Consider the following 72,089-nt stretch of genomic DNA (forward strand, 5'->3'; position numbering starts at 1 on the left):
GTGTGGCTAGTGTGTCAATACTGCATGTCAACAAGGATCATTTCTTTATCATCAGCTACTCTGTACTTTAGTGAAGTAAACTGTGGTCTCGTCACTGATGGCTATCAGTATAGTCTCATCTCTCCCCTTCCCAATTTTTACTAAACTACCTGATGGACATTCAAATGAAAACAAACCAAAAAAAGCATCAGTGAAAAATAACAACAGAGAATGCCAGAATTATGAGTTAGTTTAGTACTGGCTGGTCGGTTTTGAGTTACTAGACAACTGATGGGATAACACTGGTCTAAAAATCCTGAAAAAAAGAACTCAGAAGCAACGATGAACTTCCTTTAAAAAGAAATGTGTAAAAAGGTGAATTAAAAGCCAGGAAACAATATTCCCAATTCACAAGAGATGCTAAGGAGCCGTGGAAGTAGCATGGGCCCAGGTCAGAATCAGGGGCAACCACTTGTCCTCCTGCAACTGTAAGATGAGGGGTCTGGACCAGATGATTGAATAGCTTATGTTGACGTTCCGGGTCCAAGATCATAAATACCATTATATGGGGCATGGATCTCCATAGGAAATTGGTGGATGGAGGATCCAAGGATGGGTTGAATTGCTAGAGCTTTATGAATGTGCTAAAGAGAAAAAATGATTTACTCTCGTAAGAAAATGAAGCCAGTGCTTTCTGTCTCCAGTTACTGCGGCTGATGTTTGGTGATTAGCAGGGCTGAAACCCAAGGGTTTCATGAGTTTGAAGGTAACATGGTCAGAAAGTGGTAGGTCTATAAAATAGGCTTAAAATGCTGTCTTGGGCATCTTTCTTATTAAAAAGACTCCCCTCTCAGGAGAAAGTGGCTGATGTGACTGGCTTGTTTGAGTCAGATCTTCTCAACAAGCCGGCAGTGAAGGGAATGGGCAGAGAGAGCTAGCATGCCCAGCTTTGTATTGAATTCAGTTGCCTCAAAAAAGTGGCATACACAATGCCTAGTGCTAGGAATTGGTCATACAAGACATGGTTCCTATTAGCAGGCCCAGGCTGCATGAGTCTGTTGGAGCGTCCAGGTAGGTACATCAATGATTATAGAAGAGTGGTAAGGTCCAGGACAAGGGTTTCCTGGGAGGAAGGTGTGCTCCCACAGCACCCAACTCAGCCAGGGGGCTTGGCCAGGAAAAGCTATGGAAGGTAGTGAGGCTTGAGTGGACAGAGGCAGATAAAAATGGGGGTAGGAGGATGTTAGTAGAGGGAAGAATATGTGAGCGCCAGTGACCTAAAGCAGCAAGGCATGTTCAGGAAGCTGCTAATATTTCAAGATGGCCAAAGAGGAGAGTGAGTGTGAGCGAGAGAAAGGGGTTGAGGCTGAGGGAATCAGCTAGTGACAGATGAGGAAGGGTCTGGCGGGGCTAGCCAGGAAGCTGGAACTTTATGCTCTAAGTTATGGGAAAGCACTGAAGGAGTTTCATAGTAAGTGACATGCTCAGGTTCGTGCTTTAGTAGGGTCATATTGGGAGCCAGGGCCAGCTACCAGGGCCCCATACAACATGAAAATGGGGCATCCTATTAAAAAACAAGAAAAAAAAAATGCTGTGAAAGGTACTAAAATATAGAGCTTTTCTCTTTATTCTTCAGTCTTTCAACCTGTCGTGTGTTTTTTTTAATTTTGCTTTTTAATGTCACTTCCCCCAGGCACAGGGATACTCGGGGGGCAAGTGCAGACCCTCACAGGAGCTGGGGCCATACTCCAAGACTTGAGACATATGAGGCCCACTGGCTGCTGGGCCCCCTCTCCCAGTAGCTGCTGAATTAATGGGCTGTGCCCCAGCTAGAGGTGGCAAAGTGGAACCAGGCATCTCCCCTTCCTAGAGGCCCATGTCCTAACCCTCAGCAGGCAAGTGAGTCACAAGGATATTGCAATGTCTATGTCAGGATGTACTAAATATCTGGGTCTGGGGTATGCACACATCTTGCCTGCAACAAGTCACCTGCCAAATACTGTGGCACTGTTAGCCTGGGATGGAGATAGCCCACCCCTAGAGGCATGCTCACCCAATCCTGACCCTCCCCACTTCTGTGCCCAGGCCCCTGCTAGGGGTAGAGTTGGCAATAGTCACTGGGAGGGGTTAGGGAGGAGGGAGGCTGGGCAGGACCCGGGGTGCCAGGGTACAGGTGAGTGGAAGGCTGAGAAACTGTCCACTCACCTGTGCAAGTAGAAGGTGGTGAAAGGTGTGGCACATATGAGACAAGGCCCTAAGTCCTCAGTGCATGGTCTCTTGTACCATGAATTTCTCTTCCAAAACACTAAATTATTAAGAATTTCAAGATGACAACCAGAGAGCATTAAACCTGAAGTGTGGGGCCCCATACAAGTGCAGGGTCACTTATTCATGAAGCGTATTGGCAGCCGGGGGCTATAGAGGAGCCAGGTTCAAGGCAGGGAACCCATTAGAAGGCACCAGACCTATCTCGGTGATGAGTCATGAGAACTATAGCTAAGCCAGTCCTGGTAGGGATGGAGGGAAAGTGGGAACAGAGAGGAAGTGACATGGGAGATATTACCTACTGTTTCCCCAAAATTAAGACCTAGCCGGACCATCAGCTCTAATGAGTCTTTTGGAGCAAAAATTAATATAAGACTCGGTATTATATTATCTTATATTATGACCCGGTCTTATATTATATTAAAGTAAGACCAGGTCTTATATTAATTTTTGCTCCAAAAGATGTGTTAGAGCTGATGGTCCAGCTAGGTCTTATTTTCGGGGAAACACTGTAGGAGCATGGAGGTGAGCAAGGCAGTGGGATATAAGGTAACTTTCAGATTTCGAGTGTGGGCAACTGGTACTTTATGAAATGTCTTCACAAGAATTTTATCTTTTGCTCTGCAAAATAGCCCTGTGGAATATATTTTTTTACTTCCATTTTATGGTGGGGGAAATAGCTCAGAGAAGTAAGGTAAGTAAGTTCATCTAGTCAGAAGACTTGGGACTCAACCCAAGGCATTTGATTTCAATTGCACATTCTATCCACTAAGACACTTAGCCTCTCTGCTGCCCTGGATGACTCTGGCCTTGTTGTTCCTTCTTTCCTTCCTTCCTTCCTTCCTTCCTTCCTTCCTTCCTTCCTTCCTTCCTTCCTTCCTTCCTTCCTTCCTTCTTTCCTTCCTTCTGTGAATACTTATTAAGTGACCGTAATGCACCAGGCACTCATCTAGATATTAAAGATATGTTGGTAAACTAGCCAGACAAGGAGTACACATTCTAACAGGGTCCAGGTGCCAAATTTAATCAGCTCCTGGGAGGGTCTGCACTTGTCCCTTGAGTATCCTTGTGCCTGGGGGAAGTGACATTAAATAGCAAAAAACAGAAAACCACCATGACAGGTTGAGAGACTGCAGAATAAAGGAAAAAACTCTATATTTTAGTACTTTTTTTGAATAGGGTGCCCCATTTTTCATTTTGGGCCCTGGTAGCTGGTCCTGGCTCCCACTATGACCCCCCTAAAGCCCTGAGAATAGGGCTTTAAGGGCTGGTGGAAGCCGTTATTTATTTTTCCCTTCTGTTTCTTGTGCTGGTTTCTAATGAATTAGAGTTTGATGAGCTGCAACAGAGCAATCTGACTACAGGGAGGGGAATAAAGTGTCCTTTCGCCCACCCTTACCCAGAAACTGTGGGTGATTAGCCAAATCAAACCCTCGTGCTCATCGTCTCCACCTGGGTTGGCAGAGGTCCATTCTGTAGATAAATCATTATTTTGTTTTATTCTTTCTTTAAAAAATATATTCTCTCTTTCAAAGAATGTTATAAATTTCAGACTAGGAGACTGGATATTCCTGATGGAGGATAAGTTTCAAAGTATTAAATTGTCGCTGAGCCTACAGTAACAGTTCTGAATACTGTTCAGATGACGCAACAGTATGGGGCAGGAAGGCACTTAACGGGCTGATGACTCATCCCCTCCCGACGTCTTGCACCATAGAAGGCCTCCAGGAAGGCATGTGTTCAATGGTGTTAGGACGAACCAGTTTTCTCCCTGAATGCATAGCCCCTGAACTAGAATGGCTGCCAGATGGCATGGATGCTAGAACATGCTAGAATGGGGTATGATGCAATTCCAGGAAGTTGGGGACTGAAATCCTTTTAAAGGCAATGCTTTATGTGATAGGAAACAACAGTATGAAAAGACTAACCACGGAGTGAGTAGTCATGGAGAACTAAAATCATCATTCTTGCTGGAGAAGTGCCTGGGCCTGATGATATCTCTATGGCCTGCCTCGTGTCAGAGATTCTGAGGGACTATAACCTGAAAACCTGTGACACCAGTCAGCACATACCAGTCTTTACACTCCAGAATGTCTTGGCCTGGTCCTTGGCTTCGAACTAATGGCCACGAGGGTGCTGGAAGACGAGAAACATAGACATTGGTTCTAGAAGGTCTGGTCTGTCGTAGGCATGCGGAGAGTGGTGAGTTAAGAATCCTGATTCAAACCAAGAGGCATCAAGTGGTCTGAAGACTCTGCACTGACCGATGGGTCCTCCCTGGGGCACATGACCATCATTCAGGGCCCGACGTGGCTGCCCATGGTGAGCAGGAGGCCTCCTTGTTGTGTGTTTGCTGTGTGAGGCATGACTCTTCCTGACAGCGTTCCCTTTCTAGCCCAGTGGCCATGCTCTGTTCTCGCACAGCCCTCTCCATAGTAACAGAAGCTTCTACAGAGTTAACACCTCAACCCATTAAGCTTAAGTGCTTTTCAAAACATTTTATTATTGGCTGAGTGTTTGTGAAGCAGCTTACCTTGGACTCCAACTGGCTTCAAGAGGTTTGTGCCTGTCTTGTATTCTGAGGAGCTGTGCCACAAACCCTGCACATTCCATCACGCAGATCTCCACCCTTCCGTTTCCTTTCTCTCCAAAGACGGGGACCCACTCATAGGAAGGCCATGAGGAATTTTGATTTCAGTCTGTGTATCATTGCCTGACCAATTTAAAGAGAGGTCGTTCCCTTTAAAAATATTTTTAAAATCATATGTTATGAGGATGGAATCGGCCCACCTAGGTCAGGCAGTGAGCACATGACTAGATGAGTGAGTGAAGCTTTCCATGCTGCTCTATGGAGTGAGAAACTAATGGACCATGTTGTGTATCCTTTCCAAGACCCTCCCTGATATCAAGTCCTTTAACTTGTGTTGGCAGCCAGGCACCTGTGTCTGCATTCATGTTGCAATCACGATGTGATAGTTTTGCTAGCCCAAGAAAATAATATTCATTTATTAACATCTTATTAAAATTACTTAAATAGGCACACCAGTGTTTAATAGTAGTATTATGTAAGAGCCATGAGTCTCGAGTACATTTAACCCATTCATGATGTATCTGTTTTAGTGTGTGTGTGTGTGTGTGTGTGTGTGTAGAGTGGGGGGTGGGGAGTGGGTATTAAACATTAAAAGACCATGTATGCAGTATGCAATAGATGCAACAGATAAGGTACTGATTGCAATATAACTATGACAGGTTCTGTTGTGATTTTCTTTCTGCCCCCAACATAGGATTTGCAGTATAAAAACTAATACATGTCATAAATTGGATAAGTAGATCAAACAAATACTAGGATAAAGCATTCTACAATAACAAACCACAGTACATATTCCCAACTGGTGAGATAAATTCCATTCAGGAAGAGATTTTGGTTTCAGACCTTATAAGAGAATTGTAAGATCATAGCAGCATCTAATCTTAGTAGATAGTGGTGAGATGGCTAATCATGAATAATTTTAAAATCAATCTGTGGCTAAATGTGGTAAGCTTCAAATCACCTTACAGCTGTGGGCTGTGGGGGTGAGGGAAGCCACTGTGGTGAAATGGAGTAAAATACAGAATATGCAAAGCTCTCCACATTCCTTGCTCCAATCCCACTCGTGCTCTTTAATTGCGCTGAGACTTGAGATTCTTTTCCTGAAGTTTCCTGGAGCTAGCAGAGCGCCCCACATTTTCCCTGAGCTGAGTCCTGCTGCCGTCTCCCTCAGCAGTTCTGCTCCTCCCACTTCCTTCTGGAGGTGGGTGGGAAATCTGGGAGAGTCCGGTTTTTGCCCTCTTGGACACCCCTGGTGACCTGCAGTCCAGTGATGAAGAGGAGGCCAGTGAAAGAGTGGCTGTAGTTTTGACAGCTGGGCTTCTCCAAGGCCCCACAGATTTGGAGACACAGCAACAAAGGAAAGAATGACCATGGTAGGTTTCTGGAGGGTCCTTGAGCTGGAGCGTGATGAGAAAATCCATGTCAGGAGGATCTGGCAGGAGGGAAGCATGGTCCCAGCCACTGCAGGATTGGAGGAGCGGTGCTGGGCTGCAGATGTGTTTCCACCTAATTGGAGTGCAGGGTTTGTGGTGGGAGCTGGTGGGCAAGGCAGTGTTTGCATTTTGCAAATGATACACTTTTCTGAAAATTCTCCTCCCATAACCCCCTGACTGTGTGAACCTAAAATATTCCAACAGTATGTTAATGATAGCTAAATTGTCATGGCACAGCATCATGTTTATTTGAGGGCTGACTTCCAGCTATGTCATGGACTCTCTGTATTTGCAGCAGTGTGTTTTCCTACAGGAACAATGACACACATCTGCTTTTACTCTCAGGTCTTCTTTGTGTCATATTCTTACAAGTGACAATGATGGTAGTGATGATGATGATAACAGCTAACATTTACCTAACTTAAGGGCTTTTCAAACATTAACTCATTTCATCTTCATAAAAGCTCTCTGAGGTAAGTACCATTATTATTCTTCCCATTTTATAGAAGAGGAAACAGAGGCACAGAAGTACTGTAAGATCACACTCTGGCAAGTGATAGATCCAGGATTCAGATTCATTCTGTCTGGCTTTGCTGTTTATGCTTTTAACCACTTTGCAGTAGTGTCCTTTAAATGCTTCTTAAATGGCACAGGAATACAAATCAAAACCATCATCCATAGTGTCCAAAGGTGGTGGAAATTTGTGCCCACCATAAAGTATTCCCATTCTTGCACAGATGTATTTAGACATTTATTGACCAACTACCTACCACTCACTAGACCACCATATTGGGGATAAGACTAATACAGACATGAGCTGACTGTAATTTTGGAAAGTCAACAAATTGAACAAGAATCACAGTGACAAGGTTTATGCTAGATGAAGTATTTAAAATAACAGTAGCTAATATTTATTGAACGTTTTGCTTTGTATTGGTAGGCACTGTTCTCCGTGCTTTTTATGGATTTTATCATTTAGTCTTGACAGCAATCCTATGTGGAAAGTACAGTTTTATCCCCATTTTACAGATGAGAAAATGGAGGTACAGTAAGGTCACATAATTGCTGAATGACATAGCTATTTAATGGTGGAGCCAAGACCATAGGAGAACACATCTGGAGGACTAACCTAGCCTGGGAGTTAGGGAGTCCCCTTCTAATCCACTGGTGGGCAGTTCTCATTGAGATAACCAAAAATGGTAGGTCCTCCTTCATTTGTTCAGAAGCATTTATCAGGCTTCTCCAATATATAAAATATCAAAGCGGGGAGTGGTAGTTGGTGGCTACAGAGATGGATAATATAGAGTGTTTGCATTTAAGGAGACACAATTCAATAGCCAGTACTGTATTAAGTATTTAATTGTTTAGTGTTTTGACAGAGGAGTGGAAGCAGACAGGCTGGCTCATGCTTATACACAGTGTGCTAGAGTGAATAGTGAGTCCTTAAGAAGAAAGTAGCTCTGGCCCAGATTTCAGTACAATCTAGCTCTGTAACCTTAAGCAAGCTATAGACTTTAGAACAGGGGTGTCCAAACTTTTTCCAACGGTTTTCACCAAGGGCCATATGTGGTAAAACAAACAGCCGGGCCACTCACTTGGGGTGAAGTACGTATTGCCTCACCTGGTTTATTTAAGTAAACTAAATATATTTTTGGAATTTGCTGCAGGCCAATTAACAATGGATTGCGGACCGCAGTTGGCCCGCGGGCCGCAGTTTTGACACCCCTGCTTTAGAACATTAGAAATGAAGGCCGAGAAATTTTAATTACGAATGGAAGTTTTTACAAACTACAGCAATATTTGAAAACTGATTCTGTGATTCATGTGTCCCTTCCAGCCCCTAAGATTGTACAAATCTTAACTTATAAATGATTATTGAATTTTTCAATACCTAATGTACATGTCAGGGGCTTTGATGAGCTGAAGGTTTGGGAATACAGCACCATGAAATCTTCGTAGAGTCAGTGAGAGGAATTTTAAAGGAAGACAGGAAAGCAGCACAAAAAACAGGAAAGAGGTGCTCCCAACACTTGGGCAGGAGCTTGGCGGTGACATGAAGGAGAATGGGGCACTGCCAGAAGCCCTCATTGGCTGGAATGAAGGAGGGCTGTTGGAAATAGTGTAGGACTAAATGGTAGCGTTTGCGAGGTTTGGGAAGGAAGAGGAGGAAGGAAGAACAGAAGGAATGTTTTTCTAGGTTTAAAACTCTTTCTTATTCATTAACATAGGAGCCTTGTCTTATGTCAATATCTGCATAAGTGTGCCTTGGGGTTCCTGTATGTAGTTGCTTTGGGTAAGTGGATGGGGAGTGTCTAATACCACGTTCAGGAAACCATGGGGGAGGACAAGACCCCCCAAAGCCTCCTACATGTAGCAGAATTTTTATAACCTATCGTACTTGCATGACCAACTTTTAACACTCATTGGAACCTCTACTTCTTCAAGAGTCCTCTTCAAGTTGGGCCCCGGCTCACCTGCTGGGGCTGGGGGCAAGAATGCACAGAGAAGGGAGAGTTTCTTCTTTCCTTTAAGACAGTGAGCATCGTCTATAGCGAAGATAAACAAATGAGGGAAAAAATGGAGCGGGGAGACAAAGGAACATCTGCAAGGTACCAGTTGGTAGCTCTAATTCCTTTAGGCTAGCTGCTGTCCTGGTTGATGCCGCTTTAAGTGCTGTACTTTTTCAAATTTATTGTTTCTTTTTTTTTTTAATTATGGTTTTCTTTATTATGGTATTTATTTACTTATTGACTTATGGTTTTTTAATTTATTATGGTTTTCATTTACTATGGTTTTTAAAATTTTTATTATGGCTTATTTTACTATTTATTTATCATTTATTTTATTACTTGTTGTTTAAGTCTGTATGTGATTTCTTTTTTTTTTTCTTATGTTCTTCTTTTGGCACAAAGGCAACTGTGGCTCCAAGCACAGTCAATGAGCAGCTCCCAAGCGGGTGGGGTGGTCCTAGAAGTAATCTGTCTTAAGAATGTCATCTCGGCAGCACTGTTCTGTCTGTACCAGTCAGCGAGGAATAAAGGTAGAAGGCCCATCACATATACTTCAGATGTAGACCTTTTCTGAGGGAAGTTAGGGGAGGATCATCTTTTGTAGAGAACTTTGCCTCAAGCCCTGAAGACACTCTCTCAAGAGTAGAACATGGATATTTCCTCGGACTGCCAGAGCATTTTAGTGTGATCTGAATAGGACACAAAAGCTATTCGCTGTAATAAAAATTACTCTGGGCTTGGAATCTGAAGACTTAGGCCTGAGATCTGGCTCTTTTACTTCCTAGCTACGGCTAAGTTGCCTTCTTCACAGCATAGCAATGAAGGGCAATTGAGAAACATTGTGACAACGCTGTAAACTGTAAAGTTGTGCAAATAATAGTTTGTTACCTAGCAATACAGAGGATTGTCCTTGTCTAGGTTCCAGTTAAGTAGCCAGAGTCTGTGTAACTGAAGGCATGGTAGATTCAATAACAAATGGAGGGTAAAATTAAATGATAAAGACTCTATAACAACTTTCATTTTGAAGACCAAAAATAACACTATGGAGGATCCATGAACAATTTTCCTGAACAGTTGCTTTGAGTGGTAACTACTAATTCCTTCTCACCAGGGATTGGGTTAGAAGGATTGTATTTTATGCTAGGGATTGTATTTAACTTCCCCCACCCAACAGTTGGTCTTGGGCATTCCTGAAGGCTTGGCACCCTTAACAGCTCCTTCTCAAGCTCCCATGGGCTCAACCACAGGTGCTTCTTAAGAGTCTCCATTCCTCGGTGATTTTTCTCTGGGCTCTGTCTTCCAAATCTGGTCCCACTGTCTGCCGGGCTCAGTGGCTGACCCTCTGCTTTGGTTTCAGTCCTGGCTTCCCATCTCCTCCTTGGACTTGATGCTTCAGAGTCCCCCTGGCTTCCCAGGGTACCTCTCCCCTCACATTTTCATCACCTGAGAGGGGAGGTAGGTCATGTGGGTTTCCTATTCCCATCATGGGGCAGGCTGCTTTCTGTTGGAGCATGCATTTAGGAGTGTTGGGACCAAAGGGTCTTCCTACTCTCCTTAGAATTTACTCAAGTGCTCTTCCTGATGTACAGGGCATTCCTTTTTCTACGTGTCTGCTCTTCTGCTCAGGCAAGTCTTCTAGAGTTCACTGGTAGTCTCTCTGACGCTCCCACAGTTACATATTATGTTATGCTGAGAACATGGAGTCACTTCTTTTTGTTTGGGAAGAGACCTCTGAGTCTCTGTCAGCCCTGGCTGCTTTTCCTATGCTACACTCACTGCTGAGCCCTGCTCACCTACACTACCTTCTTTGTGCTATCTTTTTGCCTCTTCCCAAGACAGATTTCTCTGTGACCACTTCTGCCTAAGGGCCAGTCTTAAGCCTCCAGACCCTCCCAGACAGCTCAACTTGACCTCAAAGATAACATTCTTGCCTACTGGGCTATGTCAACCTTCGAACCTTGCCTCCCTTTCAGATCCTGCTTGTCTCTGCTGAGATGTGGGGCTTATGGCCCCCATTTCAGGGCTTACCTCCCCCATCCCAATGATCACTTTGCTTCCAGCACCGGGGACTAGTCTCCTGATCCTGTCTCTAGTCCCCATGGTTGGAGCTGTGAAGAAAGAGCTCCTGGGCAAGATGCCACTAGCAAGCCTGTCTCCCTAAGAACAACAGATCCGTTTTCTCTCTGGTTGCTCAGAAACCCACCCCTTCTCTCACAGCTGTGTGAAAAGAAGCCAAATGCCCATTCTTAATGTGTAACAACTGAGGCTCACATGCAAACTGCTGTTATCTCAGCAGGAGAGCAATTTGCAACCATTTAAAATCCTTTCACTCTTCCCTTCTCCTCAGTGTATGGTTGTACACATACCAGTCCATATTTATTAGTGCAGATGGTAAGAAACTCGTCATTGAAAGGGCTTAGAGCACAGAGGGAAATGGATTTTTGGCCTCACTCTGGCCTTGTAAACAAGGAGGCATGAATGATTTCAGGTTCCCAATTCTTGCCTCAAAAGAGCACAGTTTGCTTCTCTCCAAACACAAGAGGTTGTAAATTGGTAATTCATCTCAACCAAAGGCCACATGATGAGCAATTGTAGAAGTATTTTTTTTCCTTGTGTGCAAAGGAGGAACCCAACATCTGGGTGTGGGTTCCAGCTGGTATTTCACCATTTGCAGCCCAAAGACACTGTCTTGGCCAGCCCTGGGCTCCCGCACGTCCTCCTTTCACCCGAGTCATTGCGAGGGGACAAGTCAGCTCAGCATTTCCATATCACTTCTTTTTCTTCTTCTTCTTTTTTTTTTTTTTTTTTGTAGCTAAAAAATAAATCAGTTCTAATAAAAACATTTATACTATATTCTTTATTGTCAGCTAATCCTGCCCGAACTCATTAAATGGCAGTGTGTGGGTTATTTGCTGTCAGTGAAATTATCAAAGGCATTTTTCAGCTGGGGCACCAGGAAAACATATGCTTCAATGCCAACTAAAACAATAATGAGGAAATGTTATGATCAGTCTTGACCAGGTGACCCTGCCCATTTTAGATTAGTTCTTAATTTCAGCACAAGGGTCATCCTGTGAATTCTTACAATAAGTCACTGCTCACCACTCACATGAAAAAGATGTGACTTATTAGAAAACTCACTGTACTCATTGCAGTTAATGAGATGTGGAAAGCTTTGTAATTTGATTTGCTGAGCCATATGCTGTAAAGGGATACTGCTGATTTCATTCCTCCGTATTTAATTTAAGCAGTATGCAATCCCTTCTTCATATGGCTACTTATATAATAAAAATTAACTTGGGGTATAAAAAATACACCATTGTGGGGTTTATTACTTGGCGTGGTTCAGTTTCAAGTGTTTTTCATGGAAACATCTGTAAGTAATGTGTGCGGGTCTAATTTTAAATCCCGCCAAATATTTTCCATTTAACATTTGGTTTAACTGACAAGCTTGCAGAGGTGATTTTCAGAGTTGTCGGTAACAGATATGTATGCTATTCCCAAGGCTATGGCCTTTTTTTTTTTTTTTAATAGACGATAATAGAAATGCAAAACTTTTTTTTTTTTTTTTTTTACCTTTTATACATTTCAGTGGATACAAACAGTTCAGCATGCAGCCACTTCTGTCTCTCGAAGAGCCAGCTGTGGTATAATCTATTACCCCCTAAAAATAGTTACCTTGGTTGTGACTTTCATTTTAACATCTGTGAGCAAGGACACCATGGCAGGAAGACTGACTGTGGGAAAGGGACGCTTCAGGTCAGAGGCTTTCTCTACTCAGATAGGGAAGGAAGAGGGGAGTAACAGGACAGAAAGTCTGAGAAATGGGCCCAACCCCAGGGAGGTCTGAGCCTCCTGAGATGCATTAGAAAGCATGTTCTTTCTAGTTTCCTATTGCTGTAAAAAACAAAAACAAAAACAAAAAAAACACCTCGCCTAAACTTAGGGGGTCCCAGGCCCCTGGACTATCCAAAGGTCTGGTCAGTAGCTGATCTGTAAAGCCATAAAACAGAACTTTTCCTTTCTTCACCAGGTGGGGCTACCAGATAAAAAAGAGTTAAATTTGAACTTCAGATAAACAATAAATATTTTTCAGTATGAATATGTCCCATGACATCCTGAATTTTTGCTTGCTAAATCTGACAATCCTACCACCAGGGTCAGACGTGTTTGCTGACTCCATTCTATTCATGGCCACGAAGCTTTCTTTCAGGTTGTTTGATTTTGGTGGCTGACAAAATGAAACAGCTTGAATTGGGCAGGCGGGACAGTAGCAGCCATAAATACCCACCTCCAGTCGGGTCCCTGCGCAGCTCTTTTCATGAACTTGCGCTCCGTTCTCATCCTGGCTCTGTGGAAATGCTGACTCAGCACCACGGCAGGCACGAGGCGGGGACCCCAGAAACATAATTGAACTGTTTCCATGACTGACTCTAAAATAAAACTGTGTGTGGGAAGAGAAACTTGAGGGGGAAGTTCAACAACAAATGGAGAGGTGTGGAGTGAAACCTCAGGGAAACTGTTGGTTTTGCTTGAAGGGAATTGAATTGTGAAACTGGCAGTTGCGAAATTTCACTCAGTTGATTCTTGTGAGAACCGAAGTTTGTTTTAATTGTCAATTAAAGCCCGTGGTGCCTGGGTCCCTGGGACCTAGGGAACCCGGGGGTGGTGCAACCGGTGTGGGTCCTATGACAGAGCTGGCCACTGGGGGTCAGGATAAGCTTGCAGTGTCCCTGCTGCGGTCAGTACTTTCTCTGGAGGAAAACCCAGCACGCCCTAAAAAACCAAAGGCCTGCCTGAGAAGTTGAGAGATACACACCTTAGGTGTCCACAGAGCAGGCCACCGCCATCCTCCCTGGAGTTTCCCTTGGCAGCCCTTATTTGTAAGGCAAATCTAGGCCCACACATACATTGCTCTGCTGTCAGGTACTAAATTGCCTTTATGAGAGTCAGGCAGGCTTGCCGATGACAACACTCTGATAAAAAAAAAAAGAAGTGTGGCCTTGTTGAAGATTTTATGTAAAAGGAAATGATTCATTTGAATTCAGAAGGAGTTTTAAAACAAGGCAGAAAGACCCAAGCCCTGGATTTTCTGCTTTATGACTTGTTTCTTAGAACTTGTTTAAGGAAAAAGAGGAGGGAAAAAAAAAAAAAAAAAGAAAGGAAAGACTATCCAAAATATCCAACCAAAGTTTAATTCTCGTTCGTTGCTGCTTTTTTCTTCAGATCAAGGTCGCTTTCTTGTTAACTCTAGACTTCAGCCGCAGAAAATTAGATTCCCCTCACTGAGGGATTAACCGTATAGAAGAGTTAGGGAATGTGAGGTCTTGAGAGACTTGAGATCGACGAGTTTGAAATGTTTGAAGGAAAAAAATCTTCAGTGGTTTAAGAGCTTCACTAAGACACTTTTAAAAAGACTCAAAATTGCCCTTATTTAAGAGCTGTGGAGCTCCAAATACAAGTCCCTTTTCTTTTGCCAAGAAGCCACTTATCCATTCTATGTGTCTTTAATGCTTAATGGAAATGTTGGGATTCCTATTCAATCCCAAACAGGAATCTTACAGTCAACTGTATGATTTTTTTTTTTTTTTTTTTGCAAAGTCCAGTTGTTTTTGTTTTTGATTTTGTTTTTTTATTAAAGCTTCACATTTCTGTTCCTTTTGGTGATGGTACATTGAAGAAAGAATTCATACCATTCTCAGAACCTGAATGACAGAGAGAAATGACTCATGTCTTTCGACAGGGTCCAAGTGTTTGGGTGGCGGGGCTGCTTGGATTGAGAGTGATATTAAAGAGCTCTTTGACAAACTGCAGCTTGGTTTAGAGATCATCTATTTTGAACATTCATTCATTCATTCATTCATTTATTCAACCAGCATTTATGAAGCACTCACTACATGTGGTTCTGTGCTAGGTGTGAGGGATATAATATCTTGTAACATAGAGTTACACTTGCCTTCCAGGTGCTTGCAGTCTGGTAGGGAAGCAGACAGTGTGAAGAGAGACAGAGCTTATTTTACTGTAGTGGACCCATTTTTGTCCTCTCTTTTTCATCTAGAAGATGAGAGAAAAAAATCCAGGTTGGTCAACATGGTTTATTAAACAACTGGTACATCAGCAATAACAACCAAAGTCCAGTTTATTTGGTTAGAAGACAGGCATCCATGACAGGTAGCCATCTTTGTTGACCGACTACTTCCTTTTTCCAGGGGCCTACCTTCTCTCTCAATGACCCCAATTGCTCTTTGAAGCCACACCTTCTGCCTGCAAACCAATAGGATAAAGTGGGGATGGAGGGAGAGTGCACGCTGATCACGTATACTTTCTGACTTTGTAACCAGCTGTTGAATGGCTTGACATGGCTTTATGGTTAGAGTGGGGAAACCGTTCTTTTCCTTCTGTAAGGAGGAGAAGCCAGGAGTTTATTTAATCTTTTCTAGGCAACTTATTTTATTGCATTTTTAATTTCCTCTCTTGCATTAACATGACCCTTTTCACTGGCTTCCCACGCCTAGTGCTTAATTACTTATCATTAGCAATGTACACGGGGGCCTTGCTGCATATTTATAAATGTGATCATTAGTACATGGAAAGACAAAGGCTTCTTTAAGACTGTCATTAGTTATTCTGTTTTCATGGAAATGTTCATTAGGAGAAACTACCCACCTGGTTAAATAATTATAATTAAGAATTGGTAATCTCCTTTGCATTTTTAACTTGATCTTCCGTCTGTTTGTATGAAGCTAAACAAGGCTTATTTGGCCAGTAGTCTTTCATTTTCAGAAGAATTGTCAACAAATACAGACTTTTTGTTTTTAACCTATAGGTGGTGACTGATTTGCAGCATGATAGATGTAATTTGTGTAATGCAGCAGTTATCTCCAAACCCATTAACCAGCTGTGGAATGGTGAGTCTGTGAATGGAATTAAGGATCTCTAGTTGATTTCATTTTCTGGACTCTGTCAGTGGTGCAAATTGAACTGCAGGCTTATAACCAAACTTAGCCAAGGGTCTCCTTTAGCTCCTCAGCCACAAAGACATCAGGCTGGGTGGCCACTGTTCCTTTGGGTGTGCCAGGCCAGGCAAGACAAGTGGCAGTTGGATAGTGTGAGTGTTTGTGTGTCAGCATCTGACTCTTTATATATTTTTGACTAGGGGTAACCACAGTAGTGTGAGGGCTGTGGCCCTGCCAGGGCCGTGACAAAGAGTCCACGAGGAGTCTTCCAATTGCTAGCAAATGGCTATGAGGCCCATACATGGTTACGTGTCAGCTGAGCTGAAACAAATGAGGTGACAGAAACACAAGAAAGGAAGCTTGGTCATGCTACTGCCCACTCACTCCCCTCTGCCCAGACTGGTCCTCAGTGAGCTGCCACCCTGGACTGATGAGAATATGCCAGAGATAAACCGCAACTGTGGGAAATGCTGGGTGGGGGCATACATATCATCTGTAAACAATTAGGCAGCCACTGCTCATTCAGTGCCGTTTTGAGAAGCTAAGGAAGTCTGCAATCAGTTATATCTCCAATTACCATAAAAATATATTAGCCATTCATTCATTTATTAATGATTCATCAGTTAACCACACATAATGAGCAAATAATTAGCAGTGCTGTACGGTTGCCAAAATTGAAGAAGTGTTGGCATTTTAAAGATGAAAGGTTGCATTTATGCAAAAGTCTGGTGATGATAAAGTTAATATGGAAGATAATTATAAAAGTAGCTGTCCTATATTACAGGCTGAGGTACCACAAAACTTGCCTAATTGAACTGAAATTAATATTCTTCTAAAGTCTGCATGTTGCCACACACAAACTGCTGAATTTCTCTTGAAGATCTCCCTTCAGTAAGGTGCACAGCACAATACAAGTTAATAAAATGCCAGACAGCTAGACTGTGTTCTTTGTTTGCTTGGTTCAGGGCCTCGTGGAAAACAATAAATTGCATTCATGTCAGCTGAGGCCCATCCCTTTGCTAATTACCGTTTGGTGCTGAAATGACTTCTGTGAAATTGGGAGCATGAGGAAACATACAGCCATACAAGGGAGGCTTTTCAGAGTTTTGCAGTAAATGTGAGATAGGCCTCAGGCACACAGATGTTAAAACAGTGAATTCCCCCACAGATTACTCTAATGGAAACCCTGTCAGGGTAAGTCAAATCCGGGTCTGTGGTCAAAATCTAATTAAGGTTTCTGTACTTAAAAAGAATATGAATGCCTGGGGGTGGTGATGAATGTATAAGAAACTCACTTGTTTGTAAAATTGTTAGCATGAATAGTAAGTACCATGGGGCTGTTACCTGGGATGTAACACCTGTTTTCTGAATCACTCTCTGCTTTGTTGAACGCATCGGGACGGGTTATGTCAGAGGTCAGTGAACTCAGCTCAGGCCAGAGTGGCCTTCCATCTTTGGGGCCTGGTGGAAGGCTTGGTTTGAGGTCATGGATGAAAATGGATCCTTAGAAGTCGCCCTGGAATCCCAGAGGGTGCTTTGCTTTGCCACATGAAAACCACCCAGATGATCCTGCCCAACTGCCTGGCGCCACTGAGGAAATAGTTCTTGCTAAGGGTGTGGGGCCGGCCAGATCTCCCTCGTGGGGAAACAAAGGGTCGTCTGCTCACGCGGCGCGCCCTCAGCCTGTCGGAACTGCCTCCCCGAACAGCTGCAGCGTGCAGGCACGGCCCTGCTTCTAATAGAGGAAATGAATTTATAATGCTGCAGTCTCTTCATTTTCACCACGCACAAATTTCCCCTTAAATACTTAAAAACAACACCCAGAGCTGGATATACCTTAAATTTCGAATAAATGAAATCTTAATCCAGTCTGTTGCTGAGTCTGAGTTGTTATTAAAGAAATAAATTTAAAACAGCAAGTGGTTTGAGAATTTTTGAATTTAATTATTTAAATCTACTTAGGGTAACTCTCATGCGCTGTTTCAGATTCCCATTGAGAACATGAATTCTGGGAAAGGTATTCCATGCAGGGCCCTGGAAATATTAACTTTCATGTGCAACTGTGGGCCCAGCCATAGACAGACTGTGCCACCCTCCTCCCCCCAAAAGCAGAATAAATAAACTCTGAAATTCTTTTTTCCCCCTGTAAATTTCAGTTGAGTGATACAGGACATATTTTTCAAAGAAGGGAAACTAAGTCTTCTGTCGACTATTGCAGCCCTCTTCAGATGCATTGTTTACGTGTAATCATCTGAAGCTCTTTAGAGAACAGTATGTTTATACAGCCTTTCACTAAGCAAAGTTAGGGAGCAAAGGTAATGATAACATGTATAATTAAAATGGTCAGCAACTTAATTAGGGTGTATTCTGGCCAGGTGTGTGTTTAGGGTCTGATTTTTGACATTTGTGAAAATGGGCCTTCTACAATGATTGTCCCAAGGGTGATAGGTTCAGGACTGGGGTAGAACACTGGGATATTTTAGTGCCACTTTGCTCCTCAAACTTGAAGGGATTCTGCTTTCATGGTTAGGGCCAGGTGCCACCATTGCTGTAGTTCTGAGGGCAAAGGATACTTACCAGATATTAACAGTGTAGCTTTTTAATGACATCCATATTGGGATGTGGGAGAGGGAGAAGGTACAAGATTCGGGCACAGATTTGTGACTTTAATCTCTTTCTTTAGTTCACTAGGATTTTGCTCTGGCATATGATAGGTTTGTTTTGGACCCTGTGAGAAAGGGTTAAATTACTAGATACCTGTGAAGAATCTCACTGGAGTGTGGTCTCACCCACACAGTGAGACCCTGAGGCCTGAGTCAGAGAGAAGCCTAGAGTCTAATTTATTCCTATTTTCTGTTGGCCATTTGATAGCAATCAGGGCCTTGTTATAATCAGAACTGCCAAATGGAACTTTCCCACACCCAACCCAGACTAACGAGAATATTGACTTGGAGTGATTTCTAGATCCAGAATTCTGCTTTTCCACTCAATATAAAAATCTTCATTGAAGCCAAAATCTTTAAGAAAAAAGCAAATCTTAGTGTGGGGCCCAGCCTTAGCTTTGACCTTGTCTCTAATAAACTCAGAAGGCTATAGAAATTGCATAATTCACAATGTTCAGAGGATGTGTGAATGCTTTATGGTCTAAGAGATCAGACAGACAGACAGACGAGCATTAGACGGGAAGTGAGGTCCCATGGTGAGCAATGGCTCAGAAGTCAAGAGTTTTCGGGTTTATGTTTCTTAATAACCATAGCATAGACTTACAGGTAATTCTGGGTATTTAATTTAGAAAAATCTACACACATTTATGGAAGAACTCCCCTTTTCCAGGTGCTGTGCTGGACTCTACAACTTCACAGAGGGGGAATCATGGTTCCTACCCTTGGAAGGCTCTCATTTCTGCGGGGGGCAAGGTCAGATATTCAAACAGCATGAATTCAACTCCATGTAGCCAAATTTCTGCATTGCTACAATGTTTAGCTTGTCAGAGCCCAATAAATGTTTGTGGGATGAATGGATCTGTGGGGACAGAGCCAGGAGTGCAGTTTCCAGGCTCTCGGCCTCACGTGGAAAGGTGCTGGCTCAGGTAGTAAATGGCTATCAGCTGTGATCAAATGGCCATCAGCTGTGGCTGGTTGGCCGTCAGCTATAACCAGTGAGCCATTGGCCACTAATATAACTGCCGTGGCTATGCTAGCAGAAAATGGGGCCTAGCAAGAAGATGGTGGCTGAGCTAGCAAGAGCGGATTGCAGTTAGCACGGAGGAGTGAAGTTCGCAAGACGTTGGTTGATTGGCAGAGAAGCGGACGGCAGGTTGCAGATCATGTGGCTCCTACTTCCTGTGTCTCCAACCCACTACCAGCGAGACTACAGTGGTATGGCTCCCCTACTATAGCTCCGTTGGTGTTTGTTTTTGGCCTCACCATGTCCTGCGTTCTTATGTGGGGAGCGGGACCAGAGACCCCCCATGACACCCTGCATGACAGGATCTCTTAAAAGGGGAGTGTCATGTTTCTTGTCTTTCTACCGTGTTTCCCCGAAAATAAGACCTAACCAGAAAATAAGCCATAGCATAATTTTTCAGGATGCTATCCCCTGAACGTAAGCCCTACTGCATCTTTTGGAGCATAACTTCACATAAGACCTGGTCTTATTTTCGGGGAAACACGGTATTGTGTCAGTTAGAGAGTTAACATTTATAACTCATTTTATGCCCCTCAATGCTACATAATATTATTAAATATCATCATAATAAACTAGGATCCTAAACAGCCAATTACATTTTCTTATAAAGTTAGTGACATTTAACTTTTGTTGGGCAGATGGCATCATATTGCACCTGTTGGAAAAGTAGGCATTTTGGGAAGGGACATTAATTCAAAACTATTTATAATATAGCAAAACAGTATGCTTCTTAATATGGGTATTTGCATTATTTCCCAAGGAAGTAACATAGCTGACTTAGCCCTAAATTATTATTATTATTAATAATATTAATATTTTCTGCAACAGTCTAACTCTTTGAATTGGTGTGTCTGAAATGAGAAGATCATAATTTCTTAAACTCTATGCTATAGTTTTCTGGTTTTATTTTTCACTCTCTGTATTGTTTTTCACTTCAATTTCTTCTCTCTCCTTGACATGTCTCTCTCCTTTGTGTCTGTTTCTCCTAGGCCCTCTCTTTTCCCTGTCCCCATCCTTCCAACACATTCCATTCCTCAGGGATGCCCCTCACACCACTTCTGAGCCCAACTGTACAACCGTCTTTTAGGGTCTTCAGAACAGCTGTTTCTGTCTGGATTTCTAAGCTTCCATAACTCGCCCCTCTCCTAGTCCACTTCTGGGCAGGAAGCACTGCAGCAGTCAGAATGACTTCCTCCTCACCCTACAAATGCCATGTTTGTTTCTTGGGCCTAGGCTCTTGGGAATGTCCTACCTGGAAGCTGTCTTCCCATGTTGCACTTTTCTACAATAAACTCTATGTATCTGTTGACCAACTCCTCTTTGAAACTGCCCTTCTTTGTTTCCTTGATCTTCACCTCTTTTAAGTTTCTGATGCCCACAATTTGGCAACTGTTTCTGTTGTATCCTATAGTTTAGTTTTAGCTTCTCACATAACCCCTAAGCTTCTTATAGCTGCACAAAGCTACAGGACTTAATGTGTACCAGGCTCTGTGTGAAGGTGCTTCACATGTTTTTTCATTTGCTCTTCATGAGAACCCTGTGAGTTTGGCATTACAACTAAGGCCCAGACAGCATGACTGACTTACCCAAGGTCATGCCGTTAATAAGAGGTAGAGCTGGGTTCTGCAGTAGTCGCTATGCTGTACTACCCGGTCCCCTCAGGACTGAAGGACTTAATCCTCCAGCTGTTCGGAGGGCTGCTGGCTGATAACCCTCAGCTGTCAGCTCTCTCTGCTAATTGCCTTTGCTTAAGTGTGCCTCTTCACCCATTGTCACACCCCTTTGTTGGGCCTGTCTGCATCCAAAGACTAGTTTGCAGGGGCATAAAGTTCTGTCTACTTTACCTCCACTTGGGATAACTTCTAAGCGCAAACCAGCGTCAGAGCGCTCCGTGAGGTTGACCGAGACCTTTGTTGTGACTACGTCATAGCCCAGCTTCCCCCTTGGCACCAATCTTCTTTCCTTCCCTTTGCTTTTCCCCTACAAATAGTGATGCACTTGTCAGAGAACCCAACCTAAACAGTTGGGACCAGGAATGGTCTGAGAAAGGTGATGCTCAAAAGGGATTCTAGAGCTTGATCACTTGCTTGTCACTGATAACAAGGACTCTATCCCTAGGGGTAGAGAGAGCAGTGATAGATCCTGGCACAAGGGACTGTGTGCTGGTGGAAGGGAATGCACTAGTGGGTGAATGTGTCAGGCGTTTGAGAAATATAGGGAAATAGTAATTATAAGAACAATGGCATTGGATGACTATTGCTGAGGGCAATTAATGCTTTGGGGAAAAAAAGAGTAATTAACTAGCAATTAAAGGCTTGGTGTGAAAACCAGAAGGCCTCACTGATTGGATATAATGTGAGCCTCATTTCTTCTAGTTAGAGGAAATTGGAGATCAGAGCTAGAACTTAATCATAAGATTAGCGGAGTTCCAGGGAAATTTGAAGGCACGCATGAGAGGTAGGTGTGCCACACTAGCCAGTTTTCTGATTGGGAAAGAGCAGGACCTTGAGATAAGAGATAGTGACATCTGAGCTGATGTACTTAAACATCTTGAGTCTCCAGATTCCCCTAAACCCTCTGAGGCTGCAGAAGTGGCCCACGCCCCTCTGTTAAAGACTAGTAGTATTTTTCTCTTGCTTGAAGAAGATGCAGAGGCCTCTGCCTTGTAAGACAAATGTGTCCCCCTCCCTTCAAGATCTGCCTTTATGTCCCTTCTCTTGGCAGCCAGACTAATAAATAGAATTAAATAAAAACATTGCCCAGCTGGGGAAGTGCTGGGCCTGCTGGGATAGGAAAGGAACAATACCTTAAAGGAACTACAGGCTCTAGCTAAGAAGTATTGGCAGGCTCTTGAACATTATTTAAGAGACTGGATTCTGAGAGTACTGGCTCCATTTGGGTGGAATGTAACTTTATATAAGGGAGAATTTACTATACAGGAGAGCACCCTCCTGGGAAACAGGACGTCTGGCAATCATCCTGGGATGCTACTCATATTCTGCTAGTACGGCTCTTGGAAACTTGGAGAAAGTAATAGTCCACATAAAATGAAGTAGAAATGAATTACCATAAGAGTTGGTAGGAGAAAGAATGAAAAGTCTCAGAGAAATGGCCATAACAGAGTAGAAATGACACATAAGGTCGGAAATCCCACCAAATAATTATTTTCAGTAGGAAGGCCTGGAGGATAGACCACATATTTTGAAAAGCATCCCTGGTGTGCTCTGGCACTCTGCCTATTAGTCATCAAATGATTATGAGGCTAGAACTGTGCACCATGAACTGTTTTCTGTTAGAACCAACAAGTCATAAGGTTGAGTGGGTGAGCCCAGAAGTAATCCATTGCAAGATGGAAAGGGTGCACTTAGGACTGGATATGAAGAGGGTCATATGGCACAAGTAGACCGCCTGGTCAGACTGCATGTCATCATCTACCACCACTGTACTGCCTCTTCCCCAGTACACACCTGGGACCGCATTGGGTCCTTCATGACCGGTTGATGGAGAATGTAAAAGGCTGAGCTTGGTTCATGAATGTGTTGGCTTGGCATGTGGCTGCAAACCCCAAATGGTCTGCCACTGCACTAAAGCCCTACTCTGGGTTGACTCTGAAGTCACCAATTAGTGGAAATATTCCCAGTGAGCATAGCTTCAAATGGCATACCTGCTCATCTACTTTGTGGGCAAAGAAAATATATATAAACTCATGGTCAATGGTAAATGGCTTGGTTGAAAGGTCAGGAGCCAGAGGAAGAATATTGGAAGACAAAGAAGTCGGAGGAAGAGACATTCCTATGGGAATGGACACGAAGTGTGGAGATCTTCATATCACAAGTTCACATTCACCAGAAAGCATCCAACACTGAGGAGGCATTAAACAAACAAGAAGATAGAATGATTAGGCCAGTTGACATCAGCCAGCCACTCTCATTGATCAGCTGGCACAATGGGTGCATAAATGGAGTAGCCTTGTGACAGAGCTGGAGGCTATTTATGGGTCCAAAGCATGGCTCCCACTCACCAAACTAATATAGCTATTGCTGCTCCCAAATGTCCAAGCTGTCAGCAACAGGGAACAATCTCCACGGTGGCATTATCCTTTGAGATCACCAGCCAGCCACTTGTGGCAAGTTAGCTACATTGCTAGAAGGGACAGCAATTCATTTTAGCTTAAAAAAATGATATTCCAGGGTTTGCCTTTCCTGCCTGCAGAGCCTCAGCCTGCACCACCATCTGCAGTTGAGGGCTTAGAGTATCTGACCCATTGACAGGGATCCCACATCACATCATGTCACACCAAGGGACCCACTTTATGTCAAGGGAGGTGCACCAGAGGGCACATGGTAATGGGATATCTTTATTCTATTTCAAATAGAACTTCCTAGAAGAAGCTGGTCTGCTAGAGTGATGGAATGTTCTTGGTACAACGAATAAGAAAATGAACACAAGAAATAAGACCTAGCTCTTGCCTTCACAGTCAACTGGAGGAAAAGATACTTCACCAAACTATTATAAACACTGTGGCAAATGGAGTGGTCGAGATGAGCAGAGAGGAAAGAGGCCTTATCCAGTCTGGTGGTCAGAGAGGAAGGACAGTGATGCAAGGTTTCCAGGGGGAGTTGAGGCCTGAGCTTAGTCTTAGAGAGTAAGAAAAAGAAGATCAGGGTGCAGTGGAAGACTATTCCAGGCAGAGCAAGGGTACCAGGTGAAAAATTAGTATGGCTGGATGTTGCTGGGGCATACAGGACAAGGTCAGGGAAAGCAGGGTTTAGAAAATGAAGGCCCTTACATCTCATGCTACAGAGAATCAGCTTTCTCCTGTGGATGATGTGGGAGGCATTGATGGGCTTACAGTGAGGGGATGGGATTCCAACGCATCCTTCAATCTTTTTTCTTCATTCGCCTGCTTGAAGCTCCCTCTCTTAGTTCCCTGACATGCAGCTGCTTGAGTGCCTTTTGGTCACCATACATGACACCTTACAGAAGCATTGTATACCAAAGCACATCTCAGTTCTGGCAAACACTAGCAAATCTGCCTGCTGAAGAGACATCCTTGAGGTCCCTGCAGGTAGGGTCTGAAGCACTGGAGTTGCTGATGCCTTTTCAGCTTTTCTAGATAGCTAAAAATTACCTTTCTTCCCCCAGATTATTTAAAACAGCAAAAGAAGTCAATGATTGATTGTGGGCCCAGACCTCCAGGAAAACATTGGTTTTTTTGAGGGAGCCACCCAGAACTTCCTGCACATTGTTGGTGCTTGGACAGCATCCCAGCGAAGCTTAAAGAAGGGGGTGAACTCTAATGATCAGACAATGTCGTATCCAGTGATGAACTGATAGACAAAGAAGGAAAAAATGTCAAGAAAGACCACCATGTATTAGAAAACAAGGAGACACGTGAACTACTTTGGCAACAAGCTCCTGTCCAAGTTGAAAGTCAACACTGGATTCCAGGTAGAATCCAGTGTTCTATGCAGATGAACTCAAATATGAGGTAGAGGTCACCTTGGGTTTCTTTGTTGTTTTATTCACTAATAACATATAGAACACAAAATGATGGTTTGGAATAATAAACAATCAGATTAAGAACTATAGCTAGTCTACAAGCCCAGAAACCCTGTTTATTTGCAGAAGTGTGATATTGAAAAATTATGTCACCAGGATGTCCCACTTGGGCCAGCTGTTCCAAATTAGGAATCCATAGAAACCTCTACGAACTGAACAGTTTGTATCCTGGGTCAACACTTGGTTTGCTCATTTCCCATCTAGCTCACAGAGATCTAATGCCAAGTTTGTTCCCACATAGCCCAAGGTGTCACTCTGCATACTACACACAGAGACTCAGAGACTCTGAGTCTGGCTGTGATAGGCTGCTATCAAGTTTGAACTCAGGCATTATAACTGAGAGATACAGGGCACCCTGTAGAAATTAGATAAAAGTTTAATATGGCTAAGATTGCATGAAAAAACAACAAAAGGTGAGTGCTATAACCCAAACTGTGGGACCATCCATTTGTGAGTAGCTTCTTGTGAGCAAAACACCTGGTAAAAATTGAGTGTGGGAGAAGCTTTAATAAGTGGTTTCTTTTTAACCTATTAAAAGCACTGTTAAATTTAATTCAAATGTTGTAGATCTGCATAAAAATGGTCAGACTCCTACACGGGTTGAAGAACTGAGAGTTGAAAGTCCTCTACGGTTCTCTAGGTTTCTAACCACATCTCCATCCCCTTCTTTATCCAGTTGCTGCCCTCTCCCCTACAGAAACCCCTCTCAGTCCCTAGTAAACTGGACTCTTTAAGCCTAGTATAATTTCCATTCTGTTTCCATTAGAAGCCAGCTGGTTCTCACAGTGATTCACTTGGTTACCCTGCCCAGAAGGGACCAAAGTACAGATATCGGCTGCCATTAATTCTTGGTGAGCTGGACTGAAAGATTGACAGAAGGGGGTTCCTAAATAACAGTAGAATAAAAGAAACATGGCTTCTTGGTGGAGAGGACAGTTTAAACAAAGTGATAACATTGGACCCAGGTAGACTTTTTAGCCCCAAACGTGATGGATCAGTTTCATCTACTTCTGAGTTACAGAAAAGGAAGTAGAGAGGTGGAATTTCTAGACCCAGCTCTGCTACCAACTTTAGGAACTTGGTTTCCTTACCTGAAGTGTGGAAGGATGAAACAATAATCTCTGAGTTTCCTTTCGCCTTGAACATTTCATGACAAACAGTCACATATGGCCACCCTGGATGGCAATATTGCTACTGTACGTTTTCTTTAAACTGATTCTCAAATCCATTCAATATGAAGTAGATTAGTAATGGGAACCAGAAACTCTGAAGAGGCCACCCTCATACATGGGAATTTACTGACTTGCCCTGTGTATTTGTGTTTATTTCTGCTGACTCCTAGGTGGAGGTGGATTCTAGGGAAGTAACATTTATATGAATCCAAATGGAGAGACAAGTTTTCTCCCTCATCTCCCCTTCCCAAACAATCCAGCTTAGTTCATCATCTTGTGTTGACATTACTTATGAATGCTAATGAGCTCATAAATGCTAATTAATAACTCCATGTGCTTCTATTTACTGGCAAATATAGGGATCCAGGTGCAGCGTAGACCTGGACCCAAACACACTACATCTCTCCATCTCTGAGCCGAGAACATGGGTGGGGTGACTCTTGCAGTCCTGCCAAAGTCAGGGGCCCTCCATACCTTTTAATATGTGCGGGAGCCATAATTAACTCTCACAAAAGCATCATCTTCTGATTTCCCCCTGAGAAAAGAAACTAGGGTGAAATCCAGCATATAGCAAGGTTAGGTTGGACTCCAAAACTTTGGGGAGAAGTCAAAGTGCAGTGGTGGTTTGGGAACCCTCCCCAGCCTGACCTGGAGGCATTGTCACCTTGGCACAGAGTGTGGCAGGCACCTCTGAGGGGCAGTTTGGAGATCTCTGCGTGGCTAGACAGAAAGAAGGTCAATGGGACTTTGGGGAATGTAGCAAGCCAGCGCCTTTGTTCTCTGACAGGTGTAGCTGCTTCTCTCTCCTCCATTGGGCAGTGAGCTCTGTCAAGCCAGGAGCTCAGCCTGCCAGAAGCCAGGCCTCCCTAGGTGTGTGCTGCTTTGACATCGCTGATTGAACTTGTGCTCTTCTTTGGGAGATTCTGAACTTTCCTCAGCGAACAAGATGAGGCCTGACCTTGGTTCTAATGATCGCATTACTTTGAATGTATCAAACACTTCACGATGCACCGGGCTTTAAGCACTGAATGCCTCACAACAATACCATTTATTACTGTCCCCCTTTGAGCATTTAGTAAACTGAGGCAGAAGGGTTATAGAACTTTGCCAAGTTCATACAGCCAATAAGTAGCAAAGCTGGGAGTTGAACGTGGCTGCCAGCCTGAAAGAAGCCCCTCTCTAGACTGCTGCCTGGGTGCAGCTCCCAACATTACTGCAGACTCTGTTGCTGGGGTCCGTTCCTGCTCATATGACTCTGTGATGTCAGCAAGTCTGCTTCCTAGGGGTCCTCCATCCCCTGCCTTTTCAGGACCAGTTTTCTTTCCAGCCTGCAGAGCTGGATCTGGAGAGCAAGGTCCTCTGCCCAGCTGCGATTGCCTCTGAGTCCCAGAGCCCCTCCTGACTTGGAAATCACCTTTCCCCTACCAGTACTCGCCATTCTTCCCCCTTCTTTCCTCTCAGGGCCCAACTCCATTTTTTTGCAGCACTGGCCTGACCCTGTTTTTAAAGTCCCTGTAAGATTAACTTAGTATCGCCCCCTCAGGGGGCGAGCTGTGGGTCCAGGGGAGCCCAGCTGAAGATAAACACGTACATCATGTGTTAGACCCAGGCTGGGGAAAAGGGCAAGCTATTGCTTTTGGATGAGCTTCCCAGGAGTGGAGGGACTTTTCTCTGTAAAGAAAAAGTAAAGCTTTATAAACCCTGTGCTCTTTTCAAAGAGGCCTTATGGGTGGCAAAGCATAGCCACCATGATAAGGAGAAAGCTAGAGAGGCAGAAAAAGAATTGCTAACTACATGCTGGTGCAACATGCTTTTTAAGGGTGGGATATGGGAGACAGGAGGGAGATGCCTCTCGGCCCCCATTTCCAATGAACACAGCAGTGGCAGGCGGTTGACACCTCTGCTGCTGCTGCTCTCTCAGGCAGCCTGCCTCCCTCCATCCCTCCCGCTCCTTGCACTGGGTGGTGCTGGTGGAGAAGGGGCCCAGGGCTGTGTCTGCCAGCCCCAAATGCCAGCAGCTGCACAATCCTGGGATAATTGCTCATATCTGTTTCTTCTCTTTTCCAGGCCTCAGAGAGTGTTCCAGGAACGAACTTTCCGCAGTATGATGACCTGCAAAAGCAGCCCTTCCATTTACATTTCAAACTCCAAGTCAGCCGTGTCAAAGTTTGAACCAGGGCTGTGGAGGATAATGGGTCAAATGCAATTAGCAGCCCAGAGAGCTGCGCATTGCAGTCTGATTTATTTTTTTGCCCATCAGATTCCAAGAATCCCAGTGCTTAAAAGCAGCTAAACAATCACTCTATTGTTCTAAAATAAAGCCCAGTTAATTCAAAAATCAATTGCACCACCAGGTGGGGCACACTCTGGCCCCAAACAGATGGGGTCGAAAACGCCCCCAAAATGCAGTCCTGTTAAATTAAAAACTTGATCCAGGAGTGGAACAAATAAGAAGCCATGAATGGAACGGAGTCAGGTCCACTCAGGCAAATTCTTTCTTCTCCCACTCCTTTCCCTTCTTTTAAAAAAGAAAAATTCACCATTCCACTTTCATCAGTGTTAGCATCTCTGCAGAAATGCAGCCATCCACCCTTTTCAGTTCAATGTGTTACTTTAATTAGTCTGAAAATTAAAGGGCAACTCTGGGCCAATGTGCGTGATTATGAAAATACATGTGCATCCCATGCAATCCTCTCATTTAATTAATAGTCTTGTAAACTATATGGCTCACTTTCAGGCGGTCTCGAGGTATAACAAGTCCATTTAAATATCCACTTAATACTTAACAGGATGTGAGGGACACAGTATAGCATACGGGCCCTTCTCAAGTTTCACTGTCTGACATTTTTCAAAGCTGACCCAAGTCAACCCGAAAAATGTTTAACACCCTGGGCTTGAACACAAGAAACTCTGTGATGAACAGACATTCAATTACATTTTTTAAAAGTGAGAAGCATTTTTGTAAAATAGCGACTCTGGAAACTAATTGGCAGCCGCGAAACTTGTGAGCGAAGGCCAAATCTTGTGGGGAATTTTTACTACAGTAACACGATTCAAAGAAAATGTGAATAAAAGGCATCTTTGTTTCCCAGTCAAATTAGCTGATTAAAAAATAAAACATCTTAACGTGTTTAAAAATGTAGAATTAATTATTTATATGAACAAAAATTAAAGCCAGGTTATATGAATTCTACTCTGTGTGTGACTTGAATGGGGCAGAAATAGCAATCCTTGTGGATCTGTGTCTTAGGTCATTAAGCAACACTAAATATTAAGAGCTCTGGTTATTGGAAAAAAAAAATGCATGCAGGTCACATGGTGTGCTTCCCATTTTGATTTTCAAAGTCCAGATTAGTTATGGTACACATGAAAAATGTGATTCAGAATGAGAAAACTGCTTTGTATAGGCTGAGTACTGACAGTTGAGTGGAAGAAGAAAACAGCTACACAAAGAGCAAAGCCAACTCCTGGGAGAACACAGGCCTTTTGCTCTAAGGAACCCAGGGAAGGATTCACAGAGAGAATTTGAACAGGCCACTCTTTATTTTGCTAATGGGTAAGTTTGGAACTCAGGAAAACAAGAAAACCTAAGTTACTCGTTAGACTCAGAAAAGAAGTAGACCGATGACCTTTGACATCTCAGGCCCCCTTGTCTCAGCTCGACCTTTGGCCCTGACCTCTTAACATTCCAATATCCTGAAGCCAAGCCCTGCTTGAGCCAGGGCTGCAAATTATCTTTGCGATGTGGATAAACACCCACTGGGTCAGTGTTTTTCAAGGTGTGGTCTGAGGACCACCTGCATCAGAGTTACCTGGAAAGCTGTCAAAAATGTAGATTCCTGAGCCCTAGGAATTATTGGGCCCGATGAGGTTGGGGTCCAGGATTTTGCATTTTGAACACATTGCCCGGACTCTATAAGGATAGTAAAATTTGAGAATCATTGTACCAGTGTCTGCTTAGAGACAAATAGAGTAATTTCACTAAATTTCTTTAATGGGTTCCCTGTAGTGAAAGACATTTATTAAAATGTGAAAGCCTGTCTACGAATCCTTCACTAAAAAAAAAAAAGTCCTCCAGCCATTTTCTTCATTTCTCGTGGCATCTCTTCACAGAAGGAGTATAGGAATGCTTTGTCCTTTAAAATAAGTTCAGTGAGTACTTGAAAAGTCATTTGGCAGGAGATGAAGGATGAGACAAAGGGGGAAGATTAATGACGAACAGAATCAGAGTCCTTGCTAAAATAAAAATGGATTCACACCCAACTTCTTATGAAGGGTAAGACATATGGCAGCTCATGTGGGAAGCGAGCGTGTTTAGTAGAAAGAGGTCCTGCTGCGGAGCTGTGTGATATAGGGTACAGCTTTCTCAGCCAAAAACAGAACATCACATGCTCTGGAGAGATGTACCATATCTCCGATGTGACGAGAGACCGACTTTCTAAAACTTGAGCAAACTATGCCTGAATGGCTTTAATATATTTAATAAGTTTCTCATAGTCAAGATAGTCAAGTTTAGGGATTTGGATCTTGGTTTTGTTCTTATCTTTGGGGTGGCCTGACAGCCTATCATTTTCTGTGACTGTTTATGGAAGCTGCTGATAGTTTAAGGTTCCTCATTTGTAAGATGGAAGCCCCAATCCTCTATCATTTCTAAGAACTGCGAGGAGAAAAGTACTAGCCACAAGAAATTGTGCCTTGAGGTTTAGTTACAAACTATGGATGCATTATTCTTCTGTATCCTCTTTTGGGCTTTTTAGAGTTTTTACCAGGAAACGCCAAGACACACATGGAAGCTCTTTCGTTTTGTTTTTAGGATCGGAAAGAAGGCAGTCGTTTGTCCTTAGTCATGCTATGCACGGACCTGAAAGTAGCAAGTGCCCAATAGACTCAGAATTCTATTCCTAGGATTCATTCAAAATTATAAACATGTAGATATGCAAAGGATATTTACAAACATGGCTGTTATTCTGCTTACAGTAGCAGTGACAAGAGTTCAGTTTTAGTCCATGGAAAATTGCTGCTTAATAAGAACTTTCCCAAACCCATGTCCCCTTTGAGATAAAAATTTCCACACTAAGTTTCATCGCCCTACTAGAATTTCCTTTGGAATGCTTGTGCTAAATTCCTTTCTCCCTGATTGAAGTATACAACAGAAAATGTAGCTTCAAGACTTAAAAAAGCAATGCACCAAAATGCACAGAAATGTAGGAACACTTGGGAGAGGCAGTGGGCAGGGAGGGGGGAGGCCGGGGAGGCAGAGGAGAGTTGGGGAAATGAATTAAACTCCCCAATAATTAAGAAGTGATTTACTTGGCACATTCAGAATTTGGAATGCTTGAACAGTCGGGCAGTGTATAACTTTGTTATGTGCCATGGGCAACCCTAGCCACGCGGTTTTGCTTTGTGAAGCTTTTTTTTCTTTTTCTTTTTTTGGTATTTCCTGAGTTGGTATGTGCAGTTGTGAACTTAATTAACACACTAGTGATTCTGCACCCTCAGGGAAAAATGGTAAATTTTGTAAAATGTAAAGACAGAAAAAAAGAGAAAAGTTTCTTTCCTTCCTGTTCTGAGCCTTTATATCTCTCTTGTATTATGCATCAGAAAATCAAGAAAGGTGCATGAAGCTTTATAGAGCCCAAGCCTCGGACCCCAGTAAGGCACAAGCCCAGGGATTACTCTAAATCACTGTTGTATCTTATAGACCATCCTAACTGCTCTTGTGTGAGAGAAAGCAGGGTTAATAGGTAGCAAAAGTTAGCCCTTTCGATGATAGCATTACGTCTACGTGTCTTTGTGTATTACATTGATCTCATTTAGAAGTAACTTGTACAATTCCCTTTGAATCAAGCCCTATAAATTTGATCAATATCATTATTTTCATGAGACGAGTTTAAACCAATAAAGTTGTCTTGCTTCGTCCCTCTTCTCTCCCACCCACCCTCTTAAAAAAAACACACACAAAAAAAAAATAGGGAGAGTCACAACTTTGGCGTGTGGCTTGAGTGTGAAGCTCTGGTATGGAAAAGTCTATGAAAAGATGACATTTGTAGATGGGTACATATATATTTAATTTCTTGTGTGTGCGTGTGTGTGTATATATATATTTCTGCTTCTGTTCACCGAGGATGCGACATCATAATTAAGGACATTTTACTTTATCCAATGAACGGTTTTTTTCAGTTCACTTTAATTGGTAATTTAATTACAGAGCTAATTAGGAACTGAGTGGGTGTTGGGATTACAATGATTGTTTTTAACTGGAAATTCTTACCACTTACAAAGCAAGGAATACTTACAAAGACGGAATACTTAAATAATAGATTAATAAGTCAGTAAATACAACTGTATGAAGGTAGATCATTCACGTGCCCTTGCCCTTTAATTGGCAAAACTGAGTAGTCTGATCTATTCCACTAAGTAATTATCACTCTGGCTTCCCCGCCTCTTGGGGGGTCTAAGCGGAGGCCCTAGGGAATTTATGGGGTAAACTCCAGGGCTGGAATGCCTGGGCCAGAGTTCAGGGAGAAGGTGGAGCAGCAAGATGTTTGGGAGGAAGTATTGCTCTAATACTTAGAGCAAAGGGGGATTCTATTACTAGCCTCTGCCACTTACGGGTGGAGAAAAGCAAAGGGAACGTTTCTGTCTCGGCCTCAGTTTCTCTACACTATGCTGACATAGCTGACACCTATGCCCCAGGGTGACAGAGTAACATTTGGAGGTGATTGAAGAATGGCCTTGGCATGGGTGCCTCTAGCACATGTTGGGTAGCCCTTTGGGCTTTGGGATCACGAAACAGAGAGGGCTGCAGCTCGGTGAGCAAATCCATCTTCTGTCTGTCCCACCCATGAAATGAAAGCCTTCTGAGGGCTGAGCTTGTTCTGGGTATGGGGTGGGGGTGGGGGTGAGGGGTGGGGTGAGGGTGGGGATGGAGGAACTAATAATTGAACTAGAACACAGCCCCTGTGTTTTGAGAACACTTGTGACTGACCTGTTTAGGAGAACAATCATTTGTTCATTCATCAAACATTTAGGAGTGTGGGGGCTACATGTGTAAGATACAACCCCCCTCCTACTCCCCACCAAAACACCAAATGTAAATACTTTGTTTCTGAATACAAACCATAGACAACTCCCTCGAGGATAGATTTCACAACTGCCTGAAAAGAGCCTAGGTCAGTGTCACGCGGGGTGGCCTGCGGGGTCTCTGGTCCCGCTCCCCACATAAGAACGCAGGACATGGTGAGGCCAAAAAGGAACACCAATGGAGCCATAGATAGGGGAGTCATACCACTATAGTCTTGCTGGCGGCTGGGTTGGAGACACAGGAAATAGGAGGCACATAATCCGCTACTTGCTGTCAGTTTCTCTGCAATCCGCAATCCACACTCCGCCGCTTGCTAGTTCAGCCACCATCTTTTTGCTAGGCCCCACTTGCTGCTAGCGTAGCCACAGCAGTTATATTAGTGGACAATGGCTCTCCGGTTACAGCTGACGGCCAACTAGCCACGGCTGATGGCCATCCAATCACAGTTGATGGCGTTTACTACCTGAGCCAGCACCTTTCCACATGAGGCCGAGAGCTTGGAAACTGCACTCCTGGCTCTGTCCCCACAGTCAGAATCCCATCTCCTGGACTTCTTTATTGGAAAGGTTTCATCAGGAAAGGTGAGGACCCAGAAAGTTCAGCAGTTTAATGAAAACACTCAAGGCCATCCAGGTCCAAAGGATACATTTGGGGAACTATCAATTCTCAGTTCTCCATGGTGACTGCAGAGAAAGGTATGTGTGTGTGTGTGTGTGTGTGTGTGTGTGTGTGTGTGAGAGAGAGAGAGAGAGAGAGAGAGAGAGAGAGAGAGAGAGAGAGAACTGGGGCTAAGTGAAATCCATAGATGGTCCTCCATCCTGGTTTCAGCCAACACCCTCACTCAAGCTCATTCTCCCCCAAACCTTGAACCGTAATTACCATCTGTGAACTGAATTGACCTGAGCTTTGCTGGTTTCCTTCTGCTGCCCATAGCATGGCCAAGAAAGGTCTCAGCAGGCCTGGCTGGGAAGAAGCACATTCAAACCAGCTGTGATCCCCACCCCCCAACAAAGAATGGTTTGAAAATGAAGGTAAAAAAAAGAACAGTTAGCCTTGCCCCTAAACAAAGTGTTACTTGCTGAAGGAATACTTTTACCAGCCCAAGAGTTTAGAACTATCTTCAGTTTCTCCTCATTCACCAAAATGAGGGGATCTGATTTTTTTTATATGCTCTCACTCTAAATAACTCTTTTTGTGCTAATGCTTCCACAGCCTGGGCTGAGAAGGACAGATCCCTTATCCTTTATTTTATTTATTTGTTGTCTGCCTTGCTTCAAAAATTATTTAAGCTGAGATCCCTCATGCTATTCAGCCCAAGGGAAAGGAGATTGTGACCACACAAATGGACAGAGGCTGGAGAGAAATGAATCAAAAGAGTTCTACCCTTAAATATTATATTTTCATTAAATTCTTGAATTCACATTTTCATCAGAACATTCATTCATTTATTTAATAAATCCACAGATATCTATTGAGGGCTTAGGATGGATAAGGGTCATGTAATTTTCATCCAGATCCTGTCCTCTATGAGTTTCTAGTTAGATTGGAGAGGTGGTGTGTGTGCAAATATGTTATATAACAGAAGATAATACATTCCGTGTGTGAATGATGTAGGCAGGAGAGAGAAAGCTCTCTTGCAGCTTGGCTAATCAGGAAAGGCTTCCTGGGAGAGGAGGATGGGGCTTCAGCTGGGGCTTCAACTACGCAGGAATTGGATGGGCAGAGCTGGGGGCAGGGCATTCCAGACAGGGGCTTCCATTTAGTGAATACCTTCTTTTTGCCGGGAACTGTGGTAAACAGTTTATATACATCTAACTCATTTAATTTTCATCAGGACCCAATGAAGGAGGAACGATTATTTTTCCCCAAACGCAAATCGTAACAATAATGAAACTTTATTAAACATTACTATGTGTCAGGCACTGTTCTAAGTGTTTTACACGGATTAAGTCTTAATCGTCAAAGCAACTCTTTGAAGAAGGTACTACTATTATTATTATTCCCATTTTATAGCTGAGAAAAGCAAGGCACAGAGAGGTATGTAACTTTCCCCAGTTTACCCAGCAAGTGAGGGGTAGAATGGTATTAGAACCTAGAATGGTAGCTCTAGAGCCTCTTCCACTTTTAATTCTGCTCTTTTGTTTCTCATGGAAAAAGCTACAGAAGAAGGAAGGGCCAGTATTAGTGCCCAAAAACTCAGTACTGACGTTTCTTTGGAAAATGTTGGCAAAACTCATAGAAATTGAAATATTTTTAATTGTGACCAACCTAAGAAAATGTTTTAACTTAATGTTTAACAACCGGTGTTGTGACAGAGGTGGAAAGATCATTTCAACTCACAACTTCATGTCTCTGCTGACTTTCAGAGCTGTGGAGGGTGGTGGGGGCTCTGGGGGAGGGAGTGGCAGGAGTGGGAGGGGTATGTGTAGGGAAGGTGTTAGAGCAGCACTTCTCTAGCAATGGCCCAAGCACTTTTCTTTCTCCAGAGTAAAAACCTCTTTCAGGCAAGAAGGATGGAAATGAATGATTTAAAAAAGTCATTTTGTTGAGTTTGGTGATGCAGAAACAGTGGAAGGGGATATTCAGCTGAGTGTGTCTGGGCATGTCTTCTCTAGGATGAAGCTTGTGATACCTAAAGCCGTTTGGGTGCATGGTCCCAGGCTGTGGGCCGAAGGAGGGGTGCCGGGCTCCAGTAATGAAGAATGGTCACTCCACTGCTCAATTTTCAGTCACGTAAGAATGACCTTGATAGATCATTTGATCTAAGAATCACTTGATCAGTGAAGGATTCAAATAGCATCCTTAAAGGGTAAGTATAAGTTTGTCTTAAAATCCTTGTTTAGCACCCTATAGTTTTCAAAGTAGTTTCCCACGCATTCTATCACTGGATCCCATAGACTCAGGCAGGAGAGCAGAACATTTTATAGGGAAGGGAAGGAGGTTGAGGGAGTTCAAGGCAATGGACTAAAGATTGAAGTCTCAGGATTAGGCCTCATTCTGCCTCCGGGTACCTTCCTTTCTGTGACACTGCACAGCATCTACAGAGGCCATTTCCTCCTTCTGACAAGCAGGGCCTGGGTGATGCAGAAAGGGCAAGTGGGGAGTTTAAACTTGGTAAGGGCTGAAATTCTGGAGGAGACAGATAACCAATCTCCTCCAGGTGGCACTGGACAGGGAGACTAGGTGAGGAAATACTTCAGAACAGAGAAGTAGGGACTTCATTTTTAAATTGGGAAACAGCATGTTCAAAGTTGTACAAATAAGACCCTCAAGACAGAATCCCTGAAGCAGAGAGCTTAACCATCTCCAAGGGAAGGAACCTAAGTGAAAAAGGACACTAACATCTGTATATTCACTCAACAAACCTTTAACCTGTTCTGCCCTTGAACTGGGGACCCAAAGATGAATTAAAGTCTTAATTCTTATAGAACTTATGAGTGAATATAGTACTCTTATAATAAGAGTAGGGGTGGGTAGAGAGACAAGGAAACACATGATAACAGACGGGAAACTAGAGGAACGCTAAGAGCGTGTTATGGGAGGACAGAGGAAGGGCACCAAATACTCATGTGGGCCAACTCTGTGCCAGACTTTTCTATGTGATTTTATGTATGACACCTCAGTGTAGTCTCATGTCATGTGACTGCTTACCATCCAATTTTTCAGAAGAGACAATCAGGCTCAATGAATTTGAGAATTTGCTCAAGGTGACATGGTCATAAGGGGTAGAGGAAAGATTCAGACACACATTTGATGGACTCCAAAGCATTTGCAATTTGAGGTGTCCCCATCCCGAGTGAACAAAGTGCTGTGTCATTTTTATCTACTTCAACTATGAACACTACATCCTATTTTTCTCCTTTGTCAAGGGGGAGAGCAGAAAGAGGGTGACGGTCTGTGGGTAAATGGTGAGCAGATGCGTCGCAGAATGTAAGTTACCTCACATGTTGATAACTAACTAGTCAACCTTGCTGATTCTAGCGCCCACTTCTCTGAGGGGCAAGGAAAGAGTCCCAGAAAAGAAAGCTTATCACCTGATGGATGCTGAGTTGTGGCACTGCAAAAGCTGATGGTGTTTTCCACGGATTATCCTATGATGTTAGCATTAAGAAGCAGAAGAAATTTAAGGCATGGATTCCAGAGACCATTAGATGTGTCCTTCTGCCCCTTTAAGGGGGTCTGTAGGCTGGAGTACATTAAGAAAAAAAAAGACCTTCTGACATGGCCAGTTGTGTCCCGGTTGTTCCCTAGAAGGAGGTTGGACAGGCTGTGCATTTTCTTGACTTCCCCATGCCACTGGCATCTGGAGGCCCACGGCTGCAGTGGGGGTGTGCACAGAAACTGCTAACAGACACCTGGCCACCGATCAGGGGCACTCTGGGGGTTCACTCCAAAACAGTTTCCCACCCTTGGATAATTATTTTGTCGGAAATGAAACCTCTGGTGTTCCCTGGCCTCATTTTGATACCTGCCATCCTTCCTTTCCCTCTTTGGAGTCCTGTAGTAATGTCATTAAAGTCCCTGCAAAATGTCAGCCGAAACCCAGGTTTCTGGAGGTTATAACCTATGAAAAATGTATTGGATTTAATATGTTTGGTTTGGGAAATCAGTTTTTGTCCACTATAACCAATTGTCCATAATAACCATGTCTGCTGTAAGTGGTGTGCACTGTAATAACCCTCATATAAAAGGTAAAATGAAAGACAAACCATTTCAGATGGTAGCTGGAGCCGTATCAATATAGATCACTGCCTACGTATATCAAATGATTGATGGCCATTTTTAAGGCTTTTTCAATTCAATGCCTGTGCCGTCTAACGGCAGTAAAGCACACAGTATTTGCTGATACCCTTCCTGATAAACCGTCTGGTTGCAAGTGAGAACAGCTTAAGGAATGAAAAGGCACCGGGAGCCATTTCTTTGAAATGATCCATTCTCAATGTCCTGGCGGGAAGATAGTCCTCACCGCAGGAGAAGGGAACATGCTGAAAGCAGGCGGCAGCCCTGGCCTGGGAAAGGGGGCCATCTCCGCAAAGCTGTGCTCACGGAGGCAGGCCCCAGGAGGCTGGCCGCCACTACTAAGGAGAAGCATAATATGTGACTGGAGGGGAGATCGCTCTGGCTCCCCTTTCATGAGGGTCGCCAACATTTCCATGCACACTTGTAAGCACTATATACTTGTTCATTCATTTAATTCTCAGATAAAGCCCATGAGGTCTGTATTCCTAGCAGTCCCATTTCTACAGTTGAGGAAATGGACGCACGCAGAGGCACAGTGAATTACCCAAGATCGTACTTAATGAGTGTCCCCCTAAGAATTGTCCCAGTCCACTGGCAGAGGAGTCTGGGCATTAGACCAGCAGGCTGTTCTCCCCTGCAGGTCCTGGAAGTGTATATGATCTCAACTTATATATGGAATCTGAAATAGTCATACTCGTAAAGGCCGAGAATAAAGTGGTGGTAACCAGGGTATCCCCAACGTCACTGAGGTGTATGCACTTAATATGTACAGGTTTTTACATTTCAATCATACCTTAATATAGTGTTTTTTAAAAACAGTGCATGGATAGTTAACTGTGACTTCTGGGAATTAATGTTGAAAGTTCAGGAGGCTTTTGTTGCTGACATCCACAGCCACAGCACCTGCTAATCGCTTCATGTTGGCCGGGATGCCTTCACTTTTCTTCGAAGCCTTGCCTCATCACCACGGTGCTCGCTGATGGCCTTGCTGTTCCCCCAGGAACGTGCACCAACATATGGCTTTCAGATCAGGCTGGGTTCTGTCCACACACATTCACATAGGAACCTGCACCCCTCCTGCACAGTGCATTCACAGTGTACTTTAAACAAACACTTGCATAGTTGTTTTTTAATATTAGTCCCTCAGAATGGAGTATAAGCTCCTGGAGGCAGACATCATTTGTCTTATTCATTGCTGTCTCCCTGTGACAGCCCAACAATGAGACTTGCACACAGTAGGGTCCAAGAATGGATGAAAAATAAGTAAAACGAATGAAATTCTTCAACACTGAAAAGAAAGAAGGCATTTTATGTCCTTCCTGCCCTTTATGCTGGATGAGAAATGTGATAAATCTTTTTCAAAAGGATGAGTTTCCTTAAAATATCCATGTCTCTGTTAAGGAAATGAAATTTCACAAGAGCCAGGACCCTCCTGTATAAAAACCAGGGCAACTTTCAAAAGTCTCGATTCCAGACACACCCGCACGTGCACTCACGCACCCCCACTGTGCGCCCCATTAAACCCACCATGCCCACACTGCTGCTCTCGCATCCTCCGCGAGGCTTCATTCCTCTCAGGGAGCACGCATCAAAGGGGTCATCCCACCGTCTCAGCGGATTCCTCCTGATGTTCACTTGCTTTGGGAATACATGCAGACACTCACAGTTTAGCACAGGGGCCCTGTCTTTTCAGCTGTCTTTTAATCTTTGGTAAATTGAACAAGCGTGGAGAACTTGCAGGTGACAACCAGCTTGGCTGAGGCTGCAGGGATGAAAACCGTGTCAGTGGAGTCCCTAAAAGTCCTCCAATGTGCTTGAAGCATATAAAGAGAACCCTTGATCCCGGCTATCAAAGGGTGCAGAAAGATCAAGAAGAATTAAAACTGATGGTGTGCCAGAAACCACCTGCAACAGAAGGTCATTACTTCCCCTCATTAAAACAGCCTCAGTTCTGGGGCCTTATCTGAAGCTTAATTGAAATGTTTCAAACAGTGGATTATAACGAAGATGAGACGTCCCCTGTCCATTTCATGACCTTTGCTAAGAAAGGCAGATTGGTAATAAGGTAAAAAAAAAAAAAAAAAAAAATCCTGAGCAATTGCCTGAAGACAGCCAAGCCTCTTAATGATATGAGCCGTGATACCTTTCTTGGCAAGGCGGGGGCTCTCCAGGATGTTGAAGGGATAGGAAGAATCAATGGGAAAGCCAGAGGACCTGGGCCTCAGGATCCCAGCCACTCCCCTGGAATCTGCTTCTCCGTCACCATTTCTGTGACCTTTCCTTTTCTAAACAGGAATAGAGGGACACCAGATGCAACACTGCCTCTAGGATAATAACTGCCCGTTGTTCCAAATGTTACTCTTGTGGTGCAAAGGGTCCATCGCCCTGCTGCGCTTCTTTTGCAATCTTTCTATCTAACTTGTGCAGTGACACATGACCCCCTTGATAGACAAAGATGAGTAAGGCCCTCCAGGTCTACAGAGGGTGGGAGTGCAGCAGGAGGAGACACTGGCAGGAGATAGCTCAACTCCGATTTTATCAACTTTTCTATATCCTGGAAAAAAAAATCACAATGCTGCTGCCAATTATGCTTTTCAAATGATAATAAATTGCAAGTCATATTTGCCCAGAGATTTGAATGCCTTCTGGCTCTCTTCCCCTTTTTGGTATGATTATCTGCCCTGGCAATAAAGTCCACGTCTGAAGTCCTGTGATTATCTCAACCTCCAGCTGGCACGTTGTGAAAGTCACTGTTTTGGGGGATATTGTGGCAGCAGCTGATATGAAAGCTTTACAAAAGTTTCTACATTTTATGGTCATTTCTGCTTTGGACTCACCTGTCTTAGCCTGACGGATGTTTTAAGTTTGTTACACAATTGCTCAAGTCTGTCGGAACCCTTTAAGACCTACCTATGCAAAGTCTGGTCCACAGCATCAAGATCGTGGGGGCACTTGTTAGAAATGAACAGGAAGTGCAAAGGCCCTGAGGTAGGAGGAAGCGTGGCACATCAGAAGACCATTGCAGGGAGGTAGATTAAGACCCCATCCCAGATCTACGCATCAGATCTACATTTTAGCAAGATCCCCAGGTGGTTTCTGTGCACATTAGAGTTTGAGAAGGACTTTAGGAGGGGGGAACTTTCTTGGCTGGGTGGTTTGGAGGATCTATTGAACATTCTTTGGCGCAGAACACCTTTGTAAGATTGGACTTAGCTGACCCAGTACTGAGCAGACCCAGAGGGATGCTTTCTTTCTCTTGCATGGTTCCAACGAGAAAGGGTTAATCAGTCCTTCAACAGCTGGAGCTATTTTTCAATCAAGGACCAACATAAAAAGACAGCAGGCCAGGCACTGAGGCCAGCCTGCCAGAGCTGTTGGATTAGAGCTCCTAAGACAGCCTGAGAGTAAGTACTAGTCGTTCCTTCTGACTTTATTAAACTTTTGTGTGTGGTGGCAAAGTTTGTTTGAACTTCACTAAATCCTTCATATAAAAGGCTAGCTTGAACCATCTGGTTTTCTAGGATAAAATAATTTAATTCAGGACAGACAATTATCAATCATTATTTTGGGATAGTTAAGAATGTAAACTCTTAGTCCTTAGTCCCACCTGCTCTGTTTCCCTTCTGAGAGTACTTTTTTCATGAAACCTTTTGAAAATTGAACTCGGAAAGTTAGTTTTATTTTCACATCTTGCTTTTGGTGTCTGAGTCTATCTCATTTAATCCTAGTATAACTCTTTCAAAATTCAATATTTGCTTCCCCTGAACAAATATATACACACCTACCTTTTTTTTTTTTTTTTTTAACTTTGCTTTCATTATTGTCTCCATTTCATTTCTGCTATCTTTGAACTTGTCCTTTACTCCTTTCTTCCTGAGTTGCCGCTCCATGATATTTTGGGGGTTCTCTTCATCATATTTAATCTTCTTTTCACAGTATTTTCCTGTTTTTCTTTTCCAATAATCTTCTAACACAGATATAACTGTTATCAAAATGTCCAAAAGGACACTGCTATTGAGATATATCCTGATGTAATCTGAATATAGGAACAGAATTATTTAAAGAGACCCAATTTTCTTTCTCAGACTCCTGAGTTTTGGGGTTCCTTTGTCAGGCATGTCCTCCTTTGAAGCTTTCTATGACTGTAAGTGAGAACAGACAGAGGTCACTGTACTTTAGAGTTCCAAGTCCGGAGTTCCCTAATGATCTCAGGAAAAAGTCCTGTAATTCTGCCAAACGTCTTGTTTTTCTTACCTGCAAAGTGAGGCGAGTGCCATCTTCTCATGTGCAGGAATGTGAGAGGACTGACAGGGGCAGCAAGGCCTTTGAGCTCTTTCTCTTCAGAGACAAGAGCCCTAACATTTGTCGTGCTGAATGCCACACTGCCCTTCAGGTCTCTGCTCCTGTCCTATCTCCTGGTCCCCTTGCTGAACCAGGTGCTTCAGCACATGGAACCCTTTAGATTCTCTACACTCCCCAGGTGGTTTCATTCCTCTCATGTTTGTGTGTGCTCTTCTTTCTGTGGGATAAGCTTTTCTCCTTGGTCCGCACTATGCATCTTTCAAGCTTTCCTGTCAGCATCGCCTTGTTTGAGGTGCCTTCCCTGATTTCCCCAGGTCTGGTTCCCTCCCCCTGCTTTTGTAACCCCACTGTTCATGGTACATTCCTTCATCATTGACTCTACTACCTACCTTGTGCATATTTTTCAAATGTATTTCTCTGTCTTCCCAACTGAACAGGACCTTTTTGGAATCAAATACTGTGACTAATTCATGTCTATGTTTTCAGTGCCTGGTTTGGCAAATGACTGTGGAATAAATGAATGCATGGTCTTCTAGACCAGGCTGCGTTGGATTGTTTTAAAGAGTGTTTTGGGTAGAGCTCTTAGGTTGCAAGCAACAGAAACAACCTTGAACTTGATTACGCAAAAAGGAGAGAATTTGTTGTAAGAGTTCTAGGGTGTCTCATGGAACTCAAGGGTAGGAATGCAGCCAAACTCTAGGACCAGAATGGAACTGGAAACCTGAAAGAAATCAGGGATCTCTTCATTTCTCAGTTCTACTCCTATTTATTCATCTGCTATTTCTTCTTCTTCTTCTTCTTCTTCTTCTTCTTCTTCTTCTTCTTCTTCTTCTTCTTCTTCTCCTCCTCCTCCTCCTCCTCCTCCTCCTCCTCCTCCTCCTCCTCTTCCTTCTCACTTCCTCACCCTCACTTTCTCTCACTCTTTCTCCACTCCCCTTCCTCCATCTCTCCCCATGGGTTTCTCTGTTTCTTAGACCACATGAAGAAACTCTGTTACATGTCCAGGCTCCTATAGAATCTGATAAATGTTCCCTTGGTTCCAACTTCAAGTGCCCAGTAGAGAATCGAATTGGCCCAGCTGACATCAAATATCTTCCTCAGGACCACTCATCTATAGCCATGGAAAAGAGCAGGTTACAAGGAGGCAAAGTTCCAAGGGAACCTTCTATTTTATGAAGCACTTTTATGTACATTCTCTCATTCATTCTTTGCTACCCCTTGAGGGTAAAGATAGATTGTTTTGTAGTGACACATGGAATGGCTCAAATACTGGAAAGAGTTGTTGTAGGAAGAACAGTTGATAGCCTGTCAAAATACTCCCACATCTAATCCACCATTATACCTTTTGGCCTAGCCTATCATATACCTCTAGGTGGTACCAATTTCTCTCCATCTTCACTACAACTCTAGCTTCACTGGTCTTCTCTCACCTGGACACTGGAATAGCTTCCTAACAAGTCCACTTATCCGTTTGTATCCACCTGTCCTGCCCCATCCACCTTTTAGACACTGCAGCTAAATTCATCTTTGTGAATTTAAAATCTGATTATATCAGCCTTCTTCTTCTGGAGATAGAGACAAACAGCTTGATGTGACCTTATGTGGCTTCATCTTAATCTGCCCCCTGCAATGGTCATCTCTGAGTCTTTTAATTGTGCCATGTTTCCTCCTACCTCAGAGCCTTTGCACTTGCTGTTCATTCTGTCTGGCAGACTCTTCTTACCATCCTCCATCCTTTAGGAGTCACTCAATAGCCATGTCTTCACGGAAGCATTCACTGACTTCTCTAAGTTAGACTACATCCTGTTATTAAATGTTTTCAGAATTCTACGTGCATCTTACCACCATGGTTTTAATAAAACATGTATTTCTGTGATTATTTAATTAATGTCTGCCTCCCTCATAAACTCCATGAGAAAAAGAATATATCTTTTCTGCTCACTACTGTAATCTCAGTATACGAGTATATCTCAGTGCCTGGCACTCACTAAGTATTTGTGGAATGAGTAAATAAATAAATGATTAAATGAATGAGAATCTGAACAGTGATAGTGGCACTAGGGATGGGAAATGTGGGAAGGATGCATGCAAGATTTGAGTTCTGACTTTTCTACTAATTGGCATAAATTATTTTGGACCATTTCCTTAGTTGTTTTAGTCTCTATTTCCTAACTTTTAAATGGGAAACAATACCGCTTCTCCCCAAAGGGTAGCAAAGAATGAATGAGAGAATGTACACAAAGTGGTTTATAAAATATAAAAATAAAATGCAACAACCTACCAAGCAGAGATTATTTCTATTTTATAATTAAAGAAACTTGTCAAAGAGTTGGGGAAGCATAGAGTTGAGGTGAGAATTTAGGTTTCCATGTGGCAATGGATGATTCAATTCTTTTACTCGGGGGAGGAGAGGAAAGAATCAGACACATCTTCAATTTTCCAAGCTGGAATGGGCCACTGTCAGAGTTAGCTGAGGAACTCAAGGTGGGAGGAACAAGTTTTATTTTTGTGAAGATAAAACCGTGATATTTTAATAGGACCAATTTTTGATGAAATTACTGAGGTTTCCAGAGCAAGAAACAAGACTCTTAGGAGTTACTTAACTGGCATTTCTAGTTCTTGTGAGGATTTTACTTCCACTTATGAAAGAGAAAAATAGAAGTGTTTATTATTATAAAGTTCTTTTAACAAGACATTTTAAAATGTGAAATTTATAATTCTTTTGCTATCTTCAGTATAAAATGCAAATAGATCTTGATTGTGAGTTACACAAAGGACAGTATGTTATTTTAACCACCACCTTGTACACGATGCATCCCCAAGGACTGGAGAACATATTTTGTCCCTTTCCCCTCTTCTTCCTCCCTCCCATTTGCCTCCCTCCCTTCCTTCCTTTCTTCCTTCTTTCTTTTTCCTTTCATTCCTCATTTCTGTATTTTATCCATTAAGATTTGAGTCACCAAAATGTGTGTAAGGCCGGTGCTAGAAGGAGCCAAGAACATTTCACTTATATGTTATTTCTCAAGGATATAGTGACTGTTTTGTAGCAGATGTTCTTGAGAGTTAGTAGCCCCGGAGTTTACTTGCCTAACAAATATTTATTAAGCTCACTTACTTTGAACAGTGATGAGGAGGAAGGCAAAAGGCAAGGAAAATGAAGAAGGTGACGGTCAACGATGGGGTCGAACTAGAGAGAGATGACGACCCCAAAAACCACCACACAGAGCAGTGCTAAAAGTTTTGACCTCTGGTTTTCTATGGTGACCTCATAATAATAGCTAACCATTTTTCTCATGGACCAAGCATTGTTCTAAGTGCTTTTTAACTCTCAAAGTGACTTTCTATCATGGGTCCTATTACAACTAATATGTGTCAAATGGACATATGAGGAAACTTAGGCACAGAGAAATTAAGCAACTTACCTAAGGGGGCCCAGCTAACCAGTTGTTGGGGGGATTTGAACCCAGGCACTCTGAGCCCACGCTTGTAACAGTGCTCTAAGTTGCTCTGGGTACAAACCACATCCCTGAGCACTGAGAATATATGGTTCTTTTTTTTTCAGAGAGAGGGTTCAAGGAAAGTAAGAGAGGTTGGGAGGCCAAACCCTGTCTGAATAAAACTGCTAACCTAGTTTTTGAAGTGAGTGTCATTCTAAGCAGCTTTCCTTGCTCAGGCTTTGAGATGGTCTGTCACGAGCCACCTGTACTTTTGATCTGGAAATGGGCACGTTCATTATTCACCCAGCCTTTGATTTGGGAGAGTTATGTGCAGAGACGACTATTGGGTGGTTTCCACCTGCCAGATTCTCTGCTATATTTATAGTCATGTTTGTGCATTAATATTTTATAGTTAGCTAAATTGTGCATATTGCATTTAAGGCCAGGTTTGCCTTGTTTAAAAACATCCAAATTGGGATTAAGTATTCAAGCTGTAATCTCTTTAGTGGGCGTCTGTCCGTTGGATTTGTATGACATAAAAAGGGTTATTGAAATACTGTAACTTTAATATTTTTTATCCTCTATACAGAAATGACTCTTAAACGAATTTAGAAGCTAGGAAAGACATTGGACAGATACCAAAGAACAGAGAAGCTCTCATTATTTTTCAGGCCAGTTATAGCAGAGTCTGCATCTGTGTAAGCTTTTCCATCTAGAGTCTTCCTTTTAAGAAACAATATACTCCTTAGTACAGGAGAGTAAATTCCCTTGGGTTTCTTGTTTTTCCCCTGTCCCTGTTTGTATTGTTATTCTAAGTTGTTATTGTTTCCCTTACTCTTGGACTGTTAGAGAATCTGATTCATCCAAATCCAGAATATTTCCAGGAATTTGGCAGGGGTGGAGTGGGATTGGGGTTAGGACAGGTGACTTGAAATCTACACATTTGTATTTAATTGAAGAGTGTGCAGCTCTAGTTAGTATCCTGCAAATATTGAATATGAATAATCAGATAAGACACTAACATAAAGAAACCAATAAATTTTATTTTTGTGGTACATTAAAATCAAATTCAGATAAAAATTTAGAATCATAGCGTATCCAGAGTAACTACTTGATAGCTATGTATAAATCTATTTTAGAGATGTGTGAGCACAAATTATGGAATGCCAGAGCAAGTTGATTTAGGCTGCTTTTTCTCTAATATAAATAATGCAGAGTGCTGCAAATATTCAAGTACACTTAACTGAACATAATTAAAATATTGGAATATATTTTAAAAATAAATAATTAAGTAGTTAGAAGTATCTGCAATACTAATTCAAAGTGATAGTCATATGGTGATTATTTTATGCCGTTCACCCAGTCCTTTTGCTTGAAAGTGCACTAATAAAATTTGCATTTAATAAAAATTATGATTCTGGAATATTTGAGGATATGGGCAGATTCTATTTCAAGTACAAAACACAACCCTTGTGTCTCTGATCCATCAACAGATGGACTGAGAACAGGCATTTTCTGCTCAGCTGAGCAGCTTGCCTGCTGAGAAGCCGCTCACACCCACCATCACGTTTTTAAATGCCACATTGGGAGTGCTGTTTGCCTGTCTCCCTTTCTAGACTGTCAACTCCTTGAGGGTAGCGACCTGTGTATCTTTGTACACCCAGTGCTGTGTATAATGCTGGTGAGAAGCAGCTGTTTAATAAATACTGTTAAATTAATGACTCAAAGAGAGAATTGACTCAAAGCAGGCACATGACTGCTTAGAAATTTGCCTCTGCCCTCCCCCCACCTGGGGGCCTCTCCTCCCAGGTACAGGCAGGGCTCACTCCCTCACCTTCTGCACATCTTTGTTCAATGTTGCCTTCTCTGTGAGGCCTCCTCCCACTACTCTAGTTGAAATAAAAGTGCCCCCACCTCAATACGCAGTTTCTAGCTCTAATTGTGTCAGTAGATGTGATACTACATCATGTACTGGTCTGTGTATTAGGCTATTGCTCTTACTAGAAAAAATGTAAGCTCCATGGTGGTCAGAATTTTCTGTTTTGCACACCGCTGTATCCCCAGCCCGCAGAACAGTGTTTGACCCATTGCAGATGCTCAGTAATAAATTATCGCATAACTGAATAACAAATGAATGAGTCAAAGGTGGAAAAAAAAGGATTGCCCTGAAGTATAAGGTTGATGAAGTATAAGGTGCAATTTTAGGAAGTATTTGGTGTTTGGGGGTGCACAGAATAGGATCAGACACATTTGCATGTCTTTCTGCCTCACTTGGTATCGATGGCTCTTCAAGTGGAGATGGAAGGCGGACGTTTTAACTAACTCAAAATGCTTGTCCAATGTTCCACTGATTCCTCAGGAGATCTGAGTCTGTTCTGCAGCTTTGGCCCAGATGAGTAACACTTTATTAATCTATCCAGATCAGGATCCTGCCTTCCTGGGGACTTGGCTCAGTAGCTTTCTCCCCCAGCTATTCATCGTTTTTGTCCTTGAATGGTGTCCTTCCCCTCCCCCAAACTCCTTGATAGCCTTGAGCCTCATCACAGCATTATCCCCATCCCACACAGTGGACATGACACGGTGTCAGTTCTCGTCCTTGCCTTTAAGAGGACTAGCAAGTTTTGCTCCCTCCTCTTCGACGCTCTGAGCTATCACGTAAGAAGTCTGGCTTTCCTGCTGGAGAGATCATGCAGAGAGAGACAGGCCTTAAACCTATACGAAAAGGGAGAGGCCCAGCCTTCCCAGTATCCTGGCTGCCCCTAGCTTTGCACCAGTTCTGTAAGTGAGGCATCTTGGATGTTCCAGCCCTATCTGTCATTAAGAGACCCAAGTGAGACCATCGGAAGAACTGTGTAGCTGAGCCCTAGTCAACCCACAAAATTGTGAGAAATAATACATTATTGCTTTAAGCTACTAAATTTTGGGTAGTTTGTTACAAGATAACAGATCACTGAAATAGGCAAGTTATAACACCTTTTTGAACCTTTATTTTCTTATCTGGAAAAACGGAAACAGTAATCTCTGTTCATGCAGCTGCTAAGAGGCTGTATGTAAAGTACCTAAGACAGTGCCTGAGAGACACAACCATTCAGTAAACACCAGGCTCCTTCTCCGTCCCTTCCCTGGCCAGGGCCTTCAGTTCCAGGCATATCCCTCCGCTTTTCCAGATAAGAAAATGTCCCTCACCAAAACTTCCATCTTTCTGTCCTGCTCATCTCCTTTTACAATTTATTTTAGAGAAGACAACTTAATATAGTCATCCCAGAGGATATGGACAACAGCTTCATTTGTTAGTGCTTCAGGGTTATTTGCATTTAGGGAAAGACTCAGTAAAGCACAAATCTGTTTCTCAAGAATTGAAATTTTAGCAACAGATTTCAGACTCAGTGATGGAGCAGGAGTGCTGGGATGAGAGGAGAGCTTTGGAGGGAAAGAACATGCCCTCTTAGAGCCGCTCCTGCTTTCTTGTTTGCAAGCCCTTAGCCTTAGGAGAAAACAGCCCAACTCAAGATTCAGTGATGCTCAAGCCAAGGGAATTTCTACTTTCTTTCACCCATTCACCATGTCAGTTTTACTGTCAGACATCTTGACTGCTGTTATTTTTTCCTTAGCTTTAAGCCCTCCATAGCCTGTTCATTTTTGCAGAGTGGTGCAGAACTAGGAAAAAAAAAAAAAAAAAGCAAACCCCATTGGGCAGTTACCCTTCAAGTATTCAATTGTGAAGCCAACAATCTTCCCCTAGGTGTAAATGAGGTAGGAATGGTGGGGGCATGGGGCAGAAAATGACCCACCAAACCCCGTTGATTAGTTTATTTTTCTAGAGAGATCTTATCTAGTCAGTAACTACAGACTATTATGTTATTATTATTATTATTATTATTATTATTATTATTATTATTATTATTATTCAGGGATACCAGTTCTGTTGTAGAGAATACGTGCAATATCCTTTCATTCCTACCCCCATTTTTAAAAATTATAAAACCAATATAACAATATTAAAGAAAACCGTCTCACAACCAAATAGGGAAAAAATTCCCTTGATAAAGATCAAGATTTATTTTCAAGTTAATGCTATTCAAATCTGATACAATTGTGACTAGACTAGAAACAGAATATTTCCAACATTGATTCTTTCTTTTGTTGGTGTGAGGGGATACGTAACAGAGGGAGATGAAATTCCCAGAAAATACCACAAACTTAGTGAACTCTTTTCAGTCAAAAATTTTTAATGAAACAAATAGTAATGATGATTGAGGAAAGTGGGAATGGTAAAAAGGTAGAAAACAAAAGAATAAAATAAAAACATTAAGTAAAAGAACAAATTGCAAAAGATCTGGATAATGCACCAACTACATAAGTGGTCAATGAGTAACTATAAACCGGTAAAGCGTGGTTTTATATCTGTGCATAATAGAGCAAGAGGTAGAAGAGATGCTTTCTAGGGTCACGTCAAATCACGGAAGAATGTTTTGGTTTTTGAAATCAAGCCATTAAGCTAAGAAAAAGGAATATTTTATTGTTTCTTTCAAACTTTTGTTAATTGAATTTGTGACAGTTTGGAGATATATACATGGTAGAGGTTGATGGCTTTTTCAGCCACGTCATGTCATCCAGTAAATAAATGCTGTAGCCTTTTCATTTCCTTGCCTTGAACAATGTAAAAATTTGTTCCCCCACCCCAAGAGGTGGTAAGGGAGTGTGACAGAGTTAGGGTATCTGGGTTTAAGTCCTGGACAAGTTACTTAATTTCTCAGACCCTCATTTGATCATCTGTAATGCGGGCATTATAATAGAGTCCATATCTACCCCGTTGAGGCAATGTCCACACAACGAGAAAGCACTGTACCTGACAGGGGCGGTCTCACCATGAGATCTATTTCGTGGCTGCTGATTGTCCCTGTCACTACATCAATATGGAAGGTAGACGGTACCTTGCCATGTAAAGTGTTCCACGTCTTCTAAGGGCTTTCATTCTGCCACACAGCCTAGTGACAGCTGGCTGCCCAGTCAGTGATAGCTTTTCCTTAAAGCTAAAGTGAATAATTCCAATTTGGTGGATGGACCAGTATTTGTCAAAAACAGATATTTCAAAAGAGATCATTTCTTTTAGTCTCTGGGGACTGTGAAGGGCACATAATCCAAAGCTTTTACACTAATTATTTTAAATTAGTAAAGTAATACAAATGCATATAAAGAATAATGAAAAGGGAGTAACATAAGATAACAAGTTACCCACAGGGAATCACTGTTAAAAGTTTCTTTCTTTGACTCTTATCATAGTTGGCATTATAACTACACAGTGTATTGCTACTTATTGATTTAACCTTGGGCTGCACCTATTGACTTCTTACTATGGAACATGAAGTATTTACTGTAATTGCAATATCACTCACTTCTCATCTCCACTCCATTTTCAGATTTTGTTAGTTACATTTAGAATATCTTTGTAATTTTAATTAATACATGTTAAAACTTCTTAATTTATTGAAATTGGAAATATTTATTTTCTGTGAAAAATTAGATTAGTTCATTTACACTCTCTTATAGCTCTCTTTTCTCCCAATTTTGATGAATTATGTCATTGTTTTCATTGTTAAAATGTATATTTACATTTTGTTTTGTGATTATCATATTTTCTTTATTTAGTTTGTAATTTGATTAAAAAATTAAAAACCAATGAAAACAGTCCTATCATTACGCAAATATTCACTGCAAACCAAGGAGTCTGTGGTGAAACCTAAATAGAAATAAATTAATCCTGGGTCACCAGCCTATTTCCTTCAGAACAGAATATTCTGAGTGTGTTAAGATCAAATGGAATCTTTTAAGATGTCTTTTAGCTTATCAATTTATTCTGGCTCAACTGCATTCTGTCTTTTCTGGAACAACTCTTGTTTCATGTAGAATTCACGGTGGCAAACTACTCAGCCTTTGCATTTCTGTAAATATTTTGTACCCGTTCTATATTTACAGTTTGGTTGGATATAGAACTCTATGTTAAAAATAAAATATTTCAGACTTTTGAAACCATTACTGTATTTACCTTCTATCATCAAGTGTTGTTAGGGAGAAATCTAATGTCAATCCAATCTTTATTCTCTGTGTATTTCAGTCATAAAAAAGGTGACTATATAATTTATTACTCAAATTGGGGTATTTTTGAGCATGAAAAGAAAACTATTAATAATAGTGTGGGGATTATAACTAGAACTGTCTGGGAAATCCAGGATGATTGGTCATCCTATTCAAGGCTGAGAAGTTTTCCTCTGAACAGTTCTCTCCCTGGCAGCTATTACAGAAGTCCAGAATTGTCTCTGGCTCTGATCTGCTCCTACCATGTTTCCCCACAAAATAACACCAGGTCTTATATTAATTTTTGCTCCAAAAAAAGCATTAGGGCTTATGTTCAGGGGAATGTCATCCTGAAAATCATGCTAGGGCTTATTTTCGGGTTAGGTCTTGTTTTCGGGGAAACAAGGTACCACATGCAGTGCCCAGTCCCAGAACAGGACCACTCTCTAGGCAAATTGCTCTCCTTCTCTGGGGAACAATTCTCTAGGTTTCACACAGAATGCAAAAGTGACTAATTGTTAGCTGGGTGCAGGCATGGGTGGGGGGGCTTTGCCTCATTGGTTCAGCTGTTCCAAATGTGATTATTTTAATTAACGGCTCTTATGATTTCTCACTCCCCATCCCACCATCTCCCTCTACCCCTCCAGCTTTGCATTTGTAGATTCTGAGCTTGGAATTCGTCCAGGACTTTCTTTCAGTTTCCTCAGTTCTCATTTCACCATTATTCTAGTCCTACTTTTCTATCTTTCAGAAATTCCTCCATTTCTAGTCCATTAATGTTGCATTCTACTTTTTCTGAATAGCTTTGGTTTCATTATTTCAAAACATCTCTTTTTTATAATTTCTCTAGGCTCTTTGGAGGAAGGAGAGGCAGGTAGATATTTGTGCTCAGGTTACCATCATGAACCCGAGCTCCATGTTCCATGATTTTGAATTTGAATCTGAATATGGATGTATCTGCTCTCCTGGGTATATACATACAGCACATAAAAGGAAACAATATAGTAGCACAGGAGGGAGCCAGTTAGGAGCTACCCCTTTTCTATTCTGTCTTCTCCTTCCCTACATAAATTTCTAACCCAATACTCTATGAAGGACTCAATTCTCGGGAGAGAATTTTCCTAACTAAAACTCTACTCACTCTCTAATTCACCATCTTCTAAGCTCATACTTATTCCGGATTAAAGAGTGAGTAGTTAAGTGGCATAAAATAGCAGGCTGTTTCTCCTAATGTGCTTTGGACATGTAAGAAAAGAGTAAGATATTGAAGAAAAAAAAATTAAATCTATGTTGAGAAACGACTACAGTTTTGGGCTAAGTGGTGGAGGGAACATACACCAGTATAACGTAAGGTTTCTGCCCTCAATATGCTCATTACCCAGCAGAGCTGAAAATAAATGCAGGGAAAGTGTGGGCACCACAGAGACCAGGTTACAGTTTAGTACCTGAGTGCCAACTCCTCTGACTCCAGGGCTGTGAGTTCACAGGCCGAGAGCTCTCTGTAGGCCTGGAGGCTCGCAGAAGGCAGCTCAAGGCTGTGAGATCTACTCTGACCTTTGAAGAAAGAGTAGGAGCTGGACTGGTGAGAGGAGAGGCTGAACAACTGAGGCAAAGAGGACGTGTGTCCCAGAGGCAGGAGGCTTCTGTGTGCTGTGTTTGTTGGGTGTGTCGGTGAGGTGAGTACAGAATGTCCAGGTTGTATCACAGAAGGAAAAGCTTAGTTAGTAAGGGGCAGGGACCTTGTGAAAATTCTGAAATGTCAGCAAAAGTATTTGAATTTTAGCCCAGCTAGAAGATTTTGAAGAGGAATACATGATTAGGGTTGTGTTTGAGAAGGCTACAATGTGTTTAAGTGTTTATAAATCAAAGTTGTGAAGGACGGGGGAAGAATGATGGTGTACTAATCTGATGGAATGATAACTAATAGTTAATTATATCAATGGTATTAATAATAAAAAAAGTTATCATTTTAGGTTGTAATGTTAACAGGAAGCTTTGGGAAGTAAAATAGATGACAATATCAGCAATTATTTAATAGCAAGATTCACTTAGTGATAAAACAACAATTTTAATGAATTTAATAACTAAAATAAACTTCCTTAAAGTTTCTTGTGATTGTCTGAGCATTCTAAGACTAAGCAATATGGCTTTCTCTTAACATAGCTGAAGGGGATTCTTAAGGAACTTATTCTTTAAAGAAAAGTGTGTGAGTATGTGTGTGTGAGTGTGTGTGAGTGTGTGTGTGTGTGTGTGTGTGTGTGTGTGTGTGTGTGTATGTGTTTGGCCTAAATTATTTCATGATGCATCATTGGGTATGATCACCACATTCATTATGTTATGGTGCCTAATTTATTAGAAGGATATGGGCTTTTGGCAGATGACAGGAAAATGAGTAAGGCCCACATTTTAAAATGGATTTTAAAAGCCTTTTTGTTTATCTTAATTTTAGAATCTATAAAGAGATAGAAGAACTCAAGCATTATAAATGAAGTTCTTCTGGAAGCAGTGAGTCAATCAAGGTGGTGGTCCTGTCTCTGAAAGCCAAGATCTCATTACATGTAGATTTGTAAAATTAAGTTTGCAAAAACTCCAGATGGGTTGAGGTCCTTTACACTGACGGGATTATATGGAGATAAAGATAGGGTTTTCCTCCTTGAAGAGCTTGTTGTCTAGCAGGGGTATATAAGCCAATTTTATTATAATCTCTAAAGGGAATTATTCTTATGCTGTTAGCATACACGAACGGGATGGTCAAATAAAGCAACGCACTTGCCAGCTCTCTTTGCTCCCAACTGATGAGAAACGCAGAAGTCTTCCTCTTGTTTTCCTGAAGCATCTCCCCTATTGTCTTCTTCCTTGGTCATGTGCTGCTCTGGTTGTTTTTATGACACAGTATTGAATGAACTCAGGCCAAAGGTGGTAGGCGGCCGACCGTAGGTTTACATTCTGCCGGATCTCAGGTAAAGTTCAGGTATTTCTTTGGACACTTTATGGAAAAAGCAGGTCTTCCAAGAACCCATTTCTAGCCCCTACTGCACTGGCTGGGGAAGCAAAACAACAGCAGCCAATGGCGACCATATTCAAACCTAAGCTTTTGAACATGGCACTGTGTTCCCTTGTCCAGAACTCTGGGTATTTGATTGGCACTCAGAGCATTCATTCATTCATCCATTTATCAAATATCGATTAAGCCTCTCCATGTGCTAGGTACCAAGGCCATGTAGTGACCAAGGCACAGTAACATCCTAAGGTAGCTTTCAGTAGATGGAGGAGGCAAACAGATACTGTGTAGTAGACATATATTGTTTTTGTATATCCAGCATTCCTTCTCCCTTTTCTTCTGGTGTAACAGTCTTCTCCTTCCTATGGGATGTTCTCTTTTCTAACTCAAAGGGGCCTGGGGAGAGCACCGATCATAGTAGTTCTCCTCCACTCCCATGATACCATGGAAAGTTGGGAGTCAGGTGATTCAAACTTGACCTCCAGACCTTTGGCCATAGTGATTATCCTAGGAATAAACCTGTAAACTCAAGCCAGGCCAATCAGATTAATTCCCTGGAGATTAATACGTGGTTCCCAGGAGAAAGCAACTCTGTTTGCTCTGAAGTCATTGGGATGATGTAAACGCAGTGTCCTCCATAGTCAGACTCTCTCCTCACCCTACACTCACCCCATCCCCACTTTTTGCTGCATAGAGGATGAGGCCCACACAGAATGAGGCAGAGCCACTAGATGGAGGGAAAGAGAAATACAATGAGGAGAGACCAAGAGAGGATGTAAATTGACCACGTACTTTGATACCAGTTCTACCCTGGCCATTGCAATTACCTGAGATGATAAATTGCCCTTTCCCCCCCTAATTTGAGTTGATTCTCCACTACATATATACAAAAGAGCCCTAACTAACACGCGGTATGACAATTTCTGTTTGGAGTTAGCACAGCTGCTGGGGGACCCAAGCCTGGTTTGGTCTTGCAGAATGAAGGAGGACTTTCTAGAAGCAGTGACGTTCAAGCTGAGGCCAAATATTTTTCCAGGAAAACTGGAGCTGGAGGAAAGGGGAGCATGAGAGATTAAGAGTTCCACAAGGATGGAACGTCTTGTGTGAATACCTGGAAATACGCAGTAATGGTCTATTTGGGGAATTTCAAGTACTCTGGTTTACCTGGAGTGAAGAGTGCACAGACAGCATGAGGTCAAATACAAGTCTCGCTAAATACTGTTGGAAAAGTCACAAAAACATGAACTGCTCTAGGTCCTCGTGGAACATAGTTAGAAGAGAAAGAAGGTGTCTGCCCTCAAGGAGCCCATAATTTCACCAGGGATATTGGACATAAGTATCCACAAAGTTAAATCACAGCATAAAGCCACAATAAGATGATGTACCAAATCGATGACTGGAAAGTGGACAGGAAATGCATAAAAATTACATGAGAAAAGTCACTAGGGGGTCCAAAGAGCAGGAAACATTAGGACTGGGACTTAAAGAAAGGGCAGGGTGTGGGTGGATGGATGGACAGCACGTCTAATGCAAGGGACCAGAGAGAAGACCACCTGGGTAGTTCTGGGGGTTGAGTTAGAGAATAGTAGCAAAAAAGTTTGGAATGGTAGGTTAGAGCCAGTTGGTGGAGTGATTGAATGTCTAGCAATTTTAGACTTTATCCTGAAAACAATGAGGAGCCATGAGTAGATTTTGAGTGTAAGGAGGGTTGATGTAATAAACAAGTCATGTTAAAGAATGTTTCTGTGAACTCATTGGAGGTGGAAGGCCAGAGGATACTTGGACAACAAGTGTCCAAAAATGCCCCAGTTTGAGTAATAAATTATATAGTCACCTTTTTTATGACTGAAATATACTGAAGCTCTGTTTCTCAAAACAGAGCCCAGGCACCATGTGAAGAATTGATTTCCCACCCCCACCCTCACCCCCACCCCCACCCCTGGGCCAATTGGTCTGCCTGTGCAATTCATCATCCATGCAGAGGGTTCTGATACCATTGGGACAACATGAGACATGGATGCCATAGTATAAACACAAATGCAAACGTGGGTTCTCACATGGCTTGCCACACCAGGTGTTCGAGAATCTGCAACTGATATTTTAAGAGATTATCATTAAAATGGAAACCAATTTTTAAAATCTCTTAGAGGACTCATGGACTCCTAAGAATATATATGGGGACACAGTCAAAGGATTGCTAAATATTTAAAGAAATTATGAAAAAAAGAGGGGAGCAATTTACCTCACAAGGATCATAGATTGTTCAAAAAACAGAAAATAACTTGCTTTAAAAATTCAGCTAATTTTAGAAGAGGTTCAAGAAGATAATGTGTCTAATAACCAAAAACAAGGTGCTATTTTTCTTAACGTGCTCAGAGAACAACACAAAAAGAAAGACCTGGACTAATTGGAAGCGGAAGGCCAGAGGGTGCTTGGACAAGGCCTGGGCTAGGGCAGCGACAGGAACAATAAGAAAGGATGGAAAGGAGACACTTTATGAAGACAAAATGGGTGGGCTTGAATTTCTGGATGTGGAGAAGGACAGAGAAGGATGGGCAGGGCGGCCCGTCTGTCAGATAGGATGAGCTCTTGCTATCTCAAGGAAAATGGGCTGTCCCATCACCCAGTGCACACTGTGTTCAGCCATATTCATTCTCTGGGGAAATACGCGGCGGTTGCCACAGCTGCAGTGGCAATAGCAGCGTCATTGGAGAAGGACAGCGATGGATGACAGAAGTGGTTGTGCAGTGAGGTGTAACAATTGAATTGCTGTAAGTTACACCTTCTGTGTCAATATGCAAAACTGGTTTGACTGAATTCAGTGAAAAGAACACCTGAATTCAGGAAGACAACACCTTTTCTGGTGTGTTAGCACGACACCAAGGACCCTGTGTAAATGTGTCTTCTTTTTTTCTAAAATAACAGTCTATTGTTACCCAGGCAAATCAGAATAGTGAACTGGTAGAGGCCCAGGCGTATGAGGCAAGTTTACTCTAGTTACCCCTATATGGGTCAGCTATGCATCCTAGACATTTAGCTCAACAAGTGTGTCTCCAGGGTCTATAACTACCTGGTAACACACTAGCGCTAGAGATACTGAAATGGATACAGTGCGATTCCAGCAGCAGAGTGCTGAGCCCAGGGGGGAAGAGCATGGTCTCATGAGTAGGACAGAAAGTCCTACTTTCAAATCCCAGCTCTGCCATTTACTAACTGTGAGACTTTAATTGTTGCTGACCCTCAATTTTCGTACCTATCAAATGAGGATGATAGTACTTTGGATGATTGTAAGGATGAAAAGAGATATTTATGTGTAAAGTGCTTAGCACGGTGCTTAGCACATAAGTGTTTAATAAATGATGCCTGCTTATCATACAAAATGGAAAGTACAGTTCCCAAGGTGTGTATGTGATGCTAGAGAAACACAGAAGGGGCACAGTTAGCCCAACTTTAGGGAATTCAAAGAAGCGTGGAGAAGAGGATGCTTGTGTTGAACATTGGTGGTGGGAAAGGAAGAATGAGGGAAATGGGGAGAGAATTCCAGGCAGAGGAGCCAGCAGTGCCTCCCAACAAGTGTGTGGCTAGCTCAGGGCCAATTGATTGCACAGCCAGCAAGGCAATTCCAAATATACATCTTGCTGAGAGTGAGTTTGACTTTCACCCTGGCTTCTAGAGGCCACATAGCACAGCCTGCCACTCCTGTTATGTTTCACACAATTGTCTGTACTTGGTAAAGGAAGCAGCTCTCTGCTAGATCCCATCCTTTCCCAAACCATGAACTAGCCCATGTCTGTCTTGCTTACGCTTACTCATCAAGCATGGTACTAATTCCTGAAGGCAAGAGGAAGCTTGAGAGAACTGTGCTAAGGAATGTCTCCCAGTTGTCTGACATGATTTTAAAAAACCGGAAACAGGGCAATTAGTAAAATGTCCTGGTGCTCACAGAGCAAGGCTTTTTTTTAGCCCCTGAAATCATTCCCCTTCTTTCATGTATTGCTATTGATGCCTTGTGGAAGATTTCTTTGGGACCCCATTGTTATGCCTGAGTTCCAGATGGGGCAATTAAATATGGACAGTGGAACTGTTATTTTAGTTGCTGTTGGAAAGAAAATTTACAGTGCTCTCTTGTCCTTTTCAATTGTCCCCCAGTGGAGCCGTTCCCCTTCACCTCGGAGAACACAGAGCCGTGATGGTGGAGGGAGCTGCTCACTGGGCTGGCTTCTGTAGAGGCCATGGCGTCCCTCTGGATGAAAAGCTCAGCGGAACTCCAAGTCATTATCGTGATCAAGGACGAAGGGAACCGCTTCAGCGTGTAAATGCAGATGCTCTCTTGGTTTCTGTGATAGATGTGTTCCCAGTGCCAATACAGCAGTGTGTTGAATTCTCTTTAAAATCTGAAAGACCTGCAGGCTCTTCTCTCCTTTTCTTAAAACCATTTCCCTGTTGAGATGAAAAATGTAATACTTTTCAGCTTACTTCAGACTTTCTTCAAAAGTATTTCTGGAAAAGGATCCTTCATGTGGAGCATATGAAAACTGTCAGCGGATGGGAGAGAGCGAGATTTTAAAAACACGCTAATGGACAGCCATTATGCTGTAGGGAGTTCCCCCAGAGAGGAAAGGAATACAGGCTTGGGAAGTCAAGGGGAGACAGAGCATAGAAGCTACGAATTAAGGAAGGAACAGAGGCCAGTGATACTAAAAAACTGGGTACATAATGAGATGGGAAAATAATACTGGCCAAGATAAAGAGGACTGCCAAGGTTTACCTTAGGAGAGGGCTTGAAAATATAAGTTTTGGAGTCTGACAGATCAAGTTCAAATGTTGACTTTTCCACTTGCTAGCGGTGGCACTGGACAAGTTAATTTTTATGTGACTTAGTTTTTTCACCCAGAAAATGGCCACAAAAATGATTTCTACAAAGGGTCATTGTGCTAATTATTAGGTGGGTGCAAAGGTAATTGCAGCTTAAAAGGTTAAAATAATTGGAAACACTGCAGTTACTTTGGTATCAACCTAATAAATGAGATAATGTATGTAGAGTGTCTACCTTATTCTCTGATATACAGCAAGTGTTCAATAAATACTCTTCCGGAATTTATTATTATTAGCAGCTGTAGTGTTATTAGTAGTAGTGTTATTATCACTGACACAAGGGCATGGGTAGATTCATGGACTGTTTTTGAGTTAGTGGACAGTTCTAGTTCCCATCTCAGGGTGTCTGTGCCTGCACTTTGTCAACCACGTTGTCACCCGTCTCTCTTGATGGCAGTGGATTAGCACAGTGAGTCTCATCACTGGGATCTCCTCGCATACATCGCAGGTTCCTCTGTGAAGCATTTACCATGGCACCAAGCTGCTTATGGAGTGCGCCCGTGTGCAAAGGGCTGTGTTCTATTAGCAACATGTGCACCAAGGAGAAGGTCTTGTGATTCATTTTTATCTCATTAGTCGCCTTGCCACTATGCCAGACCTGGGAAGTCATGGGCTGGAGGTTTGTGCTATGAGCAAATCTGAATCATGGAAAGAATATGAAGGAAAATGAGTAACAACAACAACAACAACAAAAACTCCAGAGGAAAGAAATGGTAGGCAACATGGTTTCTTTTGAATTTTCCCAATGCAACCTCTAGAAAAGGTGTCATAAACCTCTGCAGTAGTGACTAAGAGCTGGGACAAAGGCAAGTCTGTTACAGATGTCCCCATAACTCCAGGAGCCAATCTCTTTCCGCCCCCCCTCCTAAATAACTCCAGAACATTACATGGCATTAACAAGTTTCCCAGGACAGGAACTTCTAGGTTATTACTTGCTCACATTGTCATCAGAAATTAATTTTGTCCCTGAAAGACAAATTGGCTGGTAGCTTATGAAGTTAAATGGAAAGAACAAGTGCGCATCTGTTTCTTCTGCATTTTGTCTCCTTGGTGTCTTACATATAAATGAATCAGAGTGTTCAAACTTAAATTAAGATCTTTGGCTAGATAAACAGTTAAAACTGGTTCCCATAGCTACCTCTCACACATAGCTGTGATTGCATTATAATCCCCTAGTAATCAGCTCTAAATGAAAGAAAGATGATAAGGGTGCTCTTTGCAGTTTTCAGTACTGATTTTTATTAGCTCTCAATCAGTCCGGGAATGCTCTGTCTTTCATCACATTGTGGTAGTGTTTGTAGAATCATTAGAGTAATAAAGTGTAAATCTTACTGAGGTGCATTTTTCTTGAGGTGTTTTATATAAGGAAAACTCTGAAGATTACACTGGCTGGTACAAGAAAGATTTGTTTCTGAGGCGAAAGTAAGAATGTAATGTATGCTGCATTCATTTATTCTTTACCTGAGTCAAAACCTAATGAATTATCCAGCCTAGGTACAACTACCATAAAAACCTCTTGGACGTAGGCGGCCACGTATTACCATAATATAGATTTGCATGCATTTAGCCATTTCCTAATTTGCCTTGTTACCCTTCTCCAACACCCTTCCCGTGTAAAGCCCTCACATTACAAATGCATTACCCACAAAACCGCAAGCTTTGCTATTCCCAATGTGATTTCTTTAGCAAACTTGTGTAATCCAATAAAACATCATGTCGCACCAACACTGAAGTATTTATTGCGGAATAAATTTCAGCTTAAAAAGTACACTTGCCCCCCTTCCTTCTCATATATCACAGAGTGACCAGTCCTTCTCAGCTTCGTTTGGGTTGGAGACCGCTAAGTGGGAAAAAGTAGCAACTGGAGATGACAGTTCTCTGATGCTCCCCCGCATTTGTTCTGGATTTTTCCAGGTCTGTCCAAGAGACGGTAGTATGAACAGTAAGTTACACTGACTTTCCCCAAGTGCTGTAGGATTTTTTCACAGATTTTGCAGGTGTGCTACACATTTGCAATTAACAGAATACTTAATCCTGACATGCCTTTTCTTTCCCATGGGCTTTATTGTAGCGAGAATACGTTACAATACAGCATAGTCTACGATACCTATAAAAATGCCTGCTTGTTTTAAATGTTGGATTTTATGCATTTTATGTTTATATTAGGCCAAAAATGTCCCTATATTTTAGGGATAGACTTTTATGCTCATCCACAGGGTAAGAAACAATATAATGTAGCAGTATGTAGTCTCTGAAAGAGTTTATAGAAATGTGGTGGTTTTATATTTAATTTTAAGTTACCATTTTTTAAGGTAAGCTTTTACTGGGAATAATTATTACAATGTCCATGTTCAAAGAGCAAAAATGGGCATCTTTGAAACCAGCAGACTGTTTGTAAGATCCAGGTAACCACAGAGTCAGGTGAGGTGGTATTGTGAAGATTTGCACCGGTATCTTTTTGGTTTACATCATCATATGTAAAAATATGTGTAGAATTTGACCTGAAGATAGAATGTTTCGAGAACAAGAAGAAGTCTGTTGACTGGGGTAGCTTTACAGGACAGAGGGAATCTTGTTTGTAGTTTTCTAAAAACCTTTAACTCCTCCTGAGAGAGACCTCATACGTTATTTACTATTTATATTTAAAAATGTAAAAGCCTGAATTCAAGCACTGGTTCGCTTTCTTTCTTTCTTTTTTTTTTTTTTTCTTCCTTTTTTAAAATAAAGCAAATACAATATTTTGCTGATGACGGTGCTTTTTGTATGTGTTTGCATGTTGGTACGTAAATGCAATATGTCTGGAAGATGTTGCTATTTCACACTACGCGCACAAGAAAGAGTAAATTGTAGGTCCTGATTATCAACAGATAACAAGACATACTGTATATAAATAAATGCTCAACATCAAAACCCATTATTGGATTAGCTGTATAATCATGTCTCAGGCTGTAAGTCTGTGCTGACAAATGAACACTTTTCATTTGGCTCAAGGTCCTCATCAGCAACGGAACTAATTTTACATTCTCACCCATTAAGTGAATAAGATGTGGAAAAAGCTGTCTGCTTTTTGAAGTGTAAATTTGCTGCTACAGGCTGTGCAGACCAAAGCGCTTTTGAAGCAGGCAAATGAGATCATCTCTCAGGACATGTGAACCTCACGAAGTTTAGGTCATTTCTGTTGAAGGGATGGGGTGTGTGCATGTGGGTTCACCAATGTTCATATGATGTAGGTGGACACGTACGTTGGGCGGTGGGAGTGTTCTTGGGTGTAAAATGATGAACATTTTGTATGCATCTGGGAGAGAATTAGGAGTATGGTTCTTCTTCAGAAACCGAGGACCTGTAGAATCTGGGTAGAAACCAGGATGGAACAATCAGGGGTTCACATGCTAGACATCCAGGATTCTCAGCCCTCTACCACCCATAAGAAGGAGCAAGCAAGCTTCTGAGTCTCCATTTCAAAACCTCCCCCCACAGGTCTGGGCTCCTCCATGGAGACACCAGATAAAAGACGAGTACTGCTGGAGCAGGTTGTGGAGTAAAACGCGCTGGGAGAAGGGAGCTCCCTACTTCAGCCATTCTGAGTGAATTTAAACACTCCGTATGCCGGGGACTCCACATTTATACCCCTAGCATAGACTTCTCTTTTGAGCTCCCGATTCTTACATCCCAACTGCCTACTGGGTGTGTCTTCTTAAGTATATCTCAAACTTATACTCCAAATAAAACCATGGGGCTCTACCCTTAAATGTGTCTCTATCCCCCATTCCTCCTCATCTCGTAAATTGCATCAGCATCTTCCTTCTTGCTCAAGCTAGAAACTTAAGAGTCATTCTTAATTCACCCGTTTTGCTCACCAATGAAGTACAATCTATCATCAGTCTTGCTAGTTTTAGCAACAGAATATATCTTAAATCTCCTTGGATACCTAGCCTAGGCAAACATCATCTCTCATCTTGACAACAATGACACCAGCCTTTCAACTTGCTTCTCCACCTCTACTTTACTGACCCCTTCTCCCCATTCAAACTGAGCAGAGAGTAACATTAAAATGTGTGTGTTATGGGTTGAATTGTGCTCCCTCTCCTCCATTCATGTGTTGAAATATTAAGCCCCAGTGTCTTAGAATGTAACCTCATTTGGAAATAGAGTAATTGTAGATGTAATCAGTTAAGATGAGGTCATACTGGAGTAGGGTGGGTGCCTATCCACTATGACTAGTGTCCGTATAAAAAGAATGCCATGTGAAGAAAAAAAGACATGTGCAGAGGGAAGGTAATGTGAAGACACAGGGAGAAAACCATCTATAAGGAATACCAAAGATTGTCAGCAAACCTCCAGAAGCTAGGCAAGAGGCATGAGACAGATTTTCCCTCACAGTTCTCAGAAGGAACCAATCCTACTGATATCTTGAACATAGACTTTTAGCTTCCAGAGCTGTGAGACAACACATTTCTGTGTTTAAGCCACTCAGTCTGTGGTACTTTGTTATGGCAGCCTGAGCATCCTACGGCAGTGTGGAATCATGTCCCTCTACTACTTAAAGCCCTAGATGTCTTCCCGTTTTATTTAGAGTTAAAATACTCTAAATAATTTGGCTCCTCATCATGAGTTAAAATACTCTTCATAATCTGGCTCCTACCCACTGCTCCAGTCTCATCTCCCACCAGTTCTTCCCTCATTATCTTCAGCCTCACCAGGTTCTTATCTGTGGCTCAGGCATGACAAGCTCTTTCCATTTTCACGGCCTTTGCACATGCTGCGCCTGCTACGTGGAGTGCTTACCTCTTTCCCCACTCTCTTTGTGTGGCCAATACCTTATTCCTCAGGTCTTAGCTTACACGTCACCCCTCCCATCTCTGCTGTTATTCTCTGTCTTTACCTTATTTTTCTTTTATAATTACTTATCACATATGTACTTGCTTCATACTCCTGTATACTTTTCTTTGTAATCTAGACTATAAGGTCCAGGAGATCATGTCAGCATGTAGCCAGTGCCTGACATAATGCCTGGCACACACTAAGTGCTCATCCTGGATCACACCGGGTGTTCAATAACTGTTTGTTCAGTGAATGAGTGAATGGAAGGTGCTTAGAGAAGCACCTCTTCCCAAGTTTTCTGGCTGGTGAAACATGTTTCACATAAGCCTTTCTCCCTTGGTTACTACATGGAAAAGAATGACTCTTTCCTGGGAAGCATTCATTGGTTTGTCCCTATATTGGAAATATCTTGATCACTTCATATACTCAAGATTATCTGTTTAGAACTGGAGGACCTGATTAAGAATTTGGGTGGAGGAATACCATAGGAAAAATGGGCAGTGGGTCAGGTCTCAGCCCATTAATTACACCATGGTGTTTGTGAATCCTCTACCAGACGATCATTACCTGGGCAGGCCAAAGAGGACATTGCTGTACAGAAGTACCCCATGATCTTAGTTTTTGCCAAGTTGGAAAATAGGAAGTTGTGTGGGTGAATATGGAGAGACTGCTAGCTGTCCACCAAAGTCTGTTCCTCTTTCTTCCTGGGCACATAATTAAATTGCATTTCCTGTCTTCCATTGCAGCTAGGTGTGGTCATGGACCGCTGAGTGCTCTATAATGGTATATAGGCAGAAGTGACGAATGCCATTTCCAGGTCCAGCCCACTAAAAATCTCCCTTGTGCACTGTCCATGAGCTTTCCTTTCTGGTTTGTGGGACTGTCAATGCCCAGTGAAACCCTAAATACCACAGCTGAAAATGCAAAACCATCATCAGCTTGGGTCTCTGATGACCATGTGGAGAAGACCCTCTGTAGAGATCTGAACTGAGTAGGCAATCCTGTTGAGCAGTTTGAATAAAGCCACTGAAAATTTTGGAGTCTCTCTGTAACTGCAGGCTAGCAAACCCTAAAATATCATGACCCCCTTTTTAAAAAGCTGACACTTACGAGAGGGGTGAAACCAGCAAGAACAATGTTGGCTAAAGAAAGAGGTTCGTGAACGAGTTATTAGAAGTGACTCAAGTAGAAATCTCTTCTCTACTTGAGGCAACCAAGCTGCTGAAAAGAGGATTTGGAATGAAACAAGATAACAACTTGTTCTTCTAACACTCTATGAGCTGAAGGAGATCCAAGAGAAGATGATATCTTCGAGTTGCCTACAGAGTTGTCTTAATAACTATTGCCGCACATCCCTGGACACTGTGCCATTCCAGATTAGTCCCCTGTCCTTTCTGACCATGACCCCTTGTGAGGGCATTGCAAAGACTTTGAAACCAAAAATAGTAAGACAAAACATGTGAAGTGAGCATTTAGGACTTGGAAGGGGAAGAAAAGGACAAACTCTGAATGACATTCAGATGTTTGATTACCTTCTCAATGGTTATATCTGTGAGAAGGGTGGTATCTATGACTAACTGATCTCTCCCAGGCTAGGGCTTGGTAGATCTTTTGTGTTTGATGAATGTTTGAGAAATGAGTAAATACATTATCTTGTTTGAATCTCGCAAAACCTCCTGAGGAGATAAGGCTTTATTGCAGAGTCTTGTTTACCTACTGGGGTCAAAGCCATTCCTGTTCCATTTTCCTTCTTCCGGTACATGGAAGAATACACTTTCTAGCCCTCATGCAGTTCAGTGGGGCATTGCTTTGTTCTGGCCAAAAGAATGTGAGTAAAATGACATAGCAGGACGGCCTCTACTGCTTTTGTGTGGCTGCCGCCAATCCTGAGGCCCTGTGTTGACGAGGTGGAGTCCCGTCAGCCTGGCCCTGACTGACTTGTGCTGGGCATGTCATGTGAGCAAGAAATAAGATTTTGTCGGCTTAGGCCATTGTACATGTTATACTACAGCATAACCTGGCCTACGTGGATCAATACATTTACCCAATAGCAACTTCTGCCTCTTCATTTTATGTACCCAGAAGCTCACATTTTGCCAGCTATTCTCTGGATGGCTATCTGCTTCACAGGCAGCTAGGCTTCTCTGAGCCCTGGGGGTGAAATGGGGGTGGTTTTAGATGATCATGGTCACCTAGAACCCCTCAGCCGGTGACTTTAGGGGTAGGATTGTAAACCAGGTGTGTCCAATATGATGTCTGAGGAAGTCTGCTGGGGATTTTTTTGGGGGGAACTTTTCCTCACTTATAGACCAGGGGACAAGAATGCTTCCCTTTCATGCCTAGGGACATTGTTTTGGGAGGATGTGTGGCTTGGAGCTGCTATAACCATCTTGGGGCCACAAGGGGAGAGACCAACACACTGAAGATGGCCAAATGGTAAAAGAGGGATCGTCTTTAGGCTGTTTTGGTTGAATATTCTGTTGCTTGTACCTCAGAGCATCCAAACAGATTACCGCTATTTTATTGAAGAGGAAAATTAAGCTCAGAGAATTTCAATGATTTGCCCAAATTCTCTTGCTTTGTAAGTAGAAATCAGGTCTTCTAACTCCAAGCCTTCTCTTTACACTGGTCAGGGGATGGCACATAGATTTTCTCTCTTCTGCCAAACCAATTAATTGAGAATGGCTACTTAGAGAGTTGAGTTGAGGAAGTTTTAAGATCATATCCAGCAAGAAAAGGGGTTTTTGACTGATTAATAATTGCAAGGGCAAAAGATAGGGAAACAGCGCACTTTTTCCCCCGTCACTGTAGTGTATCACGTTATTTCTGGATTCATTTTGCTGTGGTATTAGTTATCAGTTGCTGAGTAACAAATTACCCCAAAATGTAGTGGCTTAAAAAAACACAAACATTTATCATCTCACAGTTCCTTTTGGATATGGGAATATGGGTACAGATGAGCTGAGTGGTTCTGTCTGAGAATCTTTCATGTGGTTGCCATCAAGAGATCTGCTGTGATTGCAATCTCATCTGTAGTCTTGGCTGGGGGAGGGTCTGCTTTCAAGCTTACTTGTGGTTACCGGTGAGATTCTTCTTTTCCACGTGGACCATAGGACTGAGGGCTCCAGTTTGTCACCGACTGTGTCTCAAGCCCTTGTCACCTGTGCCTCATTGCAGGGGAGCTCCCCTCATAGTGGCTTGTGAGTGAGCAAGTGAGATAGGGTATCTAAGAAAGAAGACACAGACTTTTTGTAACACCCCATCATGTATGTCACATTCCATTTATTGGAAGTGCATCAATAAATCCAGCCCATAATCAAGGAGACAGGATTATACAAAGGAGTGAATATTGGGAAGGTAGCCATTTTAGAGGCTGCCTACCTAGCACAATTGGCAAATTAAGAAAAAAAAAAATACATGTGAGATTACCTTTTCTGTTACTATTCCTGTAATTGTGTGGTTAACTACTTTGCCTCAAAACTTGTGGTTTCTCTTCTCAAAGCTCTAGTCTCCCTCTGTGGGTTCAAGCCATCGCATGCATCCACTTAATAATGCGTCATGTCCTCTCTCCATGTCAAGGGGCTAAGCATGTAATCATAATAGTATTATTAATGTTATTAATATTAATTATAATGAATAATAATAATATTATTAGAAAAGAGTCCCACAGTGCAGTGAATGCCATTGGTATTAGTATTTCTCTTCTTAATCTCCCCCCATCCTGGTCACATCACATGTGTACCTGTTTTGAAATCGAACAAGACCAGTGCTTTCTCACTCTGATTTTCTTGTCTCCTCCCCAGGCAGATGATGACCCAGGCCTGCCTTTACACCTGGTCTACCTCTGAGAATTTGCCTGTTGGTGGAGGGCCCAAGAAAGGAGAGGAGAAGGGAAGCCATTCTGTAGGGCAAGAGCTGTTCTTTAGACTTCACTGTTTCCTTACACACCAGACATACATTTTTTTGTAAAAGAAAGACTATTTCAAGGATTTGGGAAAAAGAAAAGAATGGAAGTAGAATGGGTTAATGTTAATTGAAGTTGCTGAACAGTGGTGGAGCTTTTACTAGTCTATCAGGGTGGAAAAGATGAGAGGATGAAAACTGGACTTTTAATAAAAGGAGGCAGATTAAATTAATCATGACAAGAAAATGAGCAAGAAATGCTTTGACATTGTTATTTAATAAGAAAAATGTGTAATTAACTGATAAAAATAGTTTTTGCAAGAAGCAGGCAGTTAAATAGTTTATAAAGCCAGCCAGGCCAAATCCTCAGCATCTCTGACTGTTAGCAATCAGAATGCTTTTTATATGGTGTCTTTCTTTGGAAATGCACAAACCATCTCACCACAGACATTACCTCATTTGCTTCCCAGCCTAATGAATGCTTTATGGCTGAGAAATGGTAAAGGAAGCAAGTGAGATGGAAGAGATGAAGAAACTGAGGCACGGGGGGAGAAGATTTCTGTAGCATTTCCAGAAAGTTACTGTGGGCAGTACTTAGATTTTCTCATTCCTAAACTCCTGTCCCTTAATTGTGTTTTGGGCATTAGCTAATGAATTCTAAGAAAAACTATTGCTGTCTCTTCCAAGAGCTATACGGAGGAACCTGGGCTGTGTATTATGGCCGATATGATCCTAGTCTTCTGAATGAGAGGTGGGGGTGGGAAGAGATCCTGGCATTTGCCATCTGGTAAGCCTGTCTTTAATCCTCAGTAAAGTAATGGAATGGAGATGAAGAAAAAAATGCGTAAGAATCAAGAGCATAATGCCTCCATGAGCAAGCAGCTGTCTGGATTTTTAAAGAGCAAATTCCATGAGACAAATTTAATTGCATTTTTTAATAGAATAAAAAAAAAAAAAAAACACAAAGAAAATCCTCCACAACATTAGTGGGTGAAGGAAATGAAATGGATGCATCCAGAAATCTCACTTGAAAGATGAATTCAACAGAGCTGGTTCTGAGCTCTGTCTCATGGATTGAAACCTGGCTGGAAGGCCAGAGAGCAGCCGGTGGGCGGCTGTGGGCTGACTGGGAGACGGTGGCCAGTGGCATGCATTTGGCAGGCTCTGAGATGGGCTGCTATATAGAGAGCATCATTATTAATGACTTGCAGGAGGTGATGAGCAGAACATTAATTAAATGTGCACATGTGGCCAAGTGGGAAATTGGCGGTGAAAACACCAGAGAGGCAGGCACATAATACCCAGGTACTTGTTTTTCAGCCTCTGTAATTTGGCCTGCGAAAAGTGGCTTGACTTTGCTTCCCCTCTTCTCTCCCTGCTGTGTTGGGCTTGAACCAGATTTTTGCATGGTGCCACAGGGGAGGTGACAGGGGAGGCACCTTTAGAGCAGGCTCACAAATTCCCCTGCCAAACAACAGGGTGTGTACAAATTGCGCCTCTAGCCCAATGCTTTGAAAAAGGAAGCCTGCAAAAATTAATATTGATATTAGCAGAGTAATGAAGCAGCTGCAAAGCTGGTTCACAAACGTCTCGCCCCATTTCGTGGCATGTTTATCTGCAAAGGGGAGAACAAGCAGGAGGTGCATGGGTGGGAAGACATCGCCTCTGAATCATCTTCAGGGGCTCCTTTTGTTCATGTCATCCACTCTGAGAGAAGCCTGGGTGGTTTGACTTCTGAATACATTCAGGCATTGGAAACGAGGTGGCTTGCCCCAAATCCTAAAGAAAACCACACTTAAAAGTGAAGCTCAAGCATTACATAGTTTTCACATTCAATCAACATTTAGTTCTCTCCTTAAGAGATCACCCTTAATGACTCCACTGGCTTGGCTGGGGGCTCTGTCACATTGATCCTTGGCGTTGCCCCTACGGAAACTTATATTTATTTGAAGATGCCTCTGTTGCCAAGGTAAAAAGAATGGCTCTGGGAGAATGTAAGACCCTGCTCTGGAGTATCAAGTAGTGTGTCCCGAGATGGTAGCTTATCTTTTGTGTTGTATTTAATTTGAGAACTATTAGCCAAACTCTTTGTAGACAGGGAGAGATTTGCAATGATGAAAGTGACACTGATCCACCCTGTGCCATTCTGAGACTGTCCTGTGGCTGGAGAGGCAGCCACGCAAGTGTTCAGGAAGAGAGTTAAAAACACCACCCCTGCCACTAGGTCAACAGCAATAATGGCATCTCCAGGATTTAATGACTGCTGGCGGCATTGTCTAATTTAATTTATACAGTAATGCTATGGCGACAAGTAGTATTATTGTCCCCATTTTAAAAACTCAAAAAAAATAAAAATAAAAAAATCAAGATTCGGATGAAAGCTTCCAGAGTGAACTTCAGAGAGCAAAGCCTATTGAAGGCAGAACTGCCCTGAGTGTCAAGTCCCTTGCTCCAGCAACAAGATCATTACCAAAGCTGATCTAATGTTACTTTGGTGGGGGATTAAATGCTTAGAATAATGGATCTGGAGTCCAAGGCCAAAACAGTGACATATTATCCTTTAATTGTATGTTTAATATTTCCTTGGAGGAGAGGCTGAAAGATGGTCAGAAATGAAGGCCCTGGAGTGACAGCACCTGCCTCTTTTCTACTCTCACAAGCCATTCCGCTTTGGCCCCAGCTTGCATAATCCACCCAGGAAAACCGAGGTTCTGAGTTGGCTGGGTCCACCCTCCCCAGAAGGCATGTCAGTAACCCACTGTTGTTACTCAAACATCCCCCCCTTTTTGAGTATAATTTCTCCCCTCTGGGACCTTATTGATGCATAACACGCTTCCTTAGAAGGCTTCTGATAAATTAAACTTTCTCCATGTCATTCCATTTCCAGATATATATATATATATATATATATATATATATATATATATATATATATTTAGGTCCAACTGTTATTTTAGAAACTTTTGTAGTTGATGCATCAAATTACTACCCTGCTGGCCCTGCCGGAGTCATCCACTAACCTCTGAGTGGGATGGCAGGAAGTAGGCATTCTAGGATTGAACTGAGTGAATGAATAACTTCAGCTCAGGGCAAAGACTCTCTTTGGTGGGAAACCAAGCATTTTTGGTAACAAGGGCACTTTTGGTCGTAGAGCTATAATTGGATGTATCATGAGAAGATGATCAGAAATTACTATCCCAAGTTCCCATTTATAGATTGTATTTTGCAACGATACCCCCATCCCACATGTCTCCTAAAGTGTGACTTGTACTCTGACTTCAAGGAGGAATCTAATTTCCCTCTTTTGAATGTGGATTGTGCTTATGACTTACTTATAACCAATGGGATGCAGTAGAGTGACACCATGTGACCCTCAGATTAGGTCAGAGAAGGCTTCCCCAGGGCCTTCTTCTGAAACTACTGGAGAGTCACACTGCATACGGAGGGCTCTTAGAAGCACTCTGATCTTCACCAGCAGTCTTCCTCTTTCTTATTCTTTGGGCCCAATATCTAAGCCATTCTTTACCCTCCCCCCATCCCTGTGCTTTTGTATCCATCCCCTCCTGTTGATCCTCTGAATTTTCTTTCTCCTGTCTACTCCCCTTCTATCTGGGAAGTAGGGGAGCTAAAAACAAGGGGCGATCATCCTGTGGGATGCTATGCTAGAAACTTTACATACATTTCATCTCCTGACCAG

At 42.4% G+C, this 72,089-nt stretch overlaps 1 long non-coding RNA gene across 1 annotated transcript; it reads left to right on the forward strand.

Annotated features, from left to right (window-relative positions):
- The first annotated feature begins 6,002 nt into the window (after positions 1 to 6,002).
- On the forward strand, positions 6,003 to 29,326 carry LOC141572384 (uncharacterized). Its single transcript, XR_012497747.1, has 3 exons — positions 6,003 to 6,207; positions 15,604 to 15,685; positions 28,222 to 29,326. It is a non-coding gene; the product is annotated as an uncharacterized LOC141572384 (long non-coding RNA).
- Positions 29,327 to 72,089: the final 42,763 nt, after the last annotated feature.

The sequence above is a fragment of the Rhinolophus sinicus genome, linkage group LG06 (assembly GCF_036562045.2).
Source record: "Rhinolophus sinicus isolate RSC01 linkage group LG06, ASM3656204v1, whole genome shotgun sequence".
Taxonomy (NCBI): Eukaryota; Metazoa; Chordata; class Mammalia; order Chiroptera; family Rhinolophidae; genus Rhinolophus; species Rhinolophus sinicus.